The sequence below is a fragment of the Neofelis nebulosa genome, chromosome X (genome assembly GCF_028018385.1).
Source record: "Neofelis nebulosa isolate mNeoNeb1 chromosome X, mNeoNeb1.pri, whole genome shotgun sequence".
Lineage (NCBI taxonomy): Eukaryota > Metazoa > Chordata > Mammalia > Carnivora > Felidae > Neofelis > Neofelis nebulosa.
The window spans coordinates 107,506,983-107,561,350 of record NC_080800.1 but is presented as its reverse complement, the minus strand read 5'-3'; the positions used below and the strand labels follow the sequence as shown (position 1 = coordinate 107,561,350).

Below are 54,368 nucleotides of genomic sequence, written 5' to 3'. Positions count from 1 at the left end.
CCCATCTGTAAAATTGGAATATTAACAGTACCTACCTTATAGAATTTTTGTAAGGATTAAAGAATATGTTGTACATTTAGCACGGTACTCAGCATTTTAAAGGCCCCATAAATATTAGCTGGTATCACTGTTGCACGACGGCTCAGAAGCCCCAGAAGTCTAGGGCTGTTTCTTCAAAGTGCCTCCCACTGTAAGAAGTGACTAAAGCCTCAAATACTGATCCACCCACCCCATTTTGCCCTGCCATTTCTCGCCATACACACACACACAACCTCTTTCTACAACTGTAGCACTGGCAGGTAACAAAGTGTAAGCAAAAGCAAGTGTATAACTATGTGTATACATAATGTACGTGTGTGCACAGAGGCATTTGGCTGTGGTCTGCAAAGGGCCTTTGCAAAGTGGTGCCTGAGCTGAAATGGGGAGAAGGGGGTTGTTATTGAGGAGGTTTTATTTTAAGTTTGTTTGTTTATTTATTTATTTATTTATTTATTTATTTATTGACAGAAAGAGAGGGAGGGGGAGAGAGAGAGAGAGAGAGAGAGAGAGAGAGAGAGAGAGAGAGAGAATGCCAAACAGGCTCCACACTGTCAGTGCAGACCCCGATGTGGGGCTCAAACTCACAAACTGTGAGATCGTGACCTGAGCTCAAGTCGGATGCTTAACCAGGCGCCCCTTTCTTTTGAAATTACATGAACACATCCTCACTGTGAAAATACATAACAAGTCAGTATTCCAAGTAAATTGTGACAGTCGCTTTCCATCCCGGCTTCTCACTCCCCTCCTTAAAGCTATTCACTCTCTGTTAACATGTATTTATGGTGATCTCTGTGCACTTCTACACACATAAAGCTGGGGTTTGGGATTTTACTTTTGTAAGTGGGTCCAGATGCTACATACTGATGTGTGACTTGATTTATCAGTCAACAATAAGCCTTGGAGGGCTGCATCAGGACATATAAGCCTATCCCATTCTTTTCACACCACTGCGTAATATTTAACAGCAATGGATGTATGGTCTAGTCATTCACAGAGGGATATTAAATGTCACTGCTGCTTTTGTCCCTGGGCAAGATGCAACTAAATCATACAGGCAGATGGCTGGTCTAGGCACTACAAGTAATCAGGCATCACTTGTCTTGGATATCTTCCTAGAGCTCCTCTCCCAGGGGCCTGGCTCCAAAGGCGGGCTCTTTTGAAGCCTGGCTTCTCCTCCACACTCATTCCAGTTGAAACCTCTGGTCCTTGGTCCCATGCCCTCAGGGTGTACAAAGCACCCCACTGCATCCTTAGCCCACTACAACCAGCATTTAATGCTTTGGTTATGGGATAGTTTGACCAGAGAATAAGCTCTCTCGTCCTTTACCTTCCTCCCCTTTGTCAACCCCAACTTGTTTACCTTGTCAATCAACGCTCCACTCTGGAGACTCTGAGAACCCTCAGCCTTAGGACCATAAGGACTAACCACTGGCCTTCCAGGAAGGAACCACATTCTCTGTGGTCTTGACCTCACAGCATGGGCAAAGCCAAAGGACACACAGCTGAGTCTGTGTGGTAGTGTGAGAAAGGGAACAGAAAAAGCCAAGGAGGACACAGAGGTGGGGACAACTAAGAAAGAAGGGAGGGAGCTGAGGAACGGAAGACTCCCAGGGGCCCATCAATAATAGGTTGCATAGGGACTGAAAGACAACGCAACGGGAATAACGATGTTTTGCAGATGTTTTGCACTGCTGCAGGAATTATCTCTAAGGCCTTCCCGACAGGTGAGCATTCAGGCTCTGCTTGCATATTTCCAGTGACAGGGAGCCCACTCTTTTCCAAAGCTTCCTAGATTAGATTAAATCACCTTGTGGATGCCTAAGGAGATAAGACAGAAAACAAGAGAGTGTTGATGGGTAAAAGAAATAAATGTCTAGGACATGAGCAAAGGAAGATTACACTGAGAAGAGCACCTTTAGGGGATGGAGAGAGAAGATGTGGGCAGCAGAGAACACTGGTATGGTAGGCACAAAAATGCCCCCCTCCAAAGACGTGCATGTCCTATTCCCCAGAACCTGTGAATATTTTACCTTACACAGCAAAAAGCACTTTGAGGGGCGCCTGGGTGGCGCAGTCGGTTAAGCGTCCGACTTCAGCCAGGTCACGATCTCGCGGTCCGTGAGTTCGAGCCCCGCGTCCGGCTCTGGGCTGATGGCTCAGAGCCTGGAGCCTGTTTCCGATTCTGTGTCTCCCTCTCTCTCTGCCCCTCCCCCGTTCATGCTCTGTCTCTCTCTGTCCCAAAAATAAATAAAAAACGTTGAAAAAAAAATTGAAAAAAAAAAAAGCACTTTGAAAATGTGACATGGGGAGGATATCATTGATTATCCAGGTAGACTCAATATAATCACAAGAGTCCTTAAAAGAGGGAGGCAGGAGGGTCAGAGTCAGAGAAGATGTGACTACAGAAGCAGAGGTTGGAATGATGTGTCATGAGCCAAGGAATGCAGGCAGCCTCTAAAAGCTGAAAAAGACAAGGAAATTATTTTCCCCTAGAGCCTCCCAAAGGAACCCAGCCCTGATAACGCCTTAATTGGAGCCCTGTGAAACCTGTTTCGGACTTCTGACCTCAAGAAGGGTAAAATAATACATCTATGTTGTTTAAGCCACTAAGCTTGTAGCAGTTTGCCACAGCAGCAAAATAAACCAACATAACCAGGCACCCGAGAGTAGGTGCTGGGAAAGGACACCTTTAATGTGCATACGGATCACCTGGAGATCTTGTTCCAGTGCACACTCTGCTTCAGGAAGTCTTGGGAAGGGCCTAAGATTCTGCATTTCTACCAAGCTCACAGGTCCTACCAATGCTCCTGATCTGATACACACTTTGATTAACAAGAGACTAGAAGACACTCGATAAAAGTACCTGTGTAATATTTTATAGTTCATGAAGCCTTTTAATATCCATCATACCTCGTTCTGTCATCCCCACAACCTTGTGACATAGGAATTATTGTCCCCATGGGACACACGAGGAAGCCACAGCTGAGTCAGAGAGGTGAATTCATTTCTCCAAGAAAAATCACAGAGATAGTGTCCTGACTCCAGAGCTTGTGTTTCTACCAATGAACAGTGGTTCTCACCGCTGGCTGAGTATTATAATCACATGAGGAGCTTTCAAAACTCCGGATGCATAGGTCACACCCCAAACTAATGGTATCAGAATCTCTTGGTGTGTGACCCAAAACATCAGTATTTTTGGTCACCAAGTAACTCCACAGCACGGCTAAGGTTAAGAACCATTTAAAAAAAAAAAAAAAAAAAAAAAAAAGAACCATTTCACTAGAGCACTGGTTCTCAAATGGGGTCCCTGAATCAGCATCACCTGGGAACTTGTTAGAAATGCAGATTCTCAGGCCCACCCCAGACATAAATAATCTAAAACTCAGGGTGAGGCTCAAGAATCTGTGTGTTAACAAGCCTTCCAAGTTTGAGCATGGGCTTCAAAAGGACCATCTTGACTCCTAGACAAGAGCTAGGGAAACTAGAGCACACCTTAGATCCAGGCATAAAATCAGGCCAGGTACTAAGCAACCTGAAGTCAGCTTCCTAATGGAGGTACCAAAGCATAAGAACTGTCCTCAGACTGGCAGCTGGAGTACCAAGTCCCCATGCCACAGCCTTTGTGATCATTTGTAGGAGAGACCTCTGTCAACAGCCCTCTCCGACTGTCAAAACATCCTGGATATAATATTTGCCTCCAACTCTGCACCTTGCTCTCCACTCCCTCACTTAAAACACTAACCTTTCCCATTTGTGCTCTCACCTGAACTGAGTAAATAAGCTTCAAACCACTCTTCTCCCCACCCCTCTCTTCTTGGTATCCAAGAGTAGCAGGCAAAAGGTTAGTTCTAATGTACCCGAACAAATGGATATACAACTTAAAATGGGAGTGACCTACACAGCGGCGGCCCTGCCTGAGCCCATCTCACCTGCCTCGGCAACACTGCCACCCTTCAGCCTAACACGATCCATAGTGGAAATGGAAAATTCCACAACCAAATATTACAGCAGACACTTTCCAGAATGCAGCTCGCCTCCTCTTCTCCTGTCCCAGAGAGACCTCGGGGCTACAGGATCAAGAAAGGCAAGGCTGGCAACCACGACTTCTGACCAGAGACACATTTTCAGTGAGTATACCCAACAAACAGCAGCTTTAGACAGGGAGTGGGTTCTGGTCGAAACTGAATTAACAACTGTTAACAATTACCTGCTTTCATTTTCCTGCCTTTCTGAATCAGCCAAGATCTGAGGGATGAAAAAGAGGGGGATGGCACCCCCTATTTTAGAGAATTAGACTCTGAGGTGTTAGGAAGCAAAAGATAAATAGCTTAAATGCGTGGTAGCTCCCCTGAAAGTATGCTGGGCCTTGAAATAGTCTGCCCGCCCTCACTTCCCACTTCAACTGATTATGATCATCTTGCTTGATTGAAAGCAGTAATAGTAGTAACTGAGAATTTGTTATTAAGCAAATGCTTAATTAAGCTGAGATCAGTTGTTAAGCTAGTACTTGAAGCTTGGGAAAAGAAGAAGTAGGAGTTTAATATCAAGCTATGGAGGAAGAAAAAGTGTGATTAGAGTCAATTATATCTTCTGCCAGACAGGAGATCAGATGAATGCCCCAGGCCCTCCAAAGAAAGTCCTTGAAGCATCAATGGAGGAAGAGAGCCTGGCGAGACAGTATGCACAGGTACTTGGGAGTTGTCTAGTAACTTGGTAGTTGGAGGGGGAGGGACTAGCACAGCGGCCAGGGGGAGGGCTACACAGGGATTGCTGCCTTCAGAGAGCTGGAGAGGCAAGAGGCTGAGGACTGAAAGAGAAAGGGTGAGTGAATCTCATTGATCAGCAGGATCTGAAAGATGGCAAGCTGCCAGTCGTGGCCAGATCTCTGATGCTCCTCTGAACCCAGCCCTTTCTCTCCCAGCCCGTGAGAATTTGAGCTGGAGAGCCAGAATGCCCTGGTAAGTGGAAATCCTGCCACTTCAAGACATGGAGTCATCTTTTCCATTTGGAGTGACTCTTGCTGTCCTGGCCTCCCTCATTATTGCTGCCAATGCACTAGTGGCTGTGGCTGTGCTGTTGCTGATCCACAAGAATGATGGTGTTGGTCTCTGCTTCACCTTGAATCTGGCTGTAGCCGACACCTTGCTTGGTGTGGCCATCTCTGGCCTAGTCACAGACCAGCTCTCCAGCCCACCTCGGCCCACACAGAAGACCCTATGCAGCCTTCGGATGGCATTTGTTACTTCTTCCGCAGCTGCCTCTGTCCTCACAGTCATGCTGATTGCCTTTGACAGGTACCTTGCCATCAAGCAGCCCCTCCGCTACTTCCAGATAATGAACGGGCTCATGGCTGGGTCCTGCATTGCCGGGCTGTGGTTGGTGTCTTACCTTATTGGCTTCCTCCCACTTGGAGTCCCCATATTCCAGCAGACTACCTACCAGGGTCCCTGCAGCTTCTTCGCTGTGTTTCACCCACGCTTTGTGCTGACCCTCTCCTGCGTTGGCTTCTTCCCAGCCCTGCTCCTCTTTGTCTTCTTCTACTGTGATATGCTCAAGATTGCCTCCATGCACAGCCAGCAGATCCGAAAGGTGGAACAAGCAGGAGCCATGGCCGGAGCATACCGGCCTCCTCGGACTCCCAGCGACTTCAAGGCTGTCCGCACTGTGGCTGTTCTCATTGGGAGCTTCACTCTGTCCTGGACCCCATTCCTTATCACTGGCATTGTGCAGGTGGCCTGCCAGAAGTGCTACCTCTACCTGGTGCTGGAACGGTACCTGTGGCTGCTCGGTGTGGGCAACTCCCTGCTCAACCCACTCATCTATGCCTACTGGCAGAAGGAGGTGCGGCAGCAGCTCTACCAGATGGCCCTGGGAGTGAAGAAAGGGCTCACCTCATTCCTTCTTCTTCTCTCAGCCAGGGATGGTGGCCCAGAGGGGCCCAGGGAAAGTTCCTGTCCTATCACCACTATCTCCCACTCACAGCTTCATGGCGAAGATGGTGAGGGCAGAGAAGTTTCAAAGTGACTTCTCCCTCTCCTCTCTGGGCCCCAACTAGGAAATCAAAGCTAGGGGAATGAAAGTGCTTGCTTCAGACAGTTGACTGCCCCCACCCCAGACTGAGAGGAACTGAGGTAGGGTGCTGACTTTCTTCTGTAACCAATTTCTCATTTGCAAATCTCCATTCCTCCCTATGCTTCTTTTGCAATTAATCTGTCTCTCCTATACAGGTAGGTAGAAAGAAATGTACTACTGAAATAATGCTAAAAAATCAAATCCTATTCTTGAATACACTACAGCAGCAGTATCCAACATAAGTATAATGCAGGTCACATATAATTTTAAATGTTCTAGTAACCGTATTTAAAAGGTTTAAAAAAGGCAATGTTAATGTTTCATTTAACCCAGTATATCTAAAACATACTTTCAATATGTAATCAATATAAAAATTACTGCACTGTTTTTTTCATGCTAAATCTTTGCATCTGGTGTGTGTTTTACCTTTCAGAACCTCTAAATCCAAACTAGCCATATTTCAAATGCTCAACAGCCACATATGGCTAGTAGCTACCATATTGGACAGCACAGCACTAGAGACATGAGGTTGTTCCTCTCAACTCTTTACTATAGTGATGGCTTTGGTAAAGTGAGGAGTCCTGCCCTCCCTGATGTAAATCAGACATTTTAAGTAGTGAGTTTGCCTGAAATGTAGGAACCTGAATTAGATTCTACAGCTTGTCTTCTCTCGCACTTCATGGAGTTCAAAACACTGTTTCTTTGGAAATAGCCAATCTTGTGGTTATTTCTGCTATGACCCCTCCCACTCTACCACTAACTCTGTGGGGCCCCTTCCCCTCAGTTGGCTTATGGTCACTTGTAGCTACTTGATGAGAATGCTGAACCACAAATTCTGAGACCCTAGAAGTGAAGGAGGTGGAAAAAGGGTTAGGTACCAAGAAAGGCACTGCCAAGCTCTTAAACACTCTTAAATCTGCATTTTCCTAAGAAACTCAGTCACATAAGGGGATACCTCCAACATGTCCCAGGAGACCAGCTGAGGAACAGGTGTCTCATCTTGCTTTCTGTGGGTACAAAAAAAAATGGCTGTTGGCAGCCAGGAATTATGGCCAGGCTCCCTCTGGGCAACGGTGGCAGCAGAAATTCGAGAACAGACTGGGAAAGAAACCCAGGAATTATTCTCAGTCTTCCTGAGCTTTCTTGTAACCCTTTCCTCAATCTCCTGGTCTCCACAGAGGATTCTTAGAAATTTGTCTCTTGAGGTCCTAAACTAGATTAACTCCCTAGAAAGCTGCTGAGTGGACAACCAAAGAAGGCAAGAAGAAACCAATACAGTATGAATTAAATTTGAATTTGGTGCCAAAACAACCATGGAAGGTTAACCCTTTGATATCTCTAAAATGATGGCCTGAGGATGCATTTGAGTCCAATGTGTAAAGGCTAATTCCAAGAGGCCCATGAACTTTTTCATTCACATCTGAAACTAAAATGTTCCAAACCAGGATGGAATCCGGCTGTCCTCCTCTCCACAGGATGGCACCACACCATGATGTTTTGCACTTGGGTTTTAATTTCCCTTCAGTCTTAGACTAACTCCCAGCTTGTATCCCTCAGTTGTTTGGAGGTGAATGTTCATCCCTTTCCACTTCTATACACTTGAAAATTCCCTTCTTCCTATTTTCACCCTCTACCTTCAGCACAAATGGCCTGTTTCTCGCTGATCTATTCTAATACACACCAACCCTCCTTTGGTAGACTATTTTGTGCAGTTGCTCTGTTTACCACAGTGGCCCAGAGGAGGACCATGCTTGCCTTCACCAGAGCAGGCTTTATGTTCCTACAACTGAAGAACTTTTTGGCTCTCAAGTGAATGATGGAACCCCAAGTGCCTTGAAGTGCTGAGCACACAGCAAGTATCACTTATGCCAGCAATAGGCACCCTCTTGGATTGGGTTATGAGTTACTGGGAACTACGTAAAACACAAACAGTGACGGGGTTTGGGGACAAAATGGGAAGCAGGCTCAAATCAATGCCCTCCTTACTGGTGGTCCAAAGCTTAACTTCCTGGCCTTGCTGCAAAGGACTGATCTTGCCAAGGTAACACAAGCAAAGTGGAATGAAAATTATAGGAAAAAGGAACTGAGGGGAAGCTAAGTGAATGCTGTGGTGTTAGGCTCAGTCTAAAAAAACTCTGCTATTCCTGGGAGGCAGTATATTCAGTGGAAATCACAAACTTTGAAGTCCAATAGACCAGTGTCCAAATTACCATTCAGTTGTTTAATTGTCAAAGCTACAGCTTCCTCATTTGTAAAACTGGGGTAATAATGCCTACCGTATATTGTTATCAAAAGGATTAGCTCAAATAATGTATAGGAAAATGTCTAGTAAATGACAGCACATGGTTAGTGCTCAAGTAATGTTCTCTTCCTCATACTTAAAAATCCTAAAGAATAAAATATCCAGCTGGCCAATTTAAAGGAGTCTGTCATATCTGTAGATATTATGGCCTCCAGGACAAAGACAGTTAGGCTCCAAACTGTGAATTCCTCAACCCATGAATGTTTTTGAAAACAAGCGGTGAGAGACAACTCAGGTTGAAAGAGACAAACAGTAAATCTCAGGATCAAGGGACAGCAAATACAAACAAGGCCCTATTATCATACATTTGGGTTTAAGAGTAACCACAATTAAGAACACTGTGTTTAATAAGCCACCAAGAGCAGAGATACAGAATAATATGCAAAAAGTCTAATGGCTTTCTTTGACACAAGCTCTGGCACAGATACGGGCATGCACTGGAGAGGAAACATTTAGATTTCATTCATACATCTAATGGTGTCTCCTGATGGCCTTGCAGAGAAGCCAGATCCTGTTCAGCAATTTGATCAAAATAGCCAAAAGAAATGAACACCATGGAGGACAGAATGTAGATCAATCGGTCCCATTTATAATTTCCATAAAGAGCTTGTGAATTTGTTATAAAAACTGTGACATGACTAAGTGTTCTACTAATTCTTTGGGTAGCTAACATTATTCATAGCACAAATGTTTCAGAGAGGGCTACTCACAAGAACATAAGAACACACAGCCCTCTGTATAGGGGAATTGTGAGTGGTGTCACAAGTGTTAGAGGCAGATTGCCCTTATCTACCAAACTCTCCTGCTTGTCTAATAAGTCCAAGTCTGAGAGTTGGCCAGCCAGAGTTAGCCTTAGTATATCTTCTCCTCATATGGAAAAGTATTTAGTGATTCAAATGGAAAATGAACTTGTGACTTTGATGTCATTCATACTTTCTCAGTCATTGGTCAAACTGAATAGAGACCAATGAAAACAGCAGGCACAAGAGATACTTCAAGGACACACATAGAACAAGAGGAAACATGGTGTTGATAGCCGGGCAACAAGAGCAGCAATGGACCCAAGGCCAGACTACAACTCCTTGGCTGCCATCAGCCACTCATTTATTTTGTGACTCCTTCAGTAACTCCCATGCCATCCTTCAAACTGCTGACTGGTCTGGAATCTTCTCCTTTTAATTAACAAACCTTCATTTTTATTTCAGCAGTCATATAAACTCAGTAATGGTACTTACAAGTGTCAACTGTTCTTCATTCATTCGTCCATCTATCTACCTACTCCAAAAACATTTTTTGAGAGCTAGGTGCTGAAATTGCCCCAGGTTTGCTGGGATTTCTTTCAGAGATCTATAATGATGTATCAGTGAGGTTCTTTTCTGATTATAAAAACAATTTTTGTTCATTTCAGAAAAAAATTTAAATACATAAAATCATAAATGTATCCATAATTGTACCATCCAGAGATGATCACTGTTATTCTTCATCTGTTTTCTTCACTTTATATTGTGCATATTTTCTTTTGTCAAAGTTTTCTTCAAAAACATGACTTGTAACGGTTTCATGTTATTTCATCATGAGTATATGTTTTAACCATTTCCCTATAGTTGTACATTTGTTATTTCCAATGTCTCACTGTTTTAATACCACTATAAATACCTTTGTGTATAAATCTTTGACACGTCTAGGGCGCCTGGGTGGTTCAGTCGGTCGAGTACCCGACTCTTGATTTTGGCTCAGGTCAGGATCTCCTGGTTCGTGAGACTGAGCCCCATGTCAGGCTCTGCACTGACAGCATGGAGCCTGCTTGGGATTCTCTCTCTCTCCCTCTCTATCTGCCCCTCCCCTGCTCTCTCTCTCAAAATAAAATTTTAAAAAATAAATCTTTGGCACATCTGTTTAATTCCTTAGGATAAATTCTACAAAGAAGCATTACTAGGTCAAGAAGCATTAAACATTTATAAGAATTTTGATTCACGTTTTTGCTGGCATTTCTCGAAGTGTAATGTTTCCCTAGGGTATTTGCTAAGAGAGGTCAAGAATGAGCTATAAATGAACAGACCACACGGATATGAAGATCTCATAGCAATAAAAGTTGCTTCCTGAAAGCATAAACTGTACTAAGGGGTTTACCAGTTGTTTTCTTAAAAAAAGGAACCCTATTCATATGTCCTACTGCTGGAGTTAATCTGTAAATTTAGAAATCTGGACTAATGGGACACAGCAGATTAAGAACACCTCTCACAGTACAACTGCATCATCAATATGGTACTGTCTAATATCCAGGTATTTCAGTGTTTTCACTCTTCAAGTTTTCTGAGGTAGTTGTGTTGTGCAACACCATAAAATGCTACGTAGGCATGAGAACATGAAAACGTAATCACATGGAGCCAAGAGACCAGTCCTGATGCAGTTGAAGCCTTGAAGCCATAGTTTTGCAGTGTTGCTGAAAGGGAAACGTGCTCCACCTAATGGATCAACCGTGCAGGGTAAAGTACATGAGAGCTTAACATGCTACTACCCAACCATATGTTCACTGGATTTACAAGCTGTTGGGACCATAATCACCCACTGGGCTCAAAGAGCCCTCTCATAAGGAGTCCTAGAAACCACCAATGCAGCTGCTAAGGGTCTCAGAGTCTGTTTTAATGCAGTTCCTTGTTCTTTAAAATGCCTGCTACACAATGGGACAGGCAGGATCCATTTGCTCCAGCGCACTGGAAGAGACTAAAGTCACGTATGACCAAGAGGCTGAGGAAGGTCTCTTTATTTGTTTAGGTTTCGTTTTATTTGGTGCATGTTGCCCAACAATCCCATGATTGAATCAGATTTCCTATTTACTCTAATAAATCCATATCAGTTCCAGTTCTGTCTCAGTTGTGTTGACATTAAGGCACTAAAAAGCTGATAAACACTCTGAGATAACAGTCATTGGCCCAGTAAAATGCCATGCAGTCTTACAAAATTGTTCATTGTGCTTTTACCACTCATAATATTTTTGCAGATTTGCCCACTGAGCCATTCAACAAATACTAAAGCACTTCCTACAGACAAGCAAACTGGTACCCTGTCATTTCAGAAGTGGTTCCCAGAAATGATAGCTGAATGACTATGAGGTTGTTTCAAATGAGGAAAAGATTCATAATCCCAAATTCAAGCTACCACTTTAAGATTGCCAGGTCCCTTAGTAATCTTATACAATGATGCATTAAATTGTTTTTATTTACTAAATAAATGGGAAAGACAAGTATGCATAGTGTTTATAGTGAGTTGGGCACAGCCCAAAATACAACTGAATTCTGATGCTGAAAAAGTGAATAGAGAGAAGAAACATCCTTTAGTGAAATCTCAGGAATTCATACAAAGTAGCCACTCTTGGAAAATATTTGTTTTTTAAAAAGCAATTTTATGGAGCACCTTGGGTGGCTCAGTCGGTTGGGTGTGCAACTCTTGATTTCACCTCAGGTCAGGATCTCACAGTTCCTGGTTCAAGCCCAGCGTCAGGCTCTGCACTGAGAGCACAGAGCCTGCCTGGGGTCCATCTCTCTCTCTCTCTCTCTGCCCCTCCCCTGCTCATTCACTCTCCCTCTCTCTCAAAATAAATAAATAAAACTTTTTTTAAAAGCTATTTTATGACTTTAAAACTTACATGCAATACCCTCACTGGGCTTGGCTAACAAAAATATTACCCCTTAAATGATATGCTTTAGTGAATAGAAAAGAACTATTTATAATCAGGTTCTTAGTTCAATTGTTCCTCCCATAAATTTGTTTATAAGCCTAACAACACACTTGTTTGCATTGGAGGAGAGAGGGAGAGAAGTCTAGCTCCACATCCAAATTATTCTATTTTAAACTAGTGGCATCTGTTTTAATAATTCCAAGTTCTTTAATAAATAGTATAACATACAACAGAAACAAGTTCCTGTGTGTATGGTGAACTGTGCTCACTTAGACTGGAAGAAGAAGGGGTGGGCTAGTGATTAAGGAGGTTATGGAGAAGAAAGGCTAACAGAGAAAATAGGGGGAAGAAGTAGAAAGTGGAGAATAAGAGGAAAATTATGTATTTGCACTCACAGGTCTCCAGGAAAATAAAGTCAGTGTTACAGTTAAGTGTCAAAGAGTGACCAACCACAACAACTATTGACCTTTTTTCTCCCAGGGTGTTATAAAGATAGGGGAATTAATGAAATCAATACTCTTTACTGCTCACCTGCCATAAACTTTAAGTGACCTTGGACAAGGCTGAGTCCATACACTCCTAGCATAGTGATTATAAGCATGGGCTCATGAGCCAGACTGCCTGGGTTAGAATCCTGGGTCTGTCATTTCCTAGGAACAAAGTATTCCACCTTTCTGTGCCTCAGCTTCTCATCTGAAAAATAAGAATAGTATCTACCTCCTAGAGTGGTTGAAAGAATGTAAACAGTTTTATAAACACAATACACTTAGAACAGTATCTGATACATAATAAAAGCCATAAGTATTAACTATTATCATCTGAGTTGCCTCATGCTCTAGCCTCTTAAAAAAAAAAAAAAAGGAAAGAAAAACAGTGAAAGTTTTTTCATCTTATAGCCTGCAAATTTTGATCATTTTATCCCTTCAAACCTGGGGTTTGCTGCTCAGAAATGTCAGTTGTTTGATCTTCAGATGGCCGGTAATATGATGGATTTGCTCATTCTAATTTTTTTTTTAATTTTTTTTTAACGTTTATTTATTTTTGAGACAGAGAGAGACAGAGCATGAACGGGGGAGGGTCAGAGAGAGGGAGACACAGAATCCGAAACAGGCTCCAGTCTGTCAGCACAGAGCCCGACGCGGGGCTCGAACTCACGGACCGCGAGATCGTGACCTGAGCCAAAGTCGGCCGCTCAACCGACTGAGCCACCCAGGCACCCCTCATTCTAATTTTTTTTAATGTTTATTTACTTTTGAGAGAGAGAGAGAGAGAGAGAGAGAGAGAGACATAGCATGAGTGGGGGAGGGGCAGAGAGAGAGGGAGACACAGAATTTGAAACAGGCTCCAGGCTCCCAGCTGTCAGCATAGAGCCCCACATGGGGCTCAAACTCATGAACCATGAGATCATGACCTGAGCCAAAGTTGGACGCTTAACCAACTGAGCCACCCAGGCACCCTGGATTTGTTCATTCTAAAGGAAAAACATCCATGTGACCTTCTGGAGTTAATATGAATCAATCTTTATTTTGTAACCAAACAGCTTCATTGAAATTGGAATTAATATGAATCAATCTTTATTTTGTTACCAAACAGCTTCATTGAAATTCCTCACTAGCCATCCTAATCAAGCTAAACCACATGCTGGGTGGGCTTTTTTAAGTTTTATTGAGATATAATTTATATAGCATAAAGATCACCTATTCAAATCATACAATTCAATGTTTCTTAGTATATTTACAGAGTTGTGCAACCATCAACCATAATCTGTTTTTAGAACATGCTCATCCCAAAATGAAACCTTATACCCATTAGCAGACCTCCCCATTTCCCCCAGCCGTAAGCAATCACTAATTTACTTATGGGATTTGCCTATTCTGGACATTCTACTTAAAACTGGAATCATACAATATGTGGACTTTTGTGTCTGACTTCTTGCATTTAACATAGTGTTTTCAAGGTTCATCATGTTGTAGCGATGTGTCAGCACTTCATACCTATTTATGGCTGAATATTCCATTGTCTGGATATACTACAATTTCTTTACCCATTCATTAGTTGATATTTGGGTTGTTTCCATCTTTTTGTTATTATGAATAATGCTGCAGTGAACACTGGTGTACAAGTATCTGGGTCCCTGTTTTCAATTCTTTTGGGTGTATATTAGGAACAGAATTACTGGGTCATATGGTAATTCTATGCTTAACTATTGAGGAAGTGCCTGACTGTCTTCCAAAAGGGCTGCATTATTTTACAACCTCCCCTGCAATGTAGGAGTTCTAACTGCTTCACATCCTCACCAATTTCTGTTATTGTCTGGCTTTCTTTTTGACATGCTGGGCTTTTTACCTGGGAAAATCATTATTTCTCTTCCAAATCAGTGGTACCTGCTCATCCTGTATTAAACCTTCTCATTTTGAGCACTTTTAAGAAATTAATAGATGGGGCACCTGGGTGGCTCAGTCCGTTAAGTGTCAGACTTCAGCTCAGGACATGATCTCATGGTTCATGAGTTTGAACCCCACATTGGGCACTCTGCTGTCAGCACAAAGCCTGTTTTGGAGATCCTCTGTCCCCTTCTCTCTGCCCCTACCCCACTTGGGCTCACTCTCTCTCAAAAAGGAATAAACATTTTAAAAATGTATTTAAAATAAAAAAAATTGTAAAAGAAATTAATAGTTTATCTTTTAGAAGTTTTAGGTTTACATGTAAATTGAGCTGACAGTACAAAGAGTTTGTCTTGTTTTCTGACAAACAAGTTTTCAGCCAAAGCCCTTAGTTCCTTTAAAGACTGTTTCCTTGTATTCAACTGAATCTGAAAGTTTTCCCTTATCAATCTACCTTCAAAAGACATTGGTGTGTGGGTGCCTAGGTGGCTCAGTCATTAAGCATCTGACTTTGGCTCAGGTCATGATCTCACAGTTCGTGAGTTCGAGTCCCATATCAAGTAATCTAAAGCCCCACTTCAGTTGAGCATGAGCCCGCTTCGGGTGAACACGAGTCCTACTTAGGGTGAACCCCACTTCTCTCTCTGCCCCTCATGGGATTTTCTCCTCCTCTCTCTGCCCTTGCTCGCTTGTGCCCTCTCTCTCGCAAAAAAAAAAAAAAAAAAAAAAAAAAAAATTGGTGTGTCTATTTCATCTCTGATATGTCCCTAAAAATTCATTTTTCAATCAAAAATTACAATTTAAATATCCAATGGGGAGCTGTTACTTAAAGGAACTCTATAGTGAATATTTTTGTGAAACACTGAATTCTTCACACGTGTGAAATAATCACATGTGAAGATGTGAAATCTTCAAATTTTGTGTGGTAAGAGTCAGACCCTTACTCTCTGAGGCACCTTTACTGTAGTAGCCTATTTCACTATAGAAATGGGTTAGTCCTTAGTGTTCAGTCAAAATGCTCTATTCATCATATTGGTTACCTGAGGGGATACTTTATTAATCCATGACTAAGGATAGGATAGGATAGGATAGGATAGGATAGGATAGGATACCTAAAATAAAAATAGCAAGTCAAATTCTTTAATTGGAACTACCTACCCATGATTATGGCTACTATATAAAGGCATTAATCTTTAAAGCTTTGCCAATTTGGATAAAGGTATCATCAGCTTCAAATTCTTTTTCTTCAAAATTTACATTGAAAATTATTGGCCCCTACTGCCCCTCTACTCTTTTTCTACCACTAGAATATTAGTCCTTTTTATACTTCACGCTGGTATTGTCATCACCAGTGTCCTCTGTGATGTCCTCCCCAAACTGTTTTATACTGGACTGGCCCAGGCTCAGTTCTTGGACCTCTTTTCTTGCTACTGGCACTCCCTTGGTGGTCTCCTTCAGTATCATGGCTTTGCATTGCTTTAACCCTAGACTGGCTCCTTTCTCACCTCCAATAGACTTCAACTAAATTTGGCTTTCTCGGTGTGCAACCCTGCCCTAATATTATTCCCCATCCCCCTTCCCTGCTTTATTTTTCTATAAATGATTTATCACCACCCAATACACTATTTATTTTACTCATTAATCTTTTTATTATGTTTCCCTTCTGTGGACAAAAAGCTCTAGGAGGCAGGGATATCTGTTGAATAAATGAGCAGATAATCAGTTAAAAATATTAGGTGCATCTCCCTCCCCAAGGACCCCTATTTATCCTTAATAACCTACTCTTTGCCATCCCATCCTTATCTAGTAATTCAAAATTTAATTTCATTCCATTTAAATCCCACAGTATTTGCTTAACCTTCGCTATGTTTTAGGCCTTTTATCAGATCTTTGTGTACAGATCAATTCATTTTTTTCATTTAACAAATATTTTCTGAGTATATAGAACAGTGCTAGGCATGGAGAACATAACAGTAAACAAAATCAACAGAATCTCTATTTTTATGGAGCTTACAGACTGATGGGAAATTTAGATATTAACCAAATAGTCACACAAATATAGTATGTAGTTATAAATATGTGGCATAAAAAATTATAATGAGGTAAGTTATTTAGACTGGTAGAGAGAAAATCAATGTAAGGTTTCTCTAAAGGAATAACACTTAACCTGAGGTGAATAGAAAGCCAATTTCCAATATATATAAACCCTTCAAGGAACTACCTTTCAGTCTACACCCTTGTGAAAAACTGGCTTCCTTTTTGCTCATCTATTCAGGAATAAGAGGGTATCTGACTGGTGTAGTAGTCTTGGCGGGGGGGAGGGAGAGAAAGTGTGTGTGTGTGTGTGTGTAATATTATTCAGCCATAAAAAAGAATGAAATATCGTACTTGCAACAACTTGGATGTAGCCAGAAAGTATAATGCCAAGAGAGATAAGTCAGAGAAAGACAAATACCGTGTGATTTCACTCATACGTGGAATTTAAGAAAATAAACAAAGGAAAAAAACAGAGAGAGAGACAAACCAAGAAACAGACTCTTAACTATAGAGAACTGCAGATTACTAGAGGGGAGGTGAAGGGATAGATGAAATAGGTGATGGAGATTGAAGAACGCACTGCAATGTATAGACTCGTTGAATCACTATACTGTTACACCTGAAACTAATAGAACACTGTATGTGAACTCTACTGGAATTCAAATTTCAAACTTTGAAAACAAAATTTTAAAGTGACAACTGAAAGAGGAAAAAAAATAAATGGTGAGATACCATTACACACCTATAAGAATGGTCAAAATCCAAAACACTGACACCAAAAGCTGGCAAGGATGTCAAGAAACTGGAACTCTTGTTCATTGTTGGTGAGAATGCAAAATGGTACAGCTACTTTGGAAGACAGTTTGGCAATTTCTTACAAAACTAAACATACTCTTACCATACCATCCAGCAATTGTGCTCCTTGGTATTTATAAGCAAATGAGTGGAAACTTGTGTCCACACAAAAACTTGCACATGAATATTTATAATAGCTTTATTCATAATTGCCAAAACTTGGAAACAACCAAGACATCCTTTAGCAGGTAAATGGATAAATATACTGTGGTACATCCAAAAGAAAAAAAAGAAAATGAGCTATCAAGCCATGAGAAGACATGGAGGAATCTTAAGTACATATTACGTGAAAAAGCCAATCTGAAAAGGCGACATCCCAACTATAGGACATTCTGCAAAAGGTAAAACCATAGAGACAATAACAGGATCAGTAGAGGGGTGCCTAGGTGGCTCATTTCCGTGCTAAGCATGGAACCTGCTTAAGATTTTCTCTCTCTCTCCCACACTGCCCCACCACTTGTGCTCATGCATTCTCTCTTCAAAAAAAAAAAAAGGATGAGGGGATTACAGCGGTTAGAGAAGAGGGAAGGACGAATAGGCAGAGCACAGAGGTTTTACGGGCAGTGAAACCATTCTGTATACTATAATGATGGATATAGGTCATTATACATTTAACAAAACCCATAAAATGCATAACACGAAGAGTGAATCCTAATGTAGATGACAGATTTGGGGTGATAATAATGTGCCATTGTAGACTCATTAACTGTAACAAATGAATCACTCTGGTGACGAATTTTGATGTGGGGGAAGCTATGCATATGTAGGGGTAGGGGAACATGGGAAATCTCTGTACCTTGAACACAATTTTGCTGTGAACCTGAGACTTCTCTTAAAAATAAAGTTTACTGGAATGCAAACTGGTACAGCCACTCTGGAAAACAGTGTGGAGGTTCCATGAAAAATTAAAAACAGAACTACCCTACGACCCAGCAATAGCACTGCTAGGAATTTATCCAAAGGATACAGGAGTGCTGATTCATAGGGGCACATGTATCCCAATGTTTATAGCAGCACTTTCAACAATAGCCAAATTACAGAAAGAGCTTAAATGTCCATCAGCAGATGAATGGATAAAGAAGATGTGGTTTATATACACAACGGAATACTACTTGGCAATGAGAAAGAATGAAATCTTGCCATTTGTAGCAACGTGGATGGAACTGGAGGGTTTTATGCTAAGTGAAATAAGCCAGTCAGAGAAGGACAGATATCACGTTTCACTCATATGTGGAACTTGAGAAACTTAACAGAAGATCATGGGGGAAGGGAAGGGGAAAAAATAGTTACAGAGAGAGAGGGAGGCAAACCATAAGAGACTCTTAAATACAGAGAACAAACTGAGGGTTGATGGGAGGGAGGGGGGAAAATGGGCGATGGGCATTGAGGAGGGCACTTGTTGGAATGAGCACTGGGTGTTGTATGTAAGTGTTGAATCATGGGAATCTACCCCCAAAACCAAGAGCACACTGTACATACTATATGTTAGCCAACTTGACAATAAATTATATTAAATTTTTTTTTTCCAACGCTTTTTATTTATTTTTGGGACAGAGAGAGACAGAGCATGACCGGGGGAGGGGCAGAGAGAGAGGGAGACACAGAATCGGAAACAGGCTCCAGGCTCCGAGCCATCAGCCCAGAGCCTGACGCGGGGCTCGAACTCACGGACCGCGAGATCGTGACCTGGCTGAAGTCGGACGCTTAACCGACTGCGCCACCCAGGCGCCCCGACAATAAATTATATTAAAATATGAAAATAAAAATAAAGTTTATTAAAATTAATTTAAAAAAAATAGTACTTTAGACTGTCAGTTAAGAAGGCACTGTGGAGTGGGAGAATGAGACAGAGAAGAAATCTGAGAACTATGTGCTAGTCTCAAATCTGCCACAATACAGTCATGTGACTTAGGACAAATTTTCTTCATTTTTGTGAACCATATTTTGTCTACCTGTACATAAAAAGTAGATTTCAGTAGGTCTTAACGTTTTTTGGGTTACTCCCCCTCCAGGCTACCCTCCACAACAGGGTTATCTTCCTAAAAAAATAAAAGCTGGTTATATTATTCCCATATTTTAAACTTCCTTTACCTGCCTCTCCTCCAGGATAAAAAAAAGTCCAATTCTTTATTAGGGCACATACAGATCCCTCATAATTTGACCCTTCTGGTCACACTATTCTTATTTCCTTTCATTTTAGCCACAGTTCTGTACAAGTGCTTCCCAAAGTGCAATCTAAGGACCACCTGTATCAAGTACCTGTGATGAAAGCAAACTTTGCCCCAAATAAAGTTAGGATCCCAGGCAATGGATGTAAGAAACTACATTTTCATGAGATCTCCAGGCAATTCTGCCTCACGTAGTATTTGAAAACTCCTGCCCTACATTTTAGCCAAACTGAACTTTCCCCCACTCCCCTGCCTGGAATGTTCTTCGTTGCCTTATCCATATGGTAACATCTGCTATTTACCTCAAATGTCACCTGCGCTATGAAGCCTTTGGCCAATCCCCTAGGTAACTGGCTGTTATTCCCTACTCTGTGCTTCTAGCACTTTGTTCATCTTTTATATAGTACTTAGTACCTACTATAATTATCTAATTACATGTCTGTTTCTCCTCCTATAATGTGAGCTTGAAAATAGAGACTATGTCTTAACTTGTTTTTATACTCCCAACATCTAGGACGTAATAGACATAAAATAAATGTTTGCTGAATAAATGAATGAACGGATAAAAATGAAGAACTATTCATTCCACAAAAATTTGAGTGCCTACAATGTGCTAGGCACTGTTCTAGTACAAGAAAGTCACCAGAACTTTTTGCCTATAAGAAATTTAGAACCCTGCACACAGTGTTCTATTTTAAGCCTCTTTTAACATTTTATCTGTAGAAACTTCCAAATGAGCCACTTGTTTATTTATTCATGCTTAGGAAAGAACAATTTGCCTGATGTTTAAGTGAGTAACACAACAGCTCAGACCCCGGAGCCTGCTTCAGATTCTGTGTCTTCTCTCTCTCTCTCTCTCTCTCTCTGCCCCCTCCCGCACTCGCACTCTGTCTCTCTCTCTCAAAAATAAATTTTTTTAAAAAATTTTAAAAATGAGTAGCATTATGACAAGTGGCAGTGGAAAAACACAATGCACTTTGTCTATTTCCATAAATGTGCTTGAAGAGTCTAGACTCAATTTCACAGTAACCCCCTCTTTATCACCTTCTGGAGAATGTAACTTAAAGAGCTGGCAAAGGAGAAAGTAGTAAATGAAGACAAAGCCGAAGTGATTCTGCCAATAAATACTTTAATGAGAACCGAGGTCTGTAACATACATAGCAGTAACTGCCCTGGCCTATGCCTTCTGCTCTAGCTCAAGTTTGGGGCTAACCAACTACATTTAACCCACATTTGAAAAGAAGGCCATTTTGATGTCATCTATCAGTATCCATCTTCATAGAAGATACCAATCTGGGGCCAGAGTCGCAATGTTAACACTTCCTCTCACGGAAAAGTTAACATGGTAACACAAACACATGAACAATTTTGAAGCATCCTGTAGTTCTTCCATCAGGAGGCCCTTGGGAGACCAATGGTTCAGTAAACACTTACAACTTTGTCAAAATACATTAGAACACGGAAATAGGGAAAAAAGTAGAAACGCTGGCAGGGCTTGGCTCACGTATAATTCAGTTCTTAGATTTGAAGCCTCTTGAGCTGCTCATATGTAATAAAAAACTGAGGAGTAAGTCATGGAAGATCATTGGGGTGACAATGAAAGCTAAACCTAGTTCTAAAATTGTGTATTGCATTCTCTTACACTGAGGTAGTCTATCTCAGATTCTGAGTTGTACTTGCTTAAGACTTTTTAAAAACAATACCTGGCAAATCAAGCATGCATTGAGTGCCCACCACGTACCCCTTATGATTTGGCATTTAGCAATAAAAACAGATTAGAACTCTAACATACTTATAGTCTTCAGTGGCCAACAGGCCACACACACTCTCTCACACACACCCAAGAACATTAATGACAACATATATATAATTCAATGCTAAGAGTAACTGTTACTCTTAGGTGATCAGATCAATCCCAAGGAGAGAGAGGCATACTCCCTCTCTCAACTTATAGATTCCACAAGGGCAAGGAATTACTTTTGAACCCTGCAATGCTCACCACTATACACACAAACTATATACAACATTCAATTCTCTCTGCACAAAGGAGGCACTGAAACACAGCTAAAGAAAGAAGAGCCATCCGTGAGGAAAGAGACCTACTTGGCCTGGATTCCTTCACCCTATGAGTGTTTTCTGTCTTATTATTTCTCCAGTTGCTCTGGTCCTATAGTTAGGAGTAGGAAATCTGGACCACCTCAGCATGTAGTTTCCTGTGGGCAAATCCCAACAGGGTTTCCAAAAACTTAACCCCTTCCAGATTTGTTTGTACTTGTTTTGTTTTAAAGAGGACACTTTGGTACATCTTTTCCGCTGCCTTTAGTTTGTACTAGACTCCAACTAAAAGCCATTTCTCTACTTAGTTCTATCCTCAATGGTCACCATTAGAATGCTTGAGTTACTCACTTGCCTAAAGGTGTCAATAACCAAATTTTCCTTCCCATAGTAAAAAATTACCTGGGAGCTTAAAGCATCTGCTTTCATTCTCATATTCTAAAAGGATACAATGATGTTCCAGGGTCCAAGTCGAAGCCAGTTTGGCCAAAATCCTTTATAGAGTGCAAAAAATCCCTCATGTTTCCACATCTGAGGGAAAGATATAATCAAAAATAGAGTGAATTCCCCTTACTATGTACATCTGACAATTACTTTTATTTTTAGTACTCATCTTCCATGTCCCTCCCCAACAACTTATGGCTCCATTAATGCTGTTTTTCTAAAGCCATACATTTTGAATTCATATACAGTCTAAATCTACCCACTCATTCAACAAATATTTAAGCACCTTGCCTATGCAAGGTACTCTTCTTGATGCTGGGATAATAGTAATAACAGTAAACGAGAGAGAAAGTGTCTGTGGTAGCCAGCCTCCAATATGACCCCAATGAAAGCCACCACTAGTTATTCATATCCTTGTGTAACCCCTCTCACAACATACCAGGAGAGGTCTAGGTCACCAAGAAAATACAGCAGTAGTCTGTCACCTCCATTATGGTATAAAAGATGTTTTAGATCTAAAAGGCTTCTGCTTCTGTCTTCTTCTCTCTTGAATTGTTCACTATAAAGTTAGCTGTCACGTCATGAGAGGCCCAGAAGGGGAGAAACTAAGGCTTCCAGCCAACTTCCAGAGAGGAACACAGGTTTAGTAGCCAACAGCTAATAATTCCTGCTAATAGCCACATGAGTGATCTTTGAAGCAGATATCCCAGCTCCAGTCTAGCCTTCAGATATGGCTGTAGCTCTAGCTGACATCTGACTACAACCTCACAAGAGAATCTAAGCTGAAATCACTAAGCTAAGTTGCTTCTGAATTCCAGACCCACAGAAACTGCGTGATCACAAATGTTTACTGTTTTAAGGAAGTGAGTTTTGGAGCAATTTGTTATAAAGGAAGAGATAACTTATACACTCCCTGCCCTCAAGGAGTGCACTCTCTAGAAAAGCTGACAAATACATAGATTGATATATATTATATTCAGAAATGGAAGTGCTAATAGGAAAACTAAAGTAGTATAGGGAATAAGGAGCTGGGCAGTCACTATCCTCCTCTGAGTCTGTTTCATTCTATCAACTTCTGTGTAATGCCATGGACTGCCTGATGTAAATGCTTTCAAGATTGCATGAGGAACAGTGCGTAAGTTGCTTTGAGTTTAGGTTTCCTGTTTTATACAATGGGGGTCCTAAACACACCAACTGAGTAGTTATTTGAATTAAATGACATATTAAATGACAAAGGTCATAAACTGGTGGTGTGTTGAATTCAGCCAGCAGAAACAGTCCCTATTTTGTGTACTATTTTAAAATATCTATTAAGTAACTCCTGTGTGTTAGGCACTGGGTTAGACATTGCGATGTTATTTTGCCCTTCCCCTGGTGAAGTAAAACCCGCCACTATACTAAATAATTGATATATTTGGATAGGACATTAATATGAGAATCCAGACTTGTAAATATCCCCTATCCCATCCTGTAGATTAAGAATACTCAAGATAATTATCCTTACTAATCATTTTTTGAACAAATAGTAACAGAATAAGGGGACTTTTACAGAATCATAGTGGTAATATGCTTTCCCCCAATGGATTACCAGCAAATGCTGAAGGTCTGAGACCAAAATTGACGTTGGAAAATTGTGAAATTCAGCCAGATGCAGATAACCTAGAATCATAGACTGCTAAAATGACATGGGACCTTAGAGATACAATCCAATATAAAAAAAATATAATTTATACATTAAATTATAAATAGTGTCACTTTCCTGCTTCAAGCTCTCCAATGGCTTCCCAGTGGATTTCACTGTAATTGCAAATTTTATGTGATGATCTATAGGATCCTACATGATTTAACCCCTGCCAGTCTCTCCAGTTTCATTTCCTACTACTTTCTCTTTCATTTACCACACTCAGCCACACCAGCCTTCCTTTTAACCTTTGAACATATCCAGTTCATTCCCAACTCAGGGCCTTTGTACCTGTTCCCTCTTTTTGAAATGTTTTTTCTCTCAGATCTTCATCACCTTCTTCTCATCATTCAGATCTCTGCTCAAATATCACCTACCCACAGCCTTGTCCTGGCTATCCTGGCTGAAGTAGTTCCCTACTATCATTTCCAAGTCACTGTCTCATGCTCTATTTATGTCTTAATAGCATTTAATTCTATCTGAAATTATATTATTATCTGTGTGTTTATTGTCTGTCTCCCTCAACTAGAATGTAGTCTCCAGGAGAACAGGGACTATGTTTGTCTTGCTCACCATTATATCCCTACCACCTAACACTGTCTGACACAGGAAAGTTTCCAATAAATACCTAAATGAATATCTGTTGAGTACATGAACATACAAACACAGTAAGGGTCTCTAATACTCCCATGAGCCATATGAATCTTTAAAAAGCTCCAAAACAGTGACTAACTTCTATAGAACATTAGGACTGGGAGGCCCAGTGCCTGGCTTCAGACAGTTGTATGAAAACAAACACAAGAACTTTTGTAGATAAACAGAGACAACAGACTACTTCATAAAGTTGTGCATTCATTCAATAAATAATCTGCTGTGGATAAAGTGATAAGATGCACGTGGCCCTGCCTTCATGGAACTTAGTCTACTGGGGCAGACAGGCATTAAAAGCAATTACAATAAAATGTAACAAATATAAATGTGATAGAGCCACACAATGGAGTATCACCCAGCCATAAAAAGGAACACACTGATACGTACTAAGACATGAATGAACCTTGAAACATTTGTGGTAAGTGAAAGGAGCCAGTCAAAAAGATCACATATTGTATGATTTCATTTATATGAGATATCTAGAATATGCAAATCTAAAGAGTTAGAAAAGTAGGTTAGTGGTTTCTTAGGACTGGGAGTGAGGGAACAGGGAGGTGATAACTAAAGAGTACGAGGTTTATTTTTGAATTCATGAAAATGTTCTAAAATCAACTGTGGTGATGACAGTCACACAAATCTGTGAATATACCAAAAGCCACTTTGAATAGGTAAATTTTACAATATGTAAATTAGTCCTCAAAAAAGATGGTTTTAAATAATAAAATAAATGTTGTCAGAGTAAGTACAAGAAACTGTGTACACATAACCTAGTTCATCAGTCAGGGAAGGCCTTTAGGAGAAAGTAACGAGGTCTGAAGAATGAATAGGAACTAGCTAAGTGAAAAGGATATATAGGGTAGGGTGGGGGCATCTAACAAAGTATATGGCATGGATGAAAATTTGGGAATGAAGGAAAGTCTACCAGTGGAAATTGTATAGTACATCTGGAATGTAGAATAAAGGTAGCAGTGACAAGGCTGTAGAAGTAAAAAGTGGCCAAATCATATAGAGCCTTGGGTCAACGAGAAGCCATTCAAGGGTTTTAAGACAGGGGTGACAGGGTAAGATTTGCAGCTGTTGGTTTCTATGGCAGAAATGAATGCAGAACTCCATTCACTAGTGCTCTGGGACTCTCGCTGATGAAGTAATAAAGCAAGATGCTATTATATACAATGACAATATAGAGCAATCAGTATAAAGAACTTTAACAGCAAGTAAATGAATGAGAAAGTGAATATAGGTAAAGGTTACTGCCAACATGAAAATATGTTTCTGACAATATAACACAGCATGGTGGTTATAAGTTTAAACTTTTGAATCAGACTCTGGTTTAAGTCCCAGATTTGCCACTTATTAGGTGTATAATCTTGGGTACTTAGCCACTCCCACCCAAGTTCCCTTGTTTATAAAATGGAAAACATATCTACTCCATAGGGTTGCTGTGAGCTAAAAGATAGACTATAGTGTGTGGCACATAATAAGCATTTACTAAATGCTAGCTATTACTCTATTATTGTACATTCTATCTCCTGTTAGCCAACCTTCTTGAAAGAGTATTTTACACTTGTCTATTTACCCTTGATTCCTATGTGTTTACCTGTCTCTATTAGAATTAAAGTGTCATGACAAAGGCCAAAACTTTTCTGTTCACCAAACTAGAACAGCACCTGGCACATAAGACTTAAACATTTTTGTACTGGATGAATGAATAATTAAACACACTCCTCATGCACATCAATCTAGCTTTTGCAAACATCATTCCAGCAAACCTCCTCTAGAAAATATCAAATCCAACAGATAGTTTGTAGTCCTTATATTGGACCTCTCTATTCCAGTTGGCATTAAATAACTACTCATCTCTTCTTCAAACTCATTACTCCCTGGGCTTCCATGGCTCTTCTAAGTTTCCTCATATCTTTTGACTGTTATCTTTCGGTGTCTCTCCTAGGTTTCCCACCTGCCAAGCCCTTAGCAATTGGTATTCCTCAGAGTTATTTCCTTGGCCCTCCCTTTCTCTCTCTCTATACCAGCGATTGTCAAGTGGAAGGGTAAGCATGTCAGAAATAGCAAAGAGGGGCTTTTACCAAACTCTACTCCCCAAAGTCTGAGAATCACTTCCTCTGTGAATCACTATTAATGAAAGGAATGCATAATACTCTAGTGTGCTAGAAAGGCAAAAATGATGTGAACTCCTCTACGTTCTCTCCTTGGTCTCCCCCTCCACAGTTATGTAACACCTGTACACTACTGCTTCCCCAGGCTCCTATCTATATCCCTAAACTCTCCCCTGAGTTAAGACTAAGGTCTCCAAATATATCCACTGCATGTTCCTCATGCACTTCAAACTAAGTATCCAAAACTATACTGTCTCCCCCCACCCCACCCCGCCCCAAAAAACCTGTTTTTCCTGTGATAACTGTGTCAATGGGAATCATCACGCAGTCACCAAAACAAAGAACTGGGAACTTATCTCTGGCACTTCCTTTCTCTCACACCTCTCCACACCTACTCAAGCAAATCCTATTGACTTTATCAACTAAATTATTCTCAACTCTATCCTACCTTCTGCATCCCCACTACAGTGCTCAAATTCAGGCTTTATTGCCTCTATCTTAGATTACTAACAGCTTTCTAATCAGCTTCCCTATCTCTAGGTCATTGTTTCTCAAAGTGTAGTATCCAGAGTCTCAGTATTGCCTGAGAACTGGTTAGAAACACAAATTCTCAAGTCCCTATTCAAGACCTGCTGAATCAGAATCTGGTGATGGGCCCCATCCATCTGCATTTGAATAAGCCCTCCAGGTGATTCTGAGGCAAGTTAATGCCTTAAGAACCACTGCTCTAGGCTTACCCCTTAGATAAATGGCTTTTCAACCTTAGGTGAACACTGCAATCACCTGAGGACTTTTAAAAATACTTTCAACCTGGGTCCCCTACCCCCATAAGTTCTGAGTTCATTGGTCTACAGTAGACACAGGAGCTGTGAAAGTTTCCCCAGGTGGCTCCAATGCACCTGAGAACCACTGTCTTACAAACTCAAAGTGATCTAAAATACAAATCTGACCTGATTAAGATCTTTCAGTAGCTCCCCATCAAGTTAAAAAAAAAAAAACCCAAGTACCTCAGCATAGCATTCAATATCCTTTATAACCTATTTTGGGGCGCCTGGGTGGCTCAGTCGGTTAAGCGTCCGACTTCGCTCAGGTCATGATCTCACGGTTCGGGCTCTGGGCTGACAGCTCAGACCCTGGAGCCTGTTTCGGATTCTGTATCTCCCTCTTTCTCTGACCCTCCCCTATTCATGCTCTCTCTCTCTCTCTCTCTCTGTCTCAAAAATAAATAAATGTTAAAAAAAAAATTAAAAAAAAAATAACCTATTTAACCCCTTAGCCATCAACATAAGAAAGGCACTACAGTGTAGAGGTTAAGAATGTTAGTTTGAAGCCAAATGGTCTGAGCTGAAACCCCACTAGCTGCAAAATTTGGGGCAGGTTAGTTAATCTCTAGTGCTTTAGTATCTACCACATGGGGTAATGATGAGGATTAAGTGAATGAATACATGTAAGTCTCATTAGGACAGTTTCTGATACAAAGTAAAAACACTCAACAGATGTGAGTTATTCAAGATGCCACCATCTACAAGGAGCCTATCCTAAACTTCCAAATTAGACTAAAATTTCCTTCCATAGGTCCCTGAGTTTATCAAGTTTACCAGGCTGTGCTGATTATCTGTTTGTACATCTGCAGTATACTGTAATTTCTCTGTATCTACTAAAATGGTTCCTGTTAGATAATAAATGGTTGTTAAACTAAACTGACAGCACAGAGAAACCATATGGAAATGTCGTATTTTGGCCCCAAATTTGCTTTTTGTAGAAGGATGATCACCAGTGATTACACAACACATTTGTGATATTCAGTTTCCTACAAACATAGCATCGCAGAAACTTTCAAAGGCAAAGTGTAAGCAACAGCACAATACTGAACTGAAATTGAGTACCAGATTTTCTATTACAGGGTCTCTGTCTTACCTGAAGCAGGTAAATGTGGGATATCTTAAGTCCCTTCTATCTCAATAATTCTACATGGTGCTATTAATAAAAGTATCCTGCAGTCTCAAGTATTCAAACTGGAATGATAATATTAAGGACCACTGCATATCAGCAGATTGCCAAGGAGACAGCTTTTATAACTGGAAATTATTCTGAGAGGCTATTAAAAATATACATAATGATTCTTCCATCTTCAAAATGATACATAGCAACCAAGAATAAGGACTGAAAGAATGCCTGAGACATCTAAAAAAATCAAAAATGCAAACCAAGCCTACAGTGTGCATACCTTTAAAATACCATCCAAAGTACCCTTGTAAAGGTCCACATGTCCCACGATTGCCCTCTGGTTCATCATGCGAGTTCGAACCACATCAACTGGATTGGAAGCCAGAGCACCAGCCAAGCCGCATGTAAAGCTGGAACTAAAAATGAAAACTTTAAGATAAACCACCTCACTTCCAACCCTGACTAAACAGAAATTACGCCAAACATAAATTCATAACTGTATGATGAGTCAGACTCATCAGATAAAACTTGGCACCTGCCCTTTCATTACAATCTAAAGAGAGAGGAAATGTGTTCTAAAGAAATATCATTCAAAAGGTATCCCTGTGGGGCACCTGGCTGGCTCAGTCCGTAGAGCATGTGACTCTTGATCTCAGGTAGTAAGTTCAAGCCCCATACTGAGTGTAGAGATTACTTAAAAATAAAATCCTTTAGGGGCGCCTGGGTGGCGCAGTCGGTTAAGCGTCCGACTTCAGCCAGGTCACGATCTCGCGGTCCGTGAGTTCGAGCCCCGCGTCAGGCTCTGGGCTGATGGCTCGGAGCCTGGAGCCTGTTTCCGATTCTGTGTCTCCCTCTCTCTCTGCCCCTCCCCCGTTCATGCTCTGTCTCTCTCTGTCCCAAAAATAAATAAAAAACGTTGAAAAAAAAAATTAAAAAAAAAAATAATAAAATCCTTTAAAAAGTATTATGCCCTTCACTTTTCAATCCAAAACTTAGCCTTTGGTTGGGGGCGGGGGGGGGGGGGCAATTTAGAAGTCTAGCAGGATCCCTAAGCAGAAACTAACACACATCATCTATTAGATATATGTTTTCATACCACAGCATCATATACCAAATGCGGTATACTTCGAGCAGTAAAGTATCATAAAAGTTCCAATATGAAGAGAATGTAGGATAAGGCTAGCAACAGTCTTTAGCCCAAAACTGTGGTTTTGTTTCACAGGCCCTATAAATTTTCACTTTTTTCTGATTCTCATTGAGAAAAGTTTGCTTTCTGATCCAAACTTAACCAAAGAAAATAACAGATAAAATTAGATATAGAGGCTGTGTATGAACAAATGCAAATCCTAGACATCTGATAGGCTGTTGTATTAGACACTGCTACCAAGTACAGTGGTAGTACAGTATCTACAGTATCTACCCACAGTACAGTATCTACCCACAGCATCTAGGATCTCTGTACAAGTATTAGAAGGCTTGAAGTTCTGGAGATAAGACAGAGAGGAGTATCTAGACCATCTGTACCCATTATTGATTCTACATGAGGACCTCAGTGAAAGATGCTTTTTGTGCTCAAAATAATGGAAATATGGAATAAGCACAGCCTATAATACTTACACAAAGTGAGTTAAAATTGTGTCTCCCATCACCCCTGACAATATTAAGTGCTTCTTTGTAATATCATAGACTGGTAACTCCACGCCCACAACAATGGCAGCCCGCTGAGCAGTTGGGACAACACCCTGCAATATGTAAGTGATATTACACACCAAAGAAATACACAGGTTAGTGACATAAATTGTAAAAAAGTGAACAAGGGGCACCTGGGTGGCTCAGTCTGTTAAGTGTCCAACTCTTGATTTAGGCTCAGGTCATGATCTCATGAATTGGATTGTGAGATCGAGCCCCACGTTCAGCTCTGTGCTGACAGTGCAGAGCTTGCTTGGGATTCCCTCTCTCCCTGTCCCTCCCATGTGCATGTTCTCTCTCTCTCAAAATAAACATTAAAATATGAGAGAGGAGCACCTAGATGGCTCAGTCATTAAGTATCTGACTTCGGCTCAGGTCATGATCTCGTGGTTCGTGAGTTTGAGCTCCACATTAGGTGAGCTCACGCCCCGCTTTGGGTGAGCACGAGCCCCATTCCAGGTGAGCCTTTCTCTCTCTCTGTCTCTCTCTACCCCCCAACTCTGCCCCTTGTGGGATTCTCTCTCTCTGCCTCTCGCTCACTTGAGCCCCCTCTCTCTCAAAAAAAAATATGATTTAAAAAACAAATAAATAAAAATAAAACAGAACAAAACAGGTTGGGAGTTGCAAAGTGACATAAAAATCCAAGTCTGGGGGCACCTGGGTGGCTCAGTCAGTTAAGTGTCCGACTTCGGCTCAAGGTCATGATCTCAAGGTTCCTGAGTTCGAGCCCTGCACTGGGCTCTCTGCTGTCAGCGCAGAACTCACTTTGGATCCTCAGGCTCCCTCCCTCTCTGCCTCTCCCCAGTTCTCACGAATACATGCTCGCTCTCTATTTCAAAAATAAACAAACATTAAAAAAATAAAATAGGGACTCCTGGGTGGCTCAGTCGGTTGAGCATCCAACTTTGGCTTAGGTCATGACCTTGCAGTTCATGAGTTTCAGCCCCATAAGGGGCTCGCAGCTGTCAATGTGGAGCCTGTTTCTGATCATCTGTCCCTCTCTGCCCCTCCCTTAGTCATACTCTCTCTCTCTCAAAAATAAACATTTTAAAAAATAAAATAAAATGTCATTTACATTTGAAAATAACATACCACGGGGACAAGTGCTTTCTGGGATACCTGTTATAAAGTGCTCAATCATTTATAAATTCCCAAATTCAACTCATAAAGTGGAAGTGACGTAGCTGTGCTATCATCAGAAGATGTCTAATTCTGCTGGTCGGGCTGGCTGGCCCAACAGTGCCTTCCTCTCGGACACTTCCACCTGCTCAACAGTGTTAGAAGATGATCTTCACAGAAGACTACCTTGCTGAACAGTAACGCCCCAAATTGGAGCCCATGGGCCAAATTCAGGCAACAGACATGTTGTGTATGGCCTACACAGTGTTTCTAGAAGGCCGAATTAGCTGTCAGTGTATAAAAAACAGGATACTTCCCATAGGAATGCAGATTTTCAGCTTCTCTTGAAAGCCCAAACACTTTGGCCACACTGGACTCCCATCAAGCAAGACAACAATGAATAGGGTCCACACTCCTCTCCAGTTCACCAGGGTCCCCATAACTCTCTACCATGTCTCCAACTCTGACTTTCACTTGTGCTGTTATTTCTTACAATGAAGTTAGAAAATAAAATGTTTCCAGTACTCATGTGACAATTAAAGCAGGAAAATAAAACAATGACAAAGGAGACCATGTGTTTGAAGAAAAATGTAAACCTATCTCCGTGTTGAAATGAAAAAATATTCCTGTATTTTTTTTAAGTTTTGAGAGAGACAACGAGCGTGTGAGTGGGGGAGGGGTAGAGCGAGGGGGACAGAGGATCCAAAGCAGGCTCTGTGCTGACAGCAGACAGCCTGATGCAGGGCTCAAACTCACGAACCTCAAGATCATGACCTGAGCCGAAGTCAGATGCTTAATCAACTGAGCCACCCAGGCACCCCTATTCCTATATTTTAATATGCAAATAATACACGTCTGTGTCAAAAGAGTACATAACACAATGTACTTCACTTCTTTATCTTACATGCCTGGACGATTTAAGCAGCCTGGATCATGAAAGTAGCTATGTTCCATTCCTCAAAACATTAAACATAGAATTACCATGTGATCCAGCAATCTCGCTTCTGGGTATACACACAAAAGAACTGAAATCAGAGTCTTGAAGAGATATTTTCACACCCATATTCAGAGTAGCATTATTCACAAAAGCCAAGCTACAGAAACAACTTAAATGCCCATTAACAGATGAACAGATAAATAAAATGTGGAAATAGATACAATGGAGTATTGTTCAGCCTTAAAAAGGAAGGATATTCTGACAAGTGACAACACGAATGAACGTGGAACAAATTATGCTAAGTAAAATAAGCCAGTAACAAAACACAAATACTGTATGATTCCACTTACATGAGGTACCCAGAATAGTCAAATTCATAAGAGACAGATAAAAGGATGGTCACCAGGGGGAGGGGAAAATGGGGAGTTGTTTAATGGGTACAGAGTTTCAGTTTTGCAAGAAAAAAGAAATCTAGAGACTAACTGTACAACAATGTAAATGTACTTATCACTACTGAACTGTACATTTAAAAATGTTTAAGATGCTAAGTTTTATGTTACGTGTATTTTACCACAATTAAAATTTTTAACTAAAAATAAAGTAGCTATGTTTTGACAAAAACTCCCTATTGTCATTCCTGCTTTGTCTTTCCCTTCGCATTAGTTTGTGAAAATATCTAGTTAGGTCCATTTTCTGGTTTTAAATTAGACTAATCAAGAAAGTGCACCCTGTTATCAAAAAGCAAACCTCAAGGATCATTAATGGATGCTAAGACCGTTAAGTGAAAGGTTATTAAGTAACAGGATATATGCATGTTGCTAGAGTATCACCCTACAGGTTACCTGCTAATTACAAAGGGGGAAAAATTTTTATCTCTTACAATGGTGAGACCTGGTGGACATCATCTTACCAAATAATCAAACTTGGCATCATTAATTGTGGGACAAAGTAATATGTGCTTCTTGCTTTGATACAATATGAAATATACAGTGTAACCTATGAAGTTCTCTTACCAAAATGTTTAATGTGAATCTAATCAAGTCAACAGACCTAACTTCCAGTTTGAAGGAAATACAGGGGAAACATTCTATAAGAAAACTGGCCTGGTCTCATCAATAAGAAAAATTTGAATACAGACTGGATGTTAGGTATTAAGGGCTTGTTAATTTTCTTAGATGTGATAATGATATCATTATTATGTATTATTATATAGGAGAATGTCCTTATTTCTTAGGAGATGCATAACGAACTATTTAGGAGAGTACCATGATGTCGGCAACTTCCTTTCAAATAAGTTAGCAAAAAAAAAAACAAAAAAAGAATGTGTGTGTATGTTTATCTGTGTACACACATATAAACAGATAAAGCATATATGGCCAGATGTTAACAGTCATTTAATCTGGGTATATAAGGTGTTCACTGTTCTGTTCTTTCAACTTTTCTGTATGTTTAAAATTTTTATAGGAAGTTGGGGACAAATATGAAGGAAGGAAAAAAAAACACAAAGCTCTCTTCTTTAAGAGCCTATTGATGGATTTCCCATTCTACTATCTGTGTATATTCTACAAGTAGCCTTATTAAGTGATTAAAATAAGATAAAAAGTTATAGGAACAAAAACAAAAACAGGAGTAGATAGAAGACTGGAAGATTAAATGGCAAAATGTTAACAGTGATTATCTCTAGTTAATAATACTGGATTTTTTTCTTTTATAGATCTCAATATTTTTAGTACAATTTTTACTTTTTATAAGGTTAAGAAAAGCTGTTTTAGGTAATCAGAGACTATCACAAATATATAGTGCAGCGTTAGTACAAAACTGGCAAAAATATGTATTGAAGACTTAAATTCACTGTGAATTTAAACAAATCAAAATGACTATCTCAAGTAATGTCATTAACTTCTCTCACACAAACATCCCCAAACATTAAGCAGAAATAAAGAAACTGGTAAGTTTTGGTCCTTTCATAGGTGATAAGAAAGTTTCTTACCTTATGTTCTGGGTTACAAAAAATTAAACAGCGTAAGATGACAATTCATAATTTTATGGCTTCGTATAAGAAGTATTCTTTGCAAATTTATAGGAAAGGGGCATAAAGAGTACTTACCCTCCACAGACCCCTGGCACCTTCTTGTTGGTATATATCAATGAAGCTGCCTATCATGCTGCCTTGGAACAGACTTCCTTGAGCCTGCATTCGAATCTAAAGTAAGAAGGGGTGAACATTTTGTTTTAACAGAGACCAAAATGAGAGGTTTCACTCATTTAAAATTAAGAAAACAGTATTTGGGAATTCTCAGAAACGTTACCCTGTTATTCTGATGAAATTAATGACAAACTATATATTTTAGAAGTGTAATTTGTGTAAAAGTATGTCTCATAAAAATGATTTTCATCAGGGGTGCCTGGGTGGCTCAGTTGGTTAAGTGTCAGACTTCAGCTCAGGTCATGATCTTGCGGTTTGTGAGTTCCAGCCCTGTGTTGGGCTCTGTGCTAACAGCTCAGAGCCTGGAACCTGCTTCAGATTCTGTGTCTCCCCCTCTCTCTGTCCCTCCCATGCTCATGCTCTGTCTCTCAATAATAAATAAATGTTAAAAAAAAATTTTTAATTAAAAAAAATTAAAAAATTAAAAAAATTAAAAAATTAGCCTCACGTTCCTTATACTAAGTCAATCAATTCTAGAGCTGGAAGAAATTCTGGGAAAAAGAGAACAAGTACTCAGTGAGGGTAGAAAATAATTCTTCTAAAATGTGATTAGTTGGGGCAACTGGGTAGCTCAGTCGGTTAAGCGTCCAACTTTGGCTCAGGTCATTATCTCACCATTCGTGAGTTCAAGACCTGCATTGAGCTCTGTGCTGACAGTACAGAGCCTGCTTTGGATTCTGTCTCCCTCTCTCTCTGCTCCACCCCAGCTTGCATGCACCTCTCTCTCTCAAAAATAAACAAAAATTTAAAATTAAAAAAAAAAGCCACATGAAAGATTTGGTACAATTCCCCCCGTGACTGCACACATAGAATCATAGCAGCCAGTCGCTAAATACTAGTGGCCCAAATGTGGGCCTGATTTTCAGGATGCACAACTCTAGGTTTCAATAAATGTCTTTGGTAAATCAGGAGACAACAGCATGTTTTTACATGGAAAGTCAACTGCTACTACTAAGAGTTTTGAGATAAAAACCTAAACTCAGTTAAATCGGAATAGAAACTATTACAAAGATAAATTTAAAAAACTACAAATATCCTATGGTAAGTAGGAGACTTCTTTAAGGAGGTAATTCCTGAGCAGGGCTGGGACTAGGGTGAAGCAAGTAGGAGACTTCTTTAAGGAAGTGATTCCTGAGCAGGGCTGGGACTAGGGTGAGGCAAGTATGGCACTTTCCTCTGGCACAAAATGTAGAAGGGGGACTCAAAAAAAACCCTCAGTAATCCAAATAATAATGCAATATTTTAAGACATGAAAATGAATGCAGAAAAACCCACAATGAACCAAATATCAAAAATTTAACTAAAGACAGAATCCAACAGGATGAGATTAGGGTGAGGAGGTGAGATGAATTATACAAAATATTGATACTTTATTCATCGTGAATAATTTGCATTCATTTTAATTTTTGAAAAATATTGCATAGAAGTGTTATCTCTCGGGGCGCCTGGGTGGCTCAGTTGGTTAAGCGTCCAACTTCAGCTCAGGTCATGATCTCATGGTTCATGAGTTCGAGCCCCACATCAGGCTCTGTGCTGACAGCTCAGAGCCTGGAGCCTGCTTCAGATTCTGTGTCTCCCTCTCTCTCTGCCCCTCCCTGGCTTGAGCTCCTCTCAAAATAAAAAATGTTAAAAAATTTTTTTTAAATGTTATCTCTCTTGATTACTGAGGTGGTTTTCTTTTGTGCCCCCTTCCATTTTGCATCCACAAGGAGCACCTCATTTGTCTCTTCCTAGTCCTGGCCCTGTTCCTGAGCAGTCCTGAAGGATAAATTCATGAGAAAATGGGTAAAAGGCATTACAGTCAGAGAGCTATATATACAAAGGCAAGGAAGCAACACATAGATCAAAGAAAGAGCTGTTCAAGGATATACGCAAGAACTGAACAACCCGATTATGATTATAGATCCTATATTGGTACCATCACAGTCTAAGTTTGTGACTCACCCCACCCCCAGTGCCTTCAGCCCTACCCAGGTATAAGAAAGGAAAAGGTAGATTATAGCATGGGTCAATGGTTGTAATTGTACCAAGCAGGTCAAAGGGACAGGAAATTGAAGTGAATCACTTAGGTGATTAAATCTAGGATCCACATGGATAAGAAAGGAAACTTTAGGGAGTTAAGTATTATTGTTCTTGAAAAGGTCAAGTGTAATTATATTGCAAATATTTTAGAGTTTTAGGATACAATCAGTTCTCTTCACAAATACTTACTCTTCAAATCAAAAGTGATAAAAAATTCTGTATATATTACTCTCAATTTAATCTAGAAAGTTCATTTCTTATCCTTTCTCCATCAACCATCACTGGTTTCTTTCTCGTGTGCGGTTTTTCATGTCACTCTCTTGGTTCTCAAAACTCTCTGAATTGCAATAGATCTCTCCTTCACTAACCTAACCACCTATGGTTTCAAATAATTAAAGCATATGTCCTCTTTTTTCTCATATTCCCTCTAAAATAACTCTCAAAAACTTGTGACCCTCTCACACATTATAATCATATATTTAGTGCTTTTAATTAATCCTAAGTTTATTTTTTTTTAACGTTTATTTATTTTTGAGACAGAGAGAGACACAGCATGAACGGGGGAGGGGCAGAGAGAGAGGGAGACACAGAATCGGAAGCAAGCTCCAGGCTCTGAGCCATCAGCCCAGAGCCCGACGCGGGGCTCGAACTCGCGGACCGCGAGATCGTGACCTGAGCCGAAGTCGGATGCTTAACCGACTGAGCCACCCAGGCGCCCCTATTAATCCTAAGTTTAAATAAGTTAGTAACTATGTAGAAACTGTTTACCATTTTATGAGATAAAATAAGATGAAGATTAATATTATCAAATAAATGTTTCATCCTGTCTTTTGATAAAACCTGAAAGAAATCCAATTATATTTTTAAAAATCAATACCACTAACCTATACTGTTCGAGTTTTGTATTCAGAATATCCCAACACAAACCAAAATATACCATTTAAAAGCCAAATCTCATCCTTAACGGAAATATAGGTAAGACAAGAAAAGACAGATGCATTATAGACTAAGGTACCTCAATTAGCTATTAAAGGAGTCTTCTCCAAAAACTATATTTTGATGTATCCCTTTGTTTGGTACCCCAGGTTACACCACTGGTCAATATACCATACTGAGATTTAAAATGGGTTGGGAGTATGCCTTTCTTTTGTAAAGTGGGAAAAGAACTATTAAAAATAAAAACACAAGTTCTTTCTCAGATCAATTTTAGAAGAATATAAATGGAAATGAGGTATCTGAAAACTGAGTCCCTTAAAATTACATAGTCCTTGGAAAGAATCTTATACAGCTTTGCATACTCTAAAGACCAAAGGATCAATGCATATCATAATAAATTGACTATTATTTACTGAGCATCTACAATCTACCAAGTGTGATAGGCAGTCTACACATATTATCTCTAATCCTAAGCAAACCTATACAATAAGTACTAAATTATCTTCATTTTACAAATGAGGAAACTAAGGCTTAACACAGTTAAGTGATTTGCCAAAGGTTTTACAGCTGGCAAGTGGAGATCTGACTCAAAGTTCATACTCTTTTCACATCACATTGCATACATCCAATGCTACCAGACCTCTCTTACCTTTAGTACATCAGTGGGGTTGGCTATAGCAGAAGATATCACTCCTGACACTACCCCACAGATCATATTAATTAGAAGAGTTTCATCTGTAAAAAGGAAAAAAAAATTCTGCTTGTATTAAGTACTAGTTTCTGAGAATAAAGTACTGATCTTTCAGAGGAAGGGAACCCTAGGCAGAGAATTGACTGTAAGAAATGAACCACAAAGCTTATGAAAATTAAAAAAAAAAAACTCAAATATTTCTAGATCCCATATCATCACTGCAACATAAAAATTATAAAACATAAATCACTATTTTTTAAAGGTAGTTCTAAAGGACACTAGCACATGTCCTATTATTCTGTATAGAGCAACTGGCAATAGCCCACATAAATTCAGAATGTGGTATTTCTTCCTCAATCATTTCAAACACCTAAAAAATTTCTTTAAGTATTTTTCTGGAGAATCATCAACTCTAAAGACTTAGCAACAGAATTTTAAAAGGTAAAAGCTTACGGATAACAGAAAAAAATTACTTAAATATTAATTTTGACTGGCCTTGATATCTACTGGCCTCTATTTACAGGTTTCTGTAGTTCAAATGTGAAAAACTAGTCATTTGAAATTAAATCCACTCAGCCAAAAAAAAAAAAAAAAAAAAGAAAAAGAAGAAGAAGAAACAGAGCATAATATTCTAAAATGAAAATTCCATCTTCACCATGCCTTCTTACCATGGAGAGCCTACAAACAGAAACTAGGTAAACCCAAGTGAAGCATCTGTGAAAGGAAATTATTTTAGGAAGTAAATCCTTCAGAATCCTCAAAGAAGAGGCTCCAGAAAAAGTCAATTTAGCACAATCAAGTAACTCAAAAGACATTACTAATCAAAAGGCTCTCCAGCTATCCACAACCATGCAACAGCCCTGTGGTAAAATAACCATTTAGTACCATATCAGGATAGAAATGCTACAGCAACAATAATAGAGACATAGGATAATGCTGAATGTGGGTAAGGTGGTCATAGGTACAACAGAATCTAGAATAGTCTAAAATTACTCCATCTAACAAAAGCTTATCAAAACTGGCAGCTACAGAACTGCTTATAGTTGAAGTCTTTTTGGCAATGAAGATAGCGTTAATTTTCTGGACAAACTTGTCCATGTTCCCTCTGTGATGACCAGAAGCCTTTTTTTTTTCTTTGATAGAAAAAGGGACAAACTTAAAGAGCAGGTCCTTCTAACTCATAGATCACTCCTGCAAGGATTAATCCCAAGTCAGTATGAACTCGCTTTGTCCTTACAATGACTGTCATCCACTCTCAAGCATCCCATGATGAATGCTTCTTAGTAAGCATGATTTTGATAATCCTCTGAGTATCACCCTAAAAGAGAAGAAGTCTATACTGACCTTCTAGACGTTCTACAAATAATCTCTTCAAGCTTTGGTAAATGCCAATTTTGATGGTGCCATATGATGCCTGTCTTAGCAAAGCAGGAGCGATTCTGCCAAAAAAAGAAAGAAAAAGTCAACTATACTCAATGTGCACTTGCAGATTAAACACATCTAGATAGTCTACTCATTTCCATTACTCACCTCATTCCACCCAACTACTTCAGAATATGCATTTATTCAAGCACAGTGGAACATTCACCAAGAGAGAGCACATTTGGATCATAAAACAAAACTATTTTTTTTATTTTTTTAAGTTTATTTATTTATTTAGAGAGTGAGCGAGTGCAGGGGAGAGTCAGAGAGAGAGGGAGAGGGAGAATCCCAAGTAGGCTCCATGCTGTCAGCACAGAGCTCGACACAGGGCTTGAACCCACAAACCATGAGATCGTGACCTGAGCCAAAATTAAGAGTCAGACACCTAACCGACTGAGCCACCCAGGCACCCCAAAACTCAACAAGTTTAAAAGAATTGAAGTCATATAGAGTACATTCTCTGACTATAATGGAATCAAACTAGAAATCAGTAAGGAAAATCCTCAAACACTTGGAAATCAAACATCACATTTCTAAAATTTTTTTTAACGTTTATTTTTGAGACAGAGAGAGACAGAGCATGAATGGGGGTGGGTCAGAGAGAGGGAGACACAGAATCTGAGACAGGCTCCAGGCTCTGAGCTGTCAACACAGAGCCCGACGCGGGGCTCGAACTCACGGACCACGAGATCATGACCTGAGCCGAAGTTGGCCGCTTAACCGACTGAGCCACCCAGGCGCCCCAAACATCACATTTCTAAATAATCCATGGTTCACAGGAAGTCTCAAAGGAAATTTTTAAAATACATAGAACTGAATGAAAATGAAAATTGAACCTGTTAAAATACATAGGGCACAGCCAAAGCAATGCTCAGAGGGAAATTTACATCACGAAATGCTTACATTAGAAAGGAGGGAAATCCCAAATCAACATAAGTTCCTAACTCAAGAAACTAGAAAAAGAAGAGCAAAATAAAACCAAAGCAAGCAGAAGGGGAGGACATAGTAAAGAGCATAAATTAATAAAACTGAAAACAAAAATAGAGAAAAATCCAGCTTTTTTGAAAAAAATCAATAAAATTGATAAACCTCTAGCAAGGTTCATAGTAATAAAAAGATGGAAGTCACCAATATCAGGAACGAAACAAGCAACAGCACTACAAATTCTGCAGCCATTAAAAGAATAAGGGAATACTACTATAAACGACTTTATGCTCATAAATTCAACAACTCAGAAGAAATGGACTAATTCCTCAAAAACTACAAACTACCAAAACTCAATCAGAATGAAACAGATAAAAATATGGGAATCATCAAAAAAAACATGAAATAGATCATTTGAATAGTCTCATAACAATTAAAACATTTTAATTCATAATTTAAAAGTTCCCAAAAAGGAAATCTCCAGGCCCAGACAATTTCAATGGGGGAATTCTACCAAACACCTAAAAAAATCAACACTAATCTTACATAATCTCTTCCAGAAAAAAGGAGAGGGAATACTTACCAATTCATTTTATGAGGCTAGTATTACCCCAATATCAAAACCAGACAAAAAGAGTACAAAAAGGAAAAACTACAGGAAAATATCTCTCATGAATTTAGATGCAAAAATCCTTAACAAAATATTAGCAAATTGAATCTAGCAATGTAGGAAAAGAAGTACACACAATTATTCACCTCATGGAGATTTTTTAAAAATCAACCTTACTTCCTAACAGCTGTACATGTATCTTTCATCTATCAAGAAGACACTAGAGCCAAGATTTCACCATATTTAAGTTCTGCTTATAAACTGAAGACATTCTCACTCATACCCCCTTTGAGATTCTTCCAAGTTGCAGAACTATACTTTAGTAGTTATAAATAGAAAGACGACAGCAGCTTGGATGGTTAAGATTTTAAAAATGATGACTAAATATGCATATTTCTGACTTTACTGCTTGCTATTAGAAAAAAATAATCTTGTGATTGTCCATGCTGATTAAAGAACAAGGTGAAACAGATGATCCATGATTCACTTGCTTCGAGATGTATTACTTGATTTTTTTCCCTAAGAAAATTGTCTTTCAAAATTAAGTCTAACATAGGTTAATAATAAAATTGATGTCCCTTCTCTGAGCAGTAAACTGGTAACCTAGATGCAGGACTGGCCTAGGAAACTGGCAGCAGATACATGACAAAATGGGCAATAAACCACAAACCTATAACTAATTAAAAATTGACAAAAAAAGATCAGTCTCCCTCTCTCACATTCTGCATTTTATGCTTAAACTACCAGAATAGTATTTCTTTAAAGAGGAAAATTTTAAAAGAAGTATTTGGCAACTCAGGAAGAATACCACAGAAATGTAAGCCATTAATTGGTGCTGCTATTCACAGGGGCTATTGATGACTCTCAGGAAAACAGGAGAAAGCCAATGCTGCAATGAGATATCCATTTTAAAATACATCACGCAAAGCCAGATGAACACAAAATCTAAAGCTCAAGACTTACAAGCAAGTGAAATAGAAACTTGCACAGGAATATTGAATTAAAAGTTAGAATGGTGAATATGAAGGGCACACACTATCAGACCACTGAAATACATGGTTTCTTTGAAAAGTGTTTTGGGGCGCCTGGGTGGCTTAGTCAGTTAAGCGTCTGACTTAGGCTCAGGTCATGATCTTGCGGTTCGTGGGTCTGAGCCCCACGTCGGGCTCTGTGCTGACAGCTCAGAGCCTGGAGCCTGCTTCAAGTTCTGTTTCTCCCTCTCTCTGCCCTTCCCCTGCTCATGCTCTGTCTCTCTTTCTCTCTCAAAAATAAACATCAAAAAAATTTTTTTGAAAGTGTTTCTATTCAAGAGGTAAAGAAAGAATCCAGTCTCACCCAGAATACAAAGCCAATACGCCTTCTTCTTTATAGATTCGGAACAAGGCATGAAACATTCCTCGGTATTTTATTTCTTTAAAACGGACATCAATGCTTTGGCCCTGAACTTGAAGGCGTGTTTTAGTCAGGTCCACAGGGAAAGTTCCTATGAAAGAACACACTGATTTATAAGTTTCTCCAAAGAGTCATGGTTAAATTTTGGCTGAATTTAAGCCAATGACAATTTGAAAACATAAGACAAAGTCCTTTTTATAACACATAGGGGATATCTCTACTAAGAGTACCACTTTCAGAAGAGTTGTATGTGGTAAAGTGAAATATACTGTACTGTATCTAGGCAGTAGGATTTGGCCCACAGTATAGTTGAAACTGATATAATAAAATGCTTTAAGATGGTCCTAATATACTGCAAATACAAAATAATTTAAATGTTTTAATTTCATCTATAACATAATACAGTTTGGCATTTGAATCTTCCTCTGCACGCCCCCCACCTTGACTCCCCACTTCTTCATAAATCTCTCTAATTTTTCACAAAAAAGATGGGAAAGCATGGGATTGCTGTTCCAGGTACTCTTATATACTATTGTAAAGTTTTGTCAGTTTTTTTTCTTTTATCTGTTTACAAGAAACAAATAGTTCCCTAACATTATGAAAGATAACAGCAAAGTCCTACTTGGCCGACTCATCTTGGTTCTACGTTTAATTCTGGACTAATAACTAACACAGTGCCTGGGAAATGTCTTGAACCAAACTTCTTTAGTTACTTCAATACACAAAAGTGGTCATTACATTGACAAAATGTGTTTTAGGGAATACTTCGAAGTCTAAAACTAACAAGGTGATTATGTAGCTCTGGTCACTTATGACTTTGGTATCATAACACCAGAGCATGTGCCAAGAAAGTCAACAAAGATTAATGGGTTGGGTCACTTACAAATAGCTTAGGAAAGAGAAAATTGGGAGATGAAAAAACACAGTCTAAAAAATATTTCCAAATTAAAATCAAATAGAGAAGAATCCAGTTTGATCTTATTAATCAATTTTCTTCTAAAATGGGACAGAGAGGCGCCTGGGTGGCTCAGTCGGTTGGGCATCCGACTTCGGCTCAGGTCATGATCTCATGGTCCGTGAGTTCGAGCCCCGCGTCGGGATCTGTGCTGACAGCTCAGAGCCCGGAGCCTGTTTCAGATTCTGTGTCTCCCTCTCTCTCTGACCTTCCCCCATTCATGCTCTGTCTCTCTCTGTCTCAAAAATGAATAAACGTTAAAAAAAAAATTTTTTTTAAATGGGACAGAGGTTTGAAAAAAGAAGTCTGGGGGTGCCTGGGTGGCTCAGTCGGTTAAACAGCTGACTTTAGCTCAGGTCATGATGTCACAGTTCGTGAGTTCAAGCCCCCCACTGGCTCTGCACTGTCGCAGAGTCTGCTTCAGATTCTGTGTCTCCCTCTCTCTCTGCCCCACCCTCCACTCATGCTTGCTTTCTCTCTCTCTCAAAATAAATAATAAACTTTTAAAAAGAAAAGAAAAAAAGTCTGAATACTAAGAAAGTTATAAACAACTTAGCATAAAGGAAAGACCATTAGTACAAAAATATAGCAGAAACCCCTATATTATCGAACTCCCTTTATCTTTTCATGTACATTACTTAAACCTAGAGCAAATTAACAAATCATTAAACTATTAAAAAAAATCTTCCTAAGTTTGACTTTTATTAAAATTTTTTTTAACATTTATTTATTTTTGAGCAACAGAGACAGAGCACAAGTCGGGGAGGGGCAGAGAGAGGGAGGGAGACAGAATCTGAAACAGGCTTCAGGCTCTGAGCTGTCAGCACAGAGCCTGATGCGGGGCTCAGACCCACGAACTGCGGGATCATGACCCAAGCCAAAGTCGGATGCTTAACCAACTGAGCCACCTAGGCACCCCCTAAGTTTGACTTTCTTAACCTCACTCACCATACCATTAGTAGTACTTTTTTAGAAAATATTACTCGATGGCTTAGAGACAATAGTTTTTAAAACAAAGTGAGCTTCTTTTCACTTTTTCTCTAATTTTCACCAAAAAAAACTGTCACCATAAGCTGCCATCTATACCATAAGAAGCAGATTCGTCAGTTTTCACATTCTTACCAAACTCAGCAACAATAGAGGCAAGGCCGCCATATACAAAGGGTTTCCAATTCAGACCAGACATCTCATGGCTTACAGTGGCACTTTTCTGGGGCTAAAAATAAACACAAATCAGAACAAGGCACAAGAGTGAGGAGCATTTGTTAGTGTTTGATCACATTATTTATATAACAAAATTAGTAAATGAAGCAGATGTAGAGGAAAAACCCTACCAAGTGGAATGAAACAAAATGGGGGATCCTGTTTTATGTACTAGATGATCATGAATGTGTTCTTTACTGCCACTCTGTACGGGTAGGCGTGCAATTCCCTCAAAGATCAACTTGTGCCCTTCTTTCTCTAGTTTCTTTAATGTTATCCATAGCCCCACCCAAAGAAGAGGTTGTCCATCCAGCACAACCAACTTAGACATTCAGCTAGACAATTACAAGTGAAGGAACCTGGAGTTCAAATTATATAGGCTGAGGCATCTCATAAAAGCAGTTCATGGTATTCAGTTATCTTGATTCAGGTGCAAAGCAAAGGCTGACACCACTACCCTCTCATATTCCTAGCCCTCTCATCTCTCCACTAAACTGCAGGGTTTTAATTCATCTAGCTACTTCTAGCTATACACAGCTTCTCCCCACAAAGCCCAAGCTGAGCTAAGTATGTTTTCATCTTCTTCTGGTTCCCAGAGGAATGAAAATAATATAAATGATGTCTGTCTTCTCCCTGACATTTAACTTACATTCATCTAGTGACTCTTTTTCCTTGGTCTTTTTAAAGCACATACATACAAATAATGTTTTTCTTTGATGTTCTGACTTTTTAACAATGTATTCTACTCCCAGTCCCCTTGCCTTCTTGCCCATCCCACCCCCAGTAGACCTGTCATCTTCAATCTTTTCATTTTTGTTTTTCCTATCACTCAGCTATTTCTCTTGGATTCTTTTCCCCACAGTTCTGCCCTCTAGATCAGTGGTTTTCCAATTTTATGTGCACCAGGATAATCTAGAAGAGAGATTAAAACAGAGTGTTGGGCCACCCTCAGAATTTCTGATTAGTGGTCTGGGTCCTGCCTGAAAATATGCAAGTTTCCAGATAATGCTGGTGCTTCCATCCTTTAAGAACTACTACTGTTCTATGCATTGCCTCCTAAATCCTGGTCCAGCTGGAAGTAATCTTTTAAGATGGACTCTCAGATTTCTTTTAAATATTCCTTTTTCAGAACTTCACAGTACATATACTATTGAATTTCAAAAACATCTTCCAATGTTTTATGGTCAGAAATAAAGACTCTGAAGTAAGACTACCTAAGTTCAAATCCTGACACTACCACTTACTAGCTCTGTGACCAAGTTACTTAACCACTCTATGCCTGGGCTTTCTGAACTGTAAAATGGGGATAATTATAAATCCTATATTACAGGGTTGTTGTGGAAATTAAATGATATATGTAAAATACGTGAAAAAGTACCTGCCACCTAGTTCAACTTTTTTTAAGTTTATTGTTGCATGCTCTTCAGACTGAGCCAGCCATGCGCCCTCTAGTTCAACTATTAGCTATTATCATTACTACATTTTGAAAAGTACTAAAATTTACATTTTAGCAGATATTACTTACTGCCCACCTCCCCCACAGCCCAATCTGAGGTTAGCACCATTGAGTCACAGTCTCTTTTTAGAGGAGACAAGGTTTTGCTTTATTTCCCCAGAAGGAAATCTCTGTAACTAAGCACAAATGAACAATTTCCCAAAAGAGGATAGCAAACATGCAGACAAATGTTTTAGTTAGAGGCCACAAATAATTATGGAATAATTATGGATTATGGAATAATAATTATGGAAATAATATTCCATAATTATGGAAACTTCCTTTCAAGCTTAGTGGGATCAGCCAGTCCATCTGATATACAGAGTCGGGAACAGATAGCTCTTTGGGAGGAAAATTATTGAAACGAATTCTGGAAAACAAAGCAGCAATAGGCACTTCTAGTACCAGCTACAGTCTGAAATGAGTCTTGAGTACTAAATATTATCTTATTAACATTTTCAGTTATGCGCACATTTTATTACAATTAACAGTAACACATGACACACACAGCGAGAGGGGAAGCATGGAAAAGCAAGGACCATGACATATCCCCTCTCTTAGTTTGGTCAATGGAGAGGGCATTTTCCCCCCACAATTTAGAGATTTCCCAAAACAGTCAAGCATTTCAAATGGCTGCTATGCTTCTCTCCAAAGCTTTCTTTTTACAACTTCTTTCAATTCATCTCATTACAGAGAAAGCCTCTATCGGAACTTTATTACCTGCTACCCAGACTTTTAATAAGGAAGATGTGCTCAGGGAACCATAATAATAAATCAGTTAAAGGCAGGGGGCAGAGCCATAGCAGGGAATGGAATCTCAAGTCAGTCAGCCCAGTGGTTCCTTAATGAAGTTTTTACAATTCTGAGATGAAATAAAGAAAATAAGAGCACCTAATACCTTTTTCTTCAGCCAAATGTATTTAATTTAAAGGACTATCTATTAGGAAATCCTGTTCTTCCTACTCCTGGAGCATTTTTTAAAATCACCTTTCTTGTATGAAATATAGTTGGTAGTTGACTTTGTTTAGTGCCTTTCTTAGCAAAATAAGACTGGCTACCTTAATTTATGTCTCCTCTCCACACTTTCATTTAAATATTATTGATCCATGAAATCCAAAATTCTGAGGACCACTGGCCAAATTTGACACTGCTACCACTGTCACCTCCCCACCCCCATCTGACAGTAAAATCCCTTTTCCTCCAATGTTAGGAAAGAATCTTGTTACAAAAAAGTCCTTTATCATCTTTAGTTAGGTCTGATTTTAAACCTTCTTCCCTCGTACTGAGCCAAAAGTCTGCCTTCCTCTAGTTTTCACCCATTTGGGGAGGTAATATTAAACGAATGTATTCTTTTTCCCTACAGGGTCCTTCAAGTATTTAAAGACAGCTATCATGCCCTCCTATATCTTGTCTTTCTCAGGGTAAATACCCACAATAGTTTTCATCACTCACTATATTATACTTCAATTACTACAGCTGAAAATGGCAGTCATTCTTGTGAGACCATATCACACTACTGAATCATTAAAATGTCACCTTAAAACCTTTAAGTCTGCATACATGTCATGTCATACCTATTCCACAGTTGTGCAATGTTTTTAGAACCTTCATTCACCCCCTTCTATATCTTAATTTCAGGCACACAGGATGAGACTTATCTCCCAGTTGCTCCATGTTATTTTTCTCTTAACTAGCTAAGATCCCTGAAGGCAAACACCATGTCTCACAGTACTTTTCATAACCCTTAGAATAGCTTGCACAGAATTGGGTACACATCTATTAAATACTTGGTTGGTTCCCGTGTAATATCCTTTATCTATGTATGCAGTGTGTACGTAAAAGATTATGTGAGAACTTAGAAAGTTAACTTGCTGGACCAAAGCAATGCTACACTCTGTAAACAACATTTTGTTTTTGTTGATCGTCAGAGGTTCTCTGCCTAATTCTCTTCCCTTGATTTTGTTGCAGAGAATTACTTGTGTAAAAGACCCCAAGCACACTAAAAATGATTTTTACTTGTGAGGGCTATCCCCAGATATGGATAAAAGGAAACAAACCACATCTGAATTAAAACAGAAACCTTAAATATTTATCGCATAAAGAAGCCAATGAAAATGTATTTAAAATGCAAACGTGTATACTGAAGTCTGACTAAGGAAAATCTGATAGCCTAGAGAGTGGAAGAAAGTCCTAGAATACAAGTTACATAGCCCTACATTACTCCAAAGATCTGGTCAGAAAAATCTTGAGTGTTTTTCTCACTTTCTCCTTTTAAAAAGAGTAGGCATTATAGATACTCAGACTTGGGAAGTAATAATGGAGAATGAAGCAAATATTTATTGAAAGCATACAAAATGCCCAAACCTGCAACATGCTATGAGTATAAACCTCATGTTAAAAAAAAAAAAAACAGAACACATGCTCTAACATCAGGACAGTATTTATCATTCAACCTATCTTTCCTGGATAATCAAGGAGATTGGGGTGGGGATAAAGTTGTATGAAATTCAGTACTTGCCTTTCAAGAGCTTATAGTCTGGTGGAAGAAATCAAAGTTGCTCATTAGAGAAAAAAATAAGTATTAAATTACATAGTACAAACTGTAAGAGCAGGAGCATGGTAAAGGAGACAATCAGCATGGGCCTGAATAATTTGAAAGGCTTGTGGAGATGAGAGAACTTAAAATGGGCCTTGACAGAGTACAGGTAGAATCAGGATAGGTCTAGGTAAGGGAGGGGTGGAGGAGGAAAAGAGGATGAACAGAGACACAAACATGGTGGGGGGTGGGGGTGGGGGGACACAGCATGTGGAGGCAGGCATCAGCATAGCTTGTTCTGAGAAGGAATAGTGCAACCTAACCTGAACAGAGAATTCTCTTTAACAGATTGATAAAATTATCAGACAAGAAGTATGATAAAGAAACAGGCTGAAAGGCTTGAAACCAAAATGTGTGTTTGGCAGGGTGGGAGGGAGGCTGTAAGTTTTTGAACAGGGAAGGGACTTGGGGAAATCCACATTTTAGTTAGCCTACTCAGGCTGCCGCAAACAGTGGATTCCAAACAGGATAGGCAAGGAAACTAGCTTAGGATGTTGTGAAGTAAAGCAGATAAGATGCTTGTTGACAATGAGGTTAGAGATAAACTTCTAAAATGGAGACACAAAGGAACTTGATGATGTAGGGAATGAAGACAAAAGTTCACAATAACTCTAAGCATCCCTAGCCTGGAAAAAAAAAAAACAAGGAAACACTGACAGCAAGCTACAAACGTCCCTGCTGTTTGTTACCTTATCTGAGAAACTAATTCATGTTGAGAATAGCTGTCATCCCAATTAGTTAGCTGAACTGCATTTTAATAGATGCCTTCAATGCCTTGACCTCAAAGAGTGGCAGGGGGTAGAAACTGAAGGGGAGCATCTTTTAACAGCATCCCTCACACTAACACAATGGAGGTGTTTGCTTACTCCGCTTACAATCACGGCCGCCGTTGCAAACTTCACCCTTAGAAAAATTAGGATTATTCCAGGAAAGATACCCATTCACCCTCTGGGTAGCAGGATCTTGCCAGTTCCTCAGCTGTCAGAGCGAGTTCGTGGAGAGAAGGGAGGCGCCTGAAGAAGGCGGCCTCCCAAGGGGGTCGAGGAAGCAGGGTTCAATCGAAGAAGTAAAACCACCGATGCCAGAAGAGTGAAAGACAGGGAAGGGACTCAGCTGAGGGGAGAGAGAGATCAAAGGACCGTTAAGCCCCTCCCAGGCCGGGAACCAGGCCAGCCCGGCCCCGCGCGGCCTGGCGCGGCCCAGCCCCGCTCCCCAGCCTGGATGTCCAGGAGCTCCCCCTCACCTGCTCAGGCTCAGCGGACGACTGGGAAGCCGAGGCTCCCACAGTCGGAAGCGGCACCGCAACGCCAACCCGGAAGCATTGAAACCAACGGAAGTAACCAAGTTGTCGCCTCGGCAACGGTGGTGGCTCCGGCATTCCAACACCGCCTCCTCAAAGCCTAGAAAAGAAGGCGCAAAATGAGAGGCGGGAACTACAGAGGTCTAAGAGGGGGAGTCGAGCAGGCTGCGGGTGCAAAGGCTCAGAGAGGGCAACCAGACTTTTGGGATGTGTAGGGAGAAAGAAGGAAGGCGTGACGATTTGGCAGCTTCTGCAGTTCACCTGCTCGCCAGTTGGGGGCAGACATGTCGCCTCGTTCCCGCGTTACCAGGCAACTGGCGCGTACCAGGACTACGGGGGGGGCGGGGTTGCGGCGCGTACTAGGAGCAGGAAGGGGGGGGTGGCGACGCGTATAGGACTAAGAAGGTGGGGGCAAGAAGAGTGGGGCCAGCCAAACCTAAGGGACGCGAGGGGCCTGCCGACCGTAGTGAAGGGGTGGGGCAAGGCGCCTGCGCGCAAAGTACGAAAAAGGAGGGAAAGTTAGGGGGGCGGAGCAAAGGAGTTAAAAGTAGGAAAATGAGGGTAAGGAGTGAGCGGTATTTAATGAAGTGTCCGAAGTCGTTAAGAAAATAAAGATCAAGTAAGTAAATAAACCTCAGCACCGACTAGACGCCAGGTATTAGCGACTGAGGACTCAGACTCAGGCCCTGTACTCAAAGCACACGATTGAGAAAAAGCAGATTGGAAACAGAAAGTGGGACCACAAAAAGTTAGAGTCTTGAGAGTAGAAGTGCCGACGGGGGAGTCCAAGCTAATCCGTACCTCACAACCAGCCGGAGAATGACGAGCGAGCGAGCAGGTTGACCAAGCCCACTGACCAGCTTCTGGCCCCCTGGTACCAGAAGGAATGGTTGCAAAGCACCCTGGGTAATTCTGTTGGCCAATGGACTACTTTTGATTTTCAAACCTCGCACGCGAACGTTCCGAAATCACGCGAGGATACGAAACAACAGGGCTTATGTGGTGAGTACAAGGAAAAGCGGGTAAATGCCAGGAACATCACATAAGTGATTGTTGAATTAACAATCACATAAGTGATTGTTCAATTAATGCTTGGAACACCTTTGTTGTGAAAGGACCTTTCTCATTGTAGTTAACACCTTGGTTTTTACCCCTATTAAAAAATTTCTTCGGGCAGCACACATAATACCACCTGATGTACAATGATTACCAAGCATGAGGCAAATAGCTTCATGTGCAGACAACTACTCAATGAGACAGGTACTATTATTTTACCCTTTTGGTAGATGAGAAAACTGAGGTCTTACGAAGTTACTAGAGTAACTTGGTAATGGCAGAGCTGGGATTCAAATTTGGGTCTGACTCAAGAGCCTAGGCTCTTAATGACCATGCTATACTGATTCAGCTTTAATAATTCCCTTGTTACTTTCAAAAACTTTCTTACTAAAAATAGATAATATAAAAACCATGTGCATGCATTACAAAATTTGAATTCCCTTCCATTTACATCTAAGCAAAGCACTCCCTTCTAGCCAAACAGGCTCATAGCTTAGAATCCCTATTCGGAAGAACTGTACTCTCACCAATGATGTGAAGTCTATGTCTCCAGTGGGGACCTGGTCTTGTCCCTCACATCCAGGTCACCGAACCTTGTAGAATTTAGGCCCCCTCTGTGAGCAAATCACCCAATTTTTCTACAAGACAGCACTTTTGCCTCCTCAGCCACTGCTACCACCATCTAATCTCACTGATCACCTAGATAAACCTGTTAAAAAGGAACTTTGTTTTCAAATGACTTATTTTAAAAGTTCTACAATAGATGAATTTAAAATAGCATTTGTAGCACCATTATAAATACATACCACACTTTTATTTAACACATTTGCTATTTGCTTATTTTATTTTCAACATTTTTCTAAAACATACAAAAGATCTAATCCTCATTATCAAAGTTGGCTATTTTCCTTTTTAATTACCTTCTATTTGTAGTCTCTATCACACAGACCAGTATTTAATTATACTCTGTCTTGTGTTATGCCTGAATTCTGATATCTCCAAGAGATAAAGTATTGAAGAAGATAGAATACTGGAATCTTCAAGTTGGAAGGAGATTTAGAGGTTGCTTCTATAATATTCATTATGAACAGTTATTCAGTCTCTGTTAGAATACTTCCAGTGTAAGTACACATCACAAGTCAGCCATTATACTATTTTTATTCAATGACACAAGAGAGTGAAAAGGCAAGGTACAATCTGGGAAAAGAGATTTTTAATCCATATGTCCTACAAAATCTCACATCCATTATAAATAAAGAACTCCTAAAACTCAGCAATAAAAACAGAGACACCTCAGGGCGCTTGGGTGGCTCAGTCTGTTAAGCATCTGACTCTTGATTTCAGCTCAAATCATGATTCCAGGATTGTGGAATCAAGCCCCATGCCAGGCTCTGCACTGAGCATGGAGCCTGCTTAAGATTCTCTCTCTCCCTCTGGCCCTCTCCCCGACTCGTAAACATGTGCTCTCTCTCTCTCTCTCTCTAAAAAAAATTTTTTTAATAAAAAGAAACACAGGCAACTCAGTGTGTATATAGAATATCATTCAATCATAGAAAAGAATGTGATCCTGCCATTTGTGACAATATGGATGTATCTAAAGGGTTTTATGCTAAAACAAGTCAAAGACCAATACCATATGATTTCAATTATTTTTTTAAGGTTAGTTATTTATTTTAAGAGAGAGAGATCAGGGAAGGGGCAGAAAGAGGGAGAGAGAACCCCAAGCAGGCTCCGCAGAGACCAATGTGGGGCTCGAAACCACAAACCATGAGATCACGACCTGAGCCAAAATCAAGAGTCAGACGCTTAAACAATTAAACCACCCAAGTGCCCCTGATTCCACTTATATGTGGAATCTAAAAAACAGGGGAGCATGGGTGGAACAGTCCGTTAAGTGTCTGACTTCAGCTCAGGTCATGATCTCATGGTTCATGAATTCCAGCCCCAAGTTGGGCTCTGCGCTGACAGCTCGGAGCCTGGAGCCTGCTTCAGATTCTGTGTCTCCCTATCTCTCTGCCCTTCCTCGGCTTGTGTTCTCTCTCTCTCACACAAAAGCAAATAAATAAGCATTTTAGAAAAAAGGAATCTGAAAAACAAAAAAACCCAAAGAGTCATAAACACGGAGAACAAAACTGGTGGTTGCCAGAGGGGAGAGGGATGAGGGAATGGACAAAATAGGTGAAAGGGATTAACAGGTACAAACTTCCAGTTATGAAATAAATTACTCACACAGATGAAAAGTACAGCATAGGAAATATAGTCAATAACATTGTAATAATGTTGTATAGTGACAAATGTAAGTACACTTACCATGCTGAGCAATGTGTAAACATATACAATTGTCGAATCACTGTTATACACCTGAAACTAATATAACATTGCATGTCAGTTCTACTCCAATAATTAAAATTTTTTTCAGGGCACCTGGGTGGCTCAGTCGGCTAAGTGTCCGACTTCGGCTCAGGTCATGATCTCACGGTTCATGAGTTCAAGCCCCATGTGCTGTGCTGACAGCTCGGAGCCCAGAGCCTGCTTCAGATTCTATGTCTCCCTCTCTCGGCCCCTCCCCTGCTCATTCATTCTCTCTCTCTCTCTCTCTCTCTCTCTCTCTCTCTCTGAGTAAACACTAAAAAAATAAATAATCTAAAAAAATTTTTTTCTTAAGTCTCCGTGAAAAAAAAGACAGGAAACTCAATTTTTTTAATGGGGAAAATACTTGAAACACACTTCATAAAAGAGTACGCCCAAATGATCAATAAGCATATGAATAAGTGTTCAGTATTATTAGGCATATAGAAAATTAAAATTAAAATCACAATACAAACCCACCAACATGGCCAAAGTTAGAAGGACTGACAAGAAGGGGGTTGGTGGAAAGCATCTCAAATTCTTTTACACTGCTGGTGGAAGGCTGTATTAGTTTTCTATTGCTGCATAAAAAATACTGCCACAAATTTAGCAGCTTAAAACACCACACATTTATTGTCTTCTGGTTTCTGCAGATTAGGAATCCAGGCACATCTTAATGGGGTCCTGGGCTCTGGGTCTCACAAGGCTGCAATCAAGATGTTTTTATCTCAAGACTTGATTAGGAAAAAATTCACTTCCAAGCTCACTCAGGTTGTTGTGAAATTCACTTCCTTGCAGCTGTAGCACTGAGGGCTTCAGTTTCTTGCTCGATGTTGGCCAGAGGCCACTCTCAGCTCCTGAGGCTGTCCCAGTTTTCTGCAACATGGCCCTTTCCATGGGCAGTTCACAATATGGCCACTGGCTTCTTTCACATCAGCAGAACGAGAGCCTAAGATGAGGTTTCATCAACACAGAATTTAGCGGGACAATTATTTTCCGTGATGAAGTCTACACCTATTTTTCAAAATTACAATAGCT

At 40.0% G+C, this 54,368-nt stretch overlaps 2 protein-coding genes across 4 annotated transcripts; one reads left to right on the top strand and one right to left on the bottom strand.

Moving 5' to 3' along the window:
• Window positions 1-5,025: 5,025 nt before the first annotated feature.
• Window positions 5,026-6,411, top strand: GPR119 (G protein-coupled receptor 119). Its single transcript, XM_058712526.1, has one exon. It carries the CDS (start codon window positions 5,026-5,028, stop codon window positions 6,061-6,063), a length of 1,038 nt encoding a protein of 345 aa, XP_058568509.1. The 3' UTR covers window positions 6,064-6,411.
• A 14,237-nt stretch (window positions 6,412-20,648) lies between these two features.
• Window positions 20,649-50,789, bottom strand: SLC25A14 (solute carrier family 25 member 14). 3 transcript variants are annotated; one of them, XM_058712522.1, is made up of 11 exons: window positions 50,727-50,789; window positions 49,869-50,025; window positions 44,454-44,547; window positions 42,320-42,467; window positions 39,373-39,467; window positions 37,987-38,072; window positions 34,281-34,376; window positions 30,046-30,170; window positions 28,709-28,844; window positions 22,042-22,122; window positions 20,649-21,096 (listed from the first exon to the last, which is right to left on the bottom strand). In XM_058712522.1, the coding sequence occupies exons 2-11, from the start codon at window positions 50,001-50,003 to the stop codon at window positions 21,055-21,057; spliced, it is 1,038 nt and encodes a 345-aa protein (XP_058568505.1). In that variant the 5' UTR covers window positions 50,004-50,025; window positions 50,727-50,789; the 3' UTR covers window positions 20,649-21,054. The 3 variants fall into 3 exon arrangements, with proteins under 3 accessions (XP_058568505.1, XP_058568506.1, XP_058568508.1); XM_058712523.1 differs by lacking the exon at window positions 50,727-50,789 and adding an exon at window positions 49,492-49,738 and having other exon boundaries at window positions 49,869-49,966; XM_058712525.1 differs by lacking the exon at window positions 50,727-50,789 and adding an exon at window positions 49,501-49,738 and having other exon boundaries at window positions 49,869-49,966.
• Between the last annotated feature and the right edge of the window lie 3,579 nt (window positions 50,790-54,368).

What these genes read in the sequence shown, in the direction of transcription:
- GPR119 (XM_058712526.1), top strand. Translation starts at nt 5,026, where the DNA reads ATGGAGTCATCTTTTCCATTTGGAGTGACTCTTGCTGTCCTGGCCTCC.
- SLC25A14 (XM_058712522.1), bottom strand. Translation starts at nt 50,003, where the DNA reads ATGCCGGAGCCACCACCGTTGCCGAGGCGACAACTTGGTTACTTCCGT. An exon ending in ATTTGTAGAACGTCTAGAAG is followed by an intron (nt 38,073 to 39,372) that starts GTCAGTATAGAC and finishes TCCTTTTTACAG; the next exon opens with ATGAAACTCTTCTAATTAAT. An exon ending in ACAATTTTAACTCACTTTGT is followed by an intron (nt 28,845 to 30,045) that starts GTAAGTATTATA and finishes TTTCATTTTTAG; the next exon opens with TTCCAGCTTTACATGCGGCT.